Raw genomic sequence first — 57,560 nt, 5'->3', positions numbered from 1 at the left:
CAGCATACCACCCTGCATCGGACACTAGATGATGCTGGAAGTGGTGTTGGAGGGCCAGTAGGAGGCACCCTTTCCTCTGGTCTGAAAAAATATCCCAATGGACCAGGGCAGTGATTGGGGACATTGCCCTGTGTAGGGTGCCATCTTTCGGATGGGATGTTAAATGGGTGTCCAGACTCTGTGGTCACTAAAGAATATATCGTAAGAATATGGTTGTTAACCCCGGTGTCCAGGCTAAAATCCCAATCTTGCCCTCATACGGTCACCTAATCAAACCTAGTTTACAATTGACTCCTTCATCCGATCCCCTGTAACTATTCCCCAGGTTGTTGCTGTAAATGAGATTGTGTTCTCAGTCCACCAAAAGAAGACCACCAAATACTCTTGAAATCTTTTCAAGAGTTTATTTCATCTTTATTTAACCAGGTAGGCTAGTTGAGAACAAGTTCTCATTTGCAACTGCGACCTGGCCAGGATAAAGCAAAGAGGTTAGACGCATACAACAACACAGAGTTACACATGGAATAAACAAACATACAGTCATTAATACAATAGAAAAAGTCTATATACAGTGTTAGCAAATGTGGTAGGATGAGGGAGGTAAGACAATAAATAGGCCATAGTGGTGAAACAATTACAATAAAACAATTAAACACTGGAGTGATAGATGTGCAGAAGATGAATGTGCAAGTAGAGATACTGGGATGCAAAGGAGCAAAATAAATAACAGTATGGGGATGAGGTAGTTGGATGGGCTATGTACAGGTGCAGTCTGCTTTTAGAATGATTTTATTTTACCCATCTATCAATAGGGGCCTTTCTTTGTGAGGCATTGGAAAACTTCCCTGGTCTTGTGATTGAATTTGTGTTTGAAATTCACTGCTCGACTGAGGCACCTTACAGATAATTGTAAGTGTGGGGTACAGAGATGAGGTAGTCATTCAAAAATCATGTTAAAACACTATTATTGCACACAGTCATGCAACTTATGTGACTCAAGCAAATGTTTACTTCTGAACTTATTTAGACTTGCCATAAGACAATTCAGCTTTTCATTTTGAATTAATTAGTAAAAATGTCTAAAAACATCATTCGACTTTGACAATATGGAGTATTGTGTGTATGCCAGTGATACAAAATCAAAATGTAATCAATTTTAAATGCAGGCTGTCACATAACATCATGTGGAAAATGTCAAGGGCTGTGAGTACTTTCTGAAGGCCTATTATGCATTAATAACCAAGTGTGCCACCTGCATTTTTTTTTTGTCTTCTAGATATGGCTACCTTTCACTGTATATGCAAATTAGAATATACCCTGTTATTTGCTGGCCAGTGCTAATTCATAAAAAAATTTGAAAGGCTGTTGCACTCTGATATTTACGGTAATAAATAAACTTAACGAGATGAACTAAAGAGCGATGGCAGGGGCTTCAAGACTTCACAGCAGAAACACTACAAAGACTATTGTCGCTAGGAAATATCCCGCCCTAACAGGAGTCGTTCGAGTCTGTGTAGGGACCTGATAATAACTTTTTTTTCTTCTTTTTTTTAAAACAGAAAAGCAGGTTGATGTTTTTTTAATTCATATTTTACTTACATATTTCAATTTTTGGGATCCTTATTATTCACCCGCACAGTAGGTGGCGGAATCCACATCACATTGTTGCGAACGCCATTATACCACAGAAGAAGAAGAACAATTGCGCGTATCTCCCGCTTCACTACATTGTTGTCATTTATCAACATATACGGCTTGTTTTTTGCACGTTATCTTGGAAATTGAATAATATTTACTTCACACAAGGAATACGCATCTGTAATTTGGGCTGGACAAGATGGCGAGCTGCAATTTTCAGGCGCAGTTGGTATCGGTTATGGAGGTATTGGCTAAAGCAGCAGTAGCAGAAATAAACAAACGTGTAGATGATAGCTGTGCTGTTATACGTTTGGAAATGACCCAAAGCCAGCGAGATATTGATGTACTGAAAAGGAAGTGGCAAATGATGGAGAGCGAGCTGGAGAAGACGCGCAGACGAAAAGGTACTGTTAGTTGATGTGTTACTTTTTATTGTAAATGTATAGCCTGGAACGTCTGAATTATACTGGATTCAACGTCCGGCATAAATGAGCATTTGGATCAGGAAAGTTGACTCACGATCTCTACCAATCAGAATGTAAAAAGTAGTTTAATTTACTTTACCGGTTGGGCCGTTGGCATGTAGGATTATGTGTGAGCCACAGGAAAGTATAATAAAATCAACTTTTCAAAGTGCTTGTAGTTTATTCATATTTCTATCACCTGAAGCATGCACACAATTTGAAAATGCATGCACACCACCATGCATACTTGCCAAGCTCCGGCATGGTTTGTGCATGCTTCAGGTTATAGAAATCTGAATGCACTATTTATTTAATTAGGCAAGTAAGTTAATACTAAAAACAAATTCTTATTTTACAATGATGACCAAACCCTCCCCTAAACCAGGATGGATGATGCTGGGCCAATTGTGCTTTGCCCTATGTGACTCCCGATCACAACCATTTGTGATACAGCCCGAGATTGAACCAGGGTCTGTAGTGATGGTGCGCCGCTCGAGAGCACTTTGAAAGGTTGATTTAATTATTATTTCCTGTGGATATTGTCTCACAATCAAATTGTATTTGTCACATGCGCCGAATACAACAGGTGTAACGTAAACTCTTACATCGCCTGGGTCCGTACAATTACCCTTACTTTAGCGCCCCAAAAACGTAATACTTCCAGATCAACTGTAATGTCAATGCCATTGTAAAGCACAATTTCTCCCCTTTCCAACAGAATCAATTACATGACCTAAACGCTGCCCTTTTCTGCATAATTCAAGCAGGCAATGAGCCCCGTCGGGTCTTTTTAAAAACGGCGGGTGGGGAAGCGAAACTAATGTGTGATCGTGAGAAGGAGAGATGTTGTGTGGGAAAATAGCTTTTTTTTCACTCGATCTGTCAAACTTATCACCTTATCGCCTCTAAAATGTAAATAAAACACTATAAAGAGTTCTTATATAATGTGTCATTACATACCTATTTGAAGGTTTGTGTCGAATTTGAATCGGGTTTTTAGGGTGGTGCTAAAGTGATTTTAGACATTAACAATTGTACACCTCCACAAGTCTGGTTCATCCATGGGAGCAATTTCCAAACGCCTGAAGGTACCACGTTCATCTGTACAAACAATAGTATGCAAGCATAAACACCATGGGACCATGCAGTTGTCATACTTCTCAGGAAGGAGAGTCATTGTGTCTCCTAGAGATGAACGTACTTTGGTGCGAAAAGTGCAATTCAATCCCAGAACAACAGCAAAGGACCTTGTGAAGATGCTGGAGGAAAAGGGTACAAAAGTATCTATATCCACAGTGAAAACGAGTCCTATATCGACATAACCTGAAAGGCCGCTCAGCATGGAGAAGCCACTGCTCCATAACCGCCATTAAAAAAAAGCCAGACTATGGATTTGCAACCGCACATGGGGACAAAGTTCGTACTTTCTGGAGAAATGTCCTCTGGTCTGATGAAACAAAAATAGAACTGTTTGGCCATAATGACCATCGTTGTGTTTGGAGGGAAAAGGGGGAGGCTTGTGCGGGTGCTTTGCTGTAGGAGGGACTGGTGCACTTCACAAAATAGATGGCATCATGAGGATGGAACATGATGTGGACTTATTGAAGCAACATCTCAATACATAACTCAGGAAGTTAAAGCTTGGTCGCAAATGGGTCTTCCAAATGGACAATGACCCCAAGCTTACTTCCAAAGTTGTGGCAAAATGGCTGAAGGACAACAAAGTCAAGGTATTGGAGTGGCCATCACAAATACCTGATCTCAATCCCATAGAAAATGTGTGGGCAGAACTGAAAAGGCGTGTGCGAGCAAGGAGGCCGACAAACCTGACTCAGTTACACCAGCTCTGTCAAGAGGAATAGGCCATAATTAACCCATCTTATTGTGGAAGGTTGTGGAAGGCTACCCAAAACATTAGACCCATGTTAAACAATTTAAAGGCAATGCTACCAAATACTAATTAAATGTATGTAAACTTCTGACCCACTGAGAATGTGATGAAATAAAACTATAAAACTATCTACTATTATTCTAACATTTCACATTAAAATAAAGTGGTGATCCTAACTGACCTAAAACAGGGACTTTTTACTAGGATTAAATGTCAGGAATTGTGATAAACTGAGTTTAAATGTATTTGGCTAAGGTGTATGTAAACTTCTGACTTCAACTGTATGTCCATGCAGGTAGGGGGAAAAGTGACTTGGCGATCAGGATAAATAATACAGAGTAGTAGCGGCGTATGTGAAGTGTGTGTTTTGTGAGCTTATGTAGTGTGTGTTGGAGTGTGGATAGAGCTGGTGCAATAGAGTCAGTGCAAGTAGTCAGGAAAGCCATTTGATTAACTATTCAGCAGTCTTATGGCTTGGTGGTAGAAGCTGTTCAGGAGCCTTTTGTTCCCAGACTTGGCACTCCGGGAACCGCTTGCCGTACCGCTTTTCCTACCAGCACAAGGATCAACGACAACTGGTTAAGTAAGTCAAAATATGATTTTATTCAACATTCTGGCTTGTGAGGTCGTGAGAGAACTTTCCTGATCCTGACGCTCATTTATGCCCGATATAGAATTCAAGGAAATTTTACGTCGCATCTCCAGACTAGTAAATTGATAGTATATGCAAAACCCAAATGTGTGAATAGCCTAATATTTAATATTTGACTGAAAACAATTATTTTCCAGGTTTTTACCCCGTGGCTTCAGAGAGATCTTCATATCCAGTCAAGATTGTTTTGAAAAAACAGAGGAGTAACTCACAGTGCAGAGACGAAGAGCTGGCTGTTGAAGAGGACTCTCAACCCCAGGTATGATACATCACCTTTAACAATTACAGAGACCTGACATCTTCATCAATTCTGATATTGGATTATCAGGAGATTTTTGAGCTTTTGTGTGATTCATGAGTATGAAAAGGGTTAGATATGCTGTGTGTCCAGAGTAATAACCTCAGTCCCCGGTTACAGCCTACAGATGTGGAGCAGAGAGTGGAGACTGAACCCATACTGATCAAAGATGAGGAGACAGCAGAGGACGTGTGGAAGACTGACCCTCAGGAAGAGCTCAGGATCACTGGAGAGGGTGGGTGTGACCATAAGGGGTACTGCTCTGTCTGTCTATGGAATACTGTGGGTGTGGTGGTATACACATTCCAAATTGCTACATTGGTGTTGGGTGTTTTATGTTCTGGCATATGGAGGGCACATACACACACAGTCCGTTCAAAAGCAGTCGTATTTTGCAACTGTTAAGAGTCTTTTGTAATGTTTATTTTATGTTTATCCCCAAATCTTTAGAATCTGGTTCCAAGCCTGGGAAACCACCATCCTTTGAGCAACGGCACTGTGGTGAGGACTTCATCACACAACCCAATATATCTCCCAGAGACTCAGTGGAACATTACCCCAATTCTGATCGTCCAGAGGAACCAGGAACACCCCAGCTCCCATCTACAGAGGTGTTCAGCACAGAGCAGCACCGGCCAGACAAGGACTCACTAGACCTAGTGATGGTGAAAGAGGAGGAGCTGGATCAGACCACAGCCCTGGCAGGACATGACCAGTTTGTCATGGATGAGACTGATGGGCAGCTGTGGACCTCTGTGGATCCAGGCAGAGACACTGACCCTGATGGTCACCCAGATTTCTCCTTTCATTCCACAGAAGAGTACTCTCAGAATATCTCAATGGTCCCATCTCATAGTGGGCTGCCATCTGTTCCTACTATGACAGATGATGTAGGGCCATCGCTTCACTCTTCTATATGGAAACCACATGCTAACATGTTCAGTGCATCAGCACACATGAAAAGACATGTCAGGACAATGGCTGATGAGACTAGACAACAGATGCCAGAGGGACAGAGCAGTGAGATGCTGAACTCAAGTAATGAAGGAAATAGTTTAGCTCTACAGCCAAGACTGCATCAATACAGGGCTTCAGAAGCAACAGTGAGATTGAGTGAGTGCATGACAGGATCAAACATGGCCACCACCTCCACCTTCTCTGGATACAGCCTGAGTCACAGTAGTTTTAACATGGTGAAGAGAATGAGGAGTCAGTGGAGATCAGGTGGCACCACTGAGAGGCGTTTCAGCTGCACCTTTTGTGGGAAGAGCTTCCAGCGTCTCTGCCAGCTAAAAGAACACCTCCGGAGTCACACCGGAGAGAAACCGTACACCTGTGAACAGTGTGGCAGGAGTTTTACCAAGCAGTGCAACCTGATCAGACATGCTATGGTCCACAGTGGGGAGAAACCGTATGAGTGCACACAGTGTGGGAAATGCTTCACCCGGCGCTCCAAAATGACGTCACATCAGAGAACTCACATAGCAGAGAATGCAGTGTCTCAATACATGGTACCCGCATACCCTGGGGATCCACACACAAGTTTAATGTAGTCTCAGAACAGATGGAACAAATAGAAACTTAATTGCATTATTTTTCGCTAACACTTTCTATGTGAAATTGTGGCACAGAAGGTATTTTGAGATGTTTTGACAAGTTTTTCCTCCGAATTGATATGTGAATGTTTTCATGTTTGACTTATGGCCCATCACTTTCATTATAACAACTTATTTACAACTGGTAACAATGTGTGTTTGTACCACAAAATCAGAAAAACAACGTTATATAATAAATAATCATATTGATTTCATGAGAGTCAATCTGCACTTTTAGATGAATGATAATACATGGGACAATTATATAGCGCTTCTCAGTGACCCAAAGTCGATTTAGAATTGTAGAAACTAAAAAAAAACTGACCACTACAAGACAACACCAGCAGGGAGAAACTTTAAAAAATGAAAAGAAGGGGGAGGGCCTTAAAGTTGGGAAAATAGTGTGATGTGTCCTCAGTCCTCGTCTCTTTTTGAAAAAGGTCCAAGGTAATGGAGTAGTAGCGACGAGGAGAGTGATGGACATAAATGTGCTTGTATTTAATGAGACAGTCCTTGTCCACTTGAGCATCATCAGGGAAGGACGGTTACAGGGATGGATCCCAAAATAAATGAGTAAATGTGCCTTAGACATGCTGCAAGGAGACATGAGGACTGCAGATTTGGCCAGGGCAATAAATTGCAATGGCTGTACTGTGAGACGCCTAAGACAGCGCTACAGGGAGATAGGACGGACAGTTGATCTTCCTCGCAGTGGCAGACCACGTGTGGCAACACCTACACAGGATTGGTACATCCGAACATCATACCTGCGGGACAGGTACAGGATGGCAACAACATCTGCCCGAGTTACACCAGTTACACAATCTCTCCATCAGTGCTCAGACTGTCTGCAATAGGCTGAGAGAGGCTGGACTGAGGACTTGTAGGCCTGTTGTAAGGCTGGTCCTCACCAGACATCACCGGGCAACAATGTTGCCTATTGGCACAAACCCACCGTCCCTGGACCAGACAGGACTGGCAAAAAGTGCTTTTCACTGACGAGTCACGGTTTTGCCTCACCAGTGGTGATGGTCAGATTTGCATTTATGGTTGAAGGAATGAGCGTTACACCGAGGCCTGTACTCTGGAGAGGGATCGATTTGGAGGTGGAGGGTCCGTCATGGTCTGGGACGGTGTGTCACAGCATCATCGGACTGAGCTTGTTATCATTGCAGGCAATCTCAACGCAGTGCGTTACAGGGAAGACATCCTCCTCCCTCATGTGGTACCCTTCCTGCAGGCTCATCCTGACATGACCCTCCAGCATGACAATGCCACCAACCATACTGCTCGTTCTGTGCGTGATTTCCTGCAAGACAGGAATGTCAGTATTCTGCCATGGCCAGTGAAGAGCCCTGATCTCAATCCCATTGAGTATGTCTGGGACCTGTTGGATCGGAGGGTGAGGGCTAGGGCCATTCCCCCCAGAAATGTCCGGGAACTTGCAGGTGTCTTGGTGGAAGAGTGGGGAAACAACTCACAGAAAGAACTTGCAAATCTGGTGCAGTCCACGAGGAGGAGATTCACTGCAGTACTTAATGCAGCTGGTGGCCACACCAGATACTGACTGTTACTTTTGATTTTGACCCCTCCCCCTTTGTTCAGGGACACATTATTCAATTTTTGTTTGTCACATGTCTGTGGAACTTGTTCAGTTTATGTCTCAGTTGTTGAATCTTATGTCCATACAAATATTTACCCATGTTAAGTTTGCTGAAAATAAAAGCAGTTGACAGTGAGAGGACGTTTCTTTTTTTGCTGAGTTTACTAATAGTTTCCTTTCTTTGAGGCATTGGAAAACCTCCCTGGCCTTTGTGGTTGAATCGGTTTGAAATGCAATGCTCGACTGAGGGACCTTACCATTATCTGTATGTGTGGGGTATAGAGATGAGGTAGTCATTCAAAAATCATGTTACACTTATTGCACACCGAATGAGTCCATGCAACCTATGTGATTTGTTAGGCACATTTTTACTCCTGAACTTATTTATGCTTGCCGTAACATAAGGGTTGAATACTTATTGACTGAAGACATTTCAGATTTTCATTTGTAAAAATGTCTAAAAACATAATTCCACTTTGACATTATGGGGTATTGTGTGTAGGCCAGTCACACAATATCTATTTAATCCATTTTAAATTCAGGGAGAATGTGGGGGGAAAGTCAAGGGGTGGGAATTCTTTCTGCAGGCACTGTATGCCAAGATAGCAAGGAGTACCAGTGTCTGGAATGTGTAATGAGAAACTAGTTCTACACCTTGCTACACTGACTTGCCTCGTTAAATAAAATGAAAAAGTAGCTTGCTACTTGAAGTTTTATCATCTCATGTATCGATTAGTAGCCTACAGAGTAATATGAGTGCAATTGCTGAACTTATGTAGATATCCTAAACAAAGTGTTTTGATAACTTGCAAGTAACAGTTCCATGTAGAATAAACCATCATTCACATAATACTGTAGAAGCAGTGAGTGTTCTTCTAATATAACAATGTTCAAATATTACACTGGTCTTTCATCTTCTATTGTCATTCACAGCTGTTAAAAATACAGTATCAGCATTTTGTCTGGTGTAACAACATTTTGTCATTTACACTTTGTAGAACATTTTGACACTAGAATTTATGTTTTTAACTCATCATGACACATAAGCCGTTTATAACCAGAGAAGTTGGTTCTAGAATCTATCCTCTTTAAATGTGTTCATGCTTTTCTCCTCCGACATTACAACTGCTGATTCAAAGGGGGTGTGGCAGATATCAAAACTCTTGAGAAGGGCCCAATTGCGGCCTGAAATTCGTGGCATTCCTGCATCTGCAGGAACCTTTCTTTATACTGCAAGTTAGCTAGCACACTGTGTCCCAGCTAACTAGTGTAAGGAAGTGCTATTTCTTATGCAGGTGACCAGCCTACTGCTATTACATTGCTATAACTGAGACAACGTATTTTCACAGTAAAACATGTTAGGTCCCATACAGGATAGCTCCCACACCCACACACACAGCACACACACATTACACACACTAACTGCCGAGGACACACAGATAAGACATACACCCACACATTGGGAGGAAGAGACAGCCTTGACTTGCAGAAACCAGCGCACACACCTAATCTCCTTCTTAGCTGAACATTGTGTGACAAGGAACGGCACGACAAGACTCAGAGGGATGACGGACGGCCCAACAGGACCAACCAGAAGACCAGAACTTCTAGACTCAACCTACTTTCTGTACTGTATATAACATACATGCACTCTGTTATCAGGGCTTCTTTTCTGCTGGTTCCTTAAGAACCGAATGAAATGGGCCCGTATACGTTGTACCAGATATCTTTACTCATAATTAAACTGTCACTTGTCATACAATTTACCACCTTGTCTGAATCGATCCTTGACCGGCTCACCCTCCTACATATCCCATTATCAACAGAATCTTGGTAGCAGAGGATGGTTTACTAACGACCCAGTCCAGAGTGGTTGATGTGGGTGTGAGGGGGCGAGTTGGTGAAAGGACGGTTCCCGGAGGACAGGTGAAAACTTTAGGGGGAGGACAACAATTCTGCTCAACTCGGGAAACTGATCTCTGGTCGACCACAAAATAAGGTAAGCAAAACCGGTTAAATCGAACTTTGCATATTGTCGAATAGTCATACCAAATTACGATCAGTAGTACCGAGTGTGGGTAAGAATTTTTGTGTAAATTTAACATAAATAATTGACTTGAAATTGACAGTGAAGTAAACATATGTGGGAATTAGAATATCCCGATAGTCCGGCTTGTGTCCGGTCCGGTAGTGTCCGGTCAGGGATAAGTGATAGTAGATATAGAATATTCCGATAGTCCGGCTGTGACCGGTCTGGCAGCGACCAGTAAGGAGTAAAATATAGTCAATATAGATTTGTAACACCGATAGTCCGGCTAGTGACCGGTCCGGCAGACGGTAAGGTGGTCTATAATTGGGCAATAGATTTGTAACACCGACAGTCCGGCATTGTGTCCGGTCCGGCAGAGTCCGGTAAGGTGGTCTATAAAAAGTAAATACGTAGTGGACCGAAATTCCGGATAGTGTGTCCGGTCTGGCAGCGCCCAGTCAGGTCCTTGAAATGAGAATGATGAAATAATATGTGAACAGTGAAATTATGTGATAAATGTAAAATTGTGAGAAGTCGCAAAATATGTTGTGTTAATTCTATATGTATGTAAGAATGTTCGTGTATCGACTATAGTATAAATGTAAACGGAGTTTCACAAGACCCTGTTATTATTTCCTAAATTCTAAAAGTATTATCCAATCATTAAACCATTATTGTTGAAAATTCTGGATATACGAAGGAGAAGCTCTGAGATAAGGCAGAGTACGAGCAATAGTGTCTCCAAGAATACATCGTTGATATTAACTAACGACGGGCTAAGTATATTCAGGTAGTCTGTGAGAATTCCGATTAAATTCCGATTAAATTCAAATTAAGATACATTTAATTCCGATTAAAGCAAATTCACCATGGCGACCCCTAACACTCCTAAGCTGAAATTTAATGATTTCCTAGACCAAAAAATGGAATATAGATCAGGGGGAAAGGAACAATGGAAGCATATCAAGAAAGTTTGGAAGGGATTGAAGTCAAGATGGACACAAGCAGGTTATCTAGGAGGGGGGCCGCCAACAGGGGCCCAGTTGAAAACAATGGAATGTGGGTTAAGAGAGACGTTGCAGGAGGCTAGAGACAAGGAGGTAGAAAGAAACAAGAGCCGTTTATTTGAGAATCAAGGGACTAAACAGAGAGAAAGAGCAGAAGCGGAACTAAAAAATAGGAACTTGGGCTATCGAGGAGACGCGCAGAGTGCAACTGAATAAGAAACCAGAAATGATGGGGGTGGTTACTCCCACAGAGGGGGAAGATGAGCTGACGGACCTCCCTCAGGAGATGTCGCCAAATCCCTCTCTGCTGTTTGATGTAAATTACTAAATTTAAACTATTATGATGTGTGAGATTGGAAAATAGTTGAGAAAGTAATATCTCTATTGGCAACTGCAATTTTATTATTGATCGACAATACTTAATGGTGCATTGTGTATGGGATGTACTAGTATGCCTGGCTGGTAGGTGGTAACAGAGAACACTTACTTCATGTATGAATGGTGGGTAACGAGTGACCACCAAAGTGCGAATGGAAAGCCATATGATGCGAATGTGATGTACTAGGCAGGGCCAAGTGTGAATGACGGATATTTGAATTGATTACTCGGACTTGAGACCGATTTAGCCTTTGGGAAAGGGTCTCTCTAAGGTCCTAACAAAGCATAGGTGTGTGTGTGAAGTACATCGGGTAGTAAAGTCGGCGCACTGACTACCAAGTTTGAGTGAGGCAGTTTTAGTAAAGGCATAGGTTGTTGACAGTATTGTAATGTACATAAAATATCGTTGAATATAGAAAAGGTGTTGAAAACGCTGAAGTCCACTCTAGAATTGAATGAAGGCAGAGAGGGTAAGGAGTGGAAGAGACGGGGTGAGAAGCTGTACGGAGAATGGACAGAAGGCGGGGCCATTGTGTCTCCCACTGGTCTGCTTGCTGGGGTGCATGAAATACGCTTGATATTCAGTCGGGAACTAATATCGGTATGAATGAGGTGGTACCGGTGAGAATAAGTTAGCTTGCACATGGTGCCCCCTCATCATCCCACCTGCTGTGCTAGCGATAGGCGGGGGAGACACCGGTAGACAGTGTTCTTCGCCGGCGCCTCTCAGGCACAGTTTTCTCCGGCACGCGGGGGCAACACACTGTTTTAGCTAACTAGCAAGCTAGCAAGCACATAGTGTCGCCCCATCCTCACGCCTGCTGTGCTAGCGGGAAGCGGGGTTAACCGGTAGACGGTGTCCTTCGACCCTTCCTGTCAGGCACTGTTTTCCCTCAGTTCTGTTAATGACGGTGAGAGCAGGTAGGATCGAAACAACTCAGATAATACTTTCATTTCTCTTTTGACCCGCATTCAAATGTGTCACAAGGGGTAGGCTATGCTGAAGAGGTGAGACTTTAGGAGGGACTGAAAGATGTTGATGTACACATGCGCCGAATACATACAACAGGTTGACCTCACAGTAAATTGCTTATTTACAAGCCCTGAGCAGCTAACCGATCACTGCAGCTGTACATAGTCCATCTGTAAATAGCCCACCCAATCTATCTACCTCATCCCCATACTGTTTTTATTTTATTAACTTTTCTGCTCTTTTGCACACCAGTATCTCTACTTGCACATCATAATCTGCTCATTTATCAATCCAGTGTTATTCTGCTAAATTGTAACTATTCGCTCCTATGGCCTATTTATTGCCTACCTCCTCATGCCTTTTGCACACACTGTATATAGACTTAATTTTTTCTACTGTGTCATTGATTTGTTAATTGTGTTATTGGCTTGTTTATTTTTTACTCCATGTGTAACTCTGTGTTGTTGTCTGTGTCACACTGCTTTGCTTTATCTTGGCCAGGTCGCAGTTGCAAATGAGAACGTGTTCTCAACTAGCCTACCTAAATAAAATTAAAATAAATAAAACACTAAAATAACAATAACGAGGCTATACACAGGGTGTGTGAAGTAAAGATGGTCTAGAGTTTTTTTCCTCTGGTTGCACATGTGACATGCTGGTAGAAATTAGGTAAAACTGATTTAAGTTTGCATGCAATGATTGCACATGGCCAATAGAACGGATGGTAGTGGAGGTTTACTCACTCGCCTACAAATTCTCAGAAGGCAGCCTGACCTCCTTTTTCTCCGTCTTCACTCAAATGAAAGAGATTTGGGCTTTTTCTTCGAGAAAGCAGTATATACTTCACATCGGACTCATTAAATAAACATTCTTTGTCCAGTTCAAAGTGTTCTGATGACCAGAATCTATTTTTGGGCATAAGAGACGGTAGCAGCAACATTATGTACAAAACAAATAAAAAAATAAGTTACAAAACGCAAAATAAATAACAAAACAGCACAGTTGGTTAGGAGCCCGTAAAACGGCAGCCATCCCCTCCGGCTCCACCATTCTTGGTGGGAGAGAGTTCCAGAGCCTTGGTGCAACCCTGGAGAAGGCCCTGTCGCCGAAGATCTGGAGCTTGGATTTAGGAACGGCAAGGAGACCTGCTGTAGTGAAACGGAGTAGGAGTGTGGGTTGGTAGGGGAGAAGAAGGTTGTAGAGGTAAGGTGTTGAAGGGCTTTGGAGGTCAGAAGTAGGATCTTGTAGTTAACAAGATGGGAGAAAGGGAGCCAGTGGCGTTCATGGAGGACAGGGGTGATGTGCTGCAAGGACTTAGTGTGGGTAAAGAGTCGGGCTGCAGTGTTCGGAACCATTTACAGCTTATAAAGCGAGCTTGCATTGATGCCGGAGAGTAGTAAGTTGCAGTACTCCAGACGAGAGGTGATGAATGCGTAGATGAGGGTTTCAAAGGCAGGAAGGGAGGACCTGACTTTGGCAATATTGTGGAAGAATGAGGATTTGACAGTGTCGGATGTGGTGGTCGAAGGAATGTCACTTTTAATTTGAGGGTATTTTCATACATATCTGTTTTACCGTTTAGAAATGAATGCACTTTATGTATCTAGTCCCCCCATTTAAAAGTGTCATAAGTACTTATGGTGTTTTAATACATTATTTACCATAGATTTCTATTGGGCGCAACATAATCTGAAACACAACCAAAAAAACTGCAAATGCATCCAAGTTTGTAGTGTCACAAGCTTGATGTCGTTATTGCATAATAGGAATATGGGACCAAATAATAAACTTGTGTCACTTTGGAGTGAACAGATGGCGGTGGGATTCTGGTATGTGCGGGTATAAGTTATGGATAACGAACACAGTTGCATTTTATCAATGGCAATTTGAATGCACAGAAATACCATGACGAGATCCTGAAGCCCACTGTTGTGCCATTCATCCGCCGCCATCCCCTCATGTTTCAGCATGATAATGCACGGCCCCATGTTGCAAAGATCTGTACACAATTCCTGGAATCTAAAAATGTCCCAGTTCTTCCATGGCTTGCATACTCACCAGACATGTCATCCATTGAGCATGTTTGGGATGCTCTGTATCCACGTGTCGGAGAGCGTGTTCCAGTTCCTGCCAATATCCAGCAACTTCTCACAGTCATTGAAGAGGAGTGAGACAACATTCCACAGAACACAATCAACAGCCTGATCAACTTTATTTGAAGGAGATGTGTCGTGCTGCATGAGGCAAATGGTGGTCACACCATTGACTGGTTTTCTGATCCACGCCCCTACCTTTTTTTAAGGTATCTGTAACCAACAGATGCATATCTGTATTCCCAGTCATGTAAAATACATAGATTAGGGCCTAATTGATTTATTTCAATTGATTGATTTGTGATTTCCTTATATGAACTGTACCTCGGTAAAATATTTGAAATTTTGTGTGTTGCATTTATATTTTGTTCACTGTGTTTTACTTTACCTTTTACTTTACCACATTTTCAAAATAGTTTTATAAGGTTGTGTTGATGACAATATTTGATCATATATAAATATGTTGTGAAAGAGTAATTGGATGGAAACACGGTGCTGCATTTGTGGTGGGAACCACGTGCTCGAGTTTCAGGAGTGCCCTGTTAGGGTGAAGGAGGTTGAAGTAGCAGTTCCACAGTTTTCACCCCACACAGTAGGAGGCGGCATGCACTTCTAACGTATGTTTGCGGAAGAACAAGAAGCAGACCAAGAAATGCAATTGCGCACGCATTTCCCATATTGTCGCCAGTTAACAACATCTACGGATTGTTTATCGCACATTAGCTTGGAAATTGTTCACCCGCACAATAGGTGGCGACATGCACATCAAGTTATCGCGAACGACATTATACCATAGAAGAAAAAGAGGTAATGCACGTATCTTCCGCTTCACTACATTGTCGTCATTTATGGACATATACGGATTGTTTATTGCACATTATCTTGGATATTGAATACTATTTACTTTACACAGGGAATACGCATCTGTAATTTGGGTTGGACAAGATGGCAAGCTGCAATTTCCAGGCACAGTTGGTATCCATTCTGGAGGTATTGGCTAAAGCAGCTGTAGCAGAAATAAACAATCGTGTAGATGATAGCTGTGCTGTTATACGCATGGAAATTATCCAAAGCCAGCGGGATATTGATGTACTGAAAAGGAAGTGTCAAATGATGGAGAGCGAGCTGAAGAAGACACGAGGACGAGTAAGGAGAAAAGGTAGTTGATTTATTCGTTATTCATGGTAAATTGAATGTATATGCTAAAAACAAATGTGTGAATAGCCCTAATATTTGACTGAATATTTTCATTTTTTTTTTTATCCCATGGCATCAGAGAGATCTTCATATCCAGTCAATATCGTTTTGAATAAGCAGAGGAGTAACTCACAGTGGAGAGACGGAGAGAAGGCTGTTGAAGAGGACTCTCAACCCCAGGTGTAGCCCTTGATCATGACTCGCAATTCCATTACACATAAGAGTCATTGGATGAAGGCGTCTTCTGTACAGGGGACCCTACATTACTATGCATCGCTTGAGGTACGGTTTTGGAAGCATAAGGAACTTAACTTTCATATAAGCGATAAATAATTGTTAAAACACCAAAAGGTTACATTGATACACACCTTTTTATAGGTTTAGGGTTAGTGCTCCCATAAGGCCATATCCCCATGTTACAGTACGTGTTTACGGAAGACAGAGGGACCACCTGAGCTATTTAGCTAAGGTTACCAAGGCTGCTTCGAACACCTAGTGTGTAATGGAAGAAGGCCGCCAGAAACGTGTTGTCACTGAAAAATATTGTCGGATGCAACTGTGATAAAACCCGTTAAAACAGTGTACAGTAAGTGTATATTTTGCATTTATGGAATAATTTTGTTGTGACATCAAAGTAAAGGGCGTTATGTTTCTAGAACCGTATCGCAATTGAGAATCGATTTACGTTTAGTTTGGAGTATTTGGCTGTTTTGGCAGCCAGAGTCCGTCTACCTCTGAAAATAACGTAAGATCCTTGGAACTTAAGGAGTGTAATACATGACCATTTACAGAGACCTGATCTCTTGGATCAATTCTGTTATTTGAATATCAGGAGAATTTACAGTTTTTGTGTGATTGAGTATGAAATACATTAGCTATGTGTTCATATACAAATCCCTGGATAAACTCCCTCTGTAGCCTGCTCTCCTTCACCACTAGAAGCTTTCCATCTAAAAGGACCCACGAGCACCAATATGTGAAGTTCATAGAAGCACGTAAAATTAAAGCTAAGATTCTCTATATATTCTTTTAGAACTAAGGTATGTACAGTGGGGCAAAAAAAGTTTTTTGTCAGCCACCAATTGTGCAAGTTCTCCCACTTGAGAGACGCCTGTCATTTTTATCATAGGTAAACTATGACAGACAAAATGAGAAGGAAAAAATCCAGAAAATCACATTGTAGGATTTTTAATGCATTTATTTGCAAATTATGGTGGAAAATAAGTAGCAAGTAGCAACCACGATCTACTAGGTGGTTGCTACTTAAAGTCCCCAGGGCCCTTACTGTGTTAGGCAAGACTGCTTCTCCTATTGTGCACGAGAGGAATGTTCTGAAAAGTATGCTTCAACTAGATGTAGTAGTCTATTGCCCCTCGATGACTTTAAAACTCTGTTACAAAACTCTGTTCAGGAGGAGTGTAAATGTTTCCTGTAGGCTGGATTGTACTGCTGTGCTGATTTGATTGTATTGTATGTTTTAAGTGTTGTAATGTATTGATTGCTGCTGCCTTCTGGCCAGGTCTCCCTTGCAAAAGAGACTATGTCTCAATGGGCTTTTCCTGGTTGAATAAAGGTAAAATAAATAAATATATGGCGTGTGTCCAGAGTAATAACCTCAGTCCCTGTTACAGCCTACAGATGTGGAGCAGAGAGTGGAGACTGAACTCATACTGATCAAAGATGAGGAGACAGCAGAGGACGTGTGGAAGACTGACCCTCAGGAAGAGCTCAGGATCACTGGAGAGGGTGGGTGTGACCATAAGGGGTACTGCTCAGTCTGTCTATGGAAGACTGTGAGTGTGGTGGTGTGCACTTTTACAAATTGCTACATTGGTATTAGGTGTTTTGTGTTCTGGCATATGGAGGGAATGTACGCACACAGTCAGTTCTAAAGCAGTTGTATTTTGCAACTGTTAAGGGTCTTTTGTAATGTTTATTTTATGTTGATCTCCAAATCATTAGAGTCTGGTTCCAAGCCTGGGAAACCACCATCCTTTGAGCAACGGCACTGTGGTGAGGACTTCATCACACAACCCAATATATCTCCCAGAGACTCAGTGGAACATTACCCCAATTCTGATCATCCAGAGGAACCAGGCACACCCTGGCTATCATCTACAAAGGTGTTCAGCACAGAGCAGCACCTTTCGGACGAGGACTCACTAGACCTAGTGATGGTGAAAGAGGAGGAGCTGGATCAGACCATGACCCTGGCAGGACCTGACCAGTTTGTCATGGATGAGTCTGATGGGCAGCTGATGACCTCTTTGGATCCAGGCAGAGACACTGACCCTGATGGCCACCCAGATTTCTCCTTTCATTCCACAGAAGAGTACTCTCAGAATATCTCAATGGTCCCATCTCATAGTGGGCTGCCATCTGTTCCTACTATGACAGATGATGTGGGGCCATCGCTTCACTCTATATGGAAACCACATGCTAACATGTTCAGTGCAGCAAAACACATGAAAATACATGTCAGGACATTGGCTGATGAGACTAGACAACAGATGCCAGAGGGACAGAGCAGTAAAAGGCTGAACTCCAATAATGAAGGAAATAGTTTAGCTCTACAGCCAAGGCAGCATCAATACAGGGCTTCGGAAGCAACAGTGAGATTGAGTGAGTGCATGACAGGGTCAAACATGGCCACCACCTCCACCTTCTCTGGATACAGCCTGAGTCACAGTAGTTTTAACATGGTGAAGAGAATGAGGACTCAGTGGAGATCAGGCGGCACCACCGAGAGGCGTTTCAGCTGCACCTTCTGTGGGAAGAGCTTCCCACGTTTCTGGCAGCTAAAAGAACACCTCCGGAGTCACACTGGAGAGAAACCGTACACCTGTGAACAGTGTGGCAGGAGTTTCACCAAGCAATGCAACCTGATCAGACATGCTGTAGTCCACAGCGGAGAGAAGCCCTACGAGTGCACACAGTGTGGGAAATGCTTCACTCAGCGCTCCAATATGACGTCACATCAGAGAACACACATAGGAGAGAGTCCAGTGTCTCAATACGTGGCACCCGCATACCCTGGGGATCCACACACAAGTTTAATGTAGTCTCAGAACAGATGGAACAAATAGGAACATAATTGCATTATGCTTCGGAAAACACTTTCAATGTGAAAATGTAGATCAATCAACACTTCTCGCTATCTTCTACACTATCTGATGTGCTTTGTTTTTGTATCTAATACCTCTACTGATACACTCCCTATGTATTTATTTGCACAGTGAAGCTGCAACTTTTAATTTGGCTTTATACTCCAGGATTTTGGATTTGAGATCAAATGTTTTATATGAGGCGACAGTACAGAATGTCACCTTTTATTTGAGGATATTTTCAGACATATATTTTACAGTTTAGAAATGAAAGCACTGTATGTATGTACTCTCCCCCCATTTGAAGGAGGCATAAGTATTTTGACAAATTCACGTATGATGTATTACATATTCTCAAAAGTTTGATATTTGGTCCCATATTCTTGGCACACAATGACTACATCAAGCTTGTGACTACAAACTTGTTGGATTCATTTGCAGTTTGTTTTGGATTATGTTGTGCGTTGTATAAATGAATGGTAAATCATTTATTGTGTCATTTTGGAGTCACTTTTATTGTAAATAAGAATAGAATATGTTTCTGAACCCTTTTACATTAATGTGAATGCTACCATGATTACGGATAATCATGAATGAATCCTAGCTAATGATGAGTGAGAAAGTTAGAGGCATGAATATCATACCACACAAATAGACGCTTACCTCCCATGGTAATGGTGAGAGGTTAGCATGTTTTGGGGGCATGATCTATGTGCATCTGTAACTTTCTCACTCATCATTACCTACGATTCATTTAGGATTATTTGTAATCATGGTAGCATCCCCATTAATGTAGATTACATTCTTAATTTCTTATTTACAATAAAAGTGACTCTGACGCAATACATTATTTACCATTCATTTCTATTGGCCACGACATCAACCGAAGCAATCAAAACAAACTGCAAATGAAACCAACAACTTTGTATGGTCACAAGCTTGATGTAGTCATTGCGTGGTAGGAATGTGTGACCAAATACTTAACTTTTGACTAAGTTTATTTAATTAAGTGAATTTGTCCAAAATACTTATGACACCTTCGAATGTGGGTGGCAAGCAGTCTCGAGGTTAGAGCATTGGGCCAATAACCCAAAGGTTGCTGGTTCAAATAAAGGAGCAGACAAGGAAATCTTTCACCCTTGTGCCTTTGAGCAAGGCACTTAATCCAAATTGCCCCAGGGGCACTAGACAATGGAGAGCCTGCCTGTGACTCCACTCCCTGCGGGTGTCTCGGGAGTTGGGATATGCAAGAAATTAATTTTCATTACACGCTTGTGTGACAAATATAATCACCCCCAAAATTATTATTCTAAATGTGGTGGTTAGATATATGACGTGCATAAACAGATATGCATTAAATATCCTCAAATAAAAGGTGACATTCCGTACTGTCCCCTGATATAAAACATTTTATCTCAAATCCAAAATACTGGAGTATAGAGCCAAATTAAAAGTTGTAGCTTCATTGTCCAAAATAATACATAGGGGAGTATATGCATGTGCCTTTAAAACCCTAAGAGAATAACTTCCTAATGTAACTCTGCTATAATGCATGTATAATGCGATAGTTACTTGAAGTATACAGTATCATTGAAGGAAATTTACATTAAACTAGTTTAATATCTTTGTTCCCAAGCTATGTTTCTAACAAGTTGTATACCTTTTCCAATCCTTTAATAAATACGATACCACATTTTCAGAATAGTTTCATTAGGTTGTGCCGATGTCAATATTTGATCATATATAAACCATGAGTTTTAATGAATGGTAGAAAGTGTTTTGGTATTTTACGTTTTACCAAAGTGCGTCATGCATTATGCATCTATAGCCTTTTATGCATTAATAACCATGCATGTGGGCCACTGCACAATGCACTCTCCCCTACATGTAGCCATAACAATTGACTAAAACTGAAGACGTTTTTTATTGAATAGATATGGCAACCCTACATGCAGACCTGAATAAACCTGGTACAGTATTTGTCTTGCCTGTGATAATTCTTACAGTTTGAAGGTTTGTTGCAGTCTCATATTTACGGTAATAAATACTTACGTCACGAGTTGAACGGAGGTCCGATTGCAATTGCGCACGCATCTCCACTTCAGACATTAGACATTGTTGCCATTTATCAACATCTACGGTTTGTTTATTGCACATTAGCTTGGACATTGTAGACCATTTACCTTACACAGAGAATACAAATCTGTAATTTGGGCTGGACAAGATGGCCAGCAGCAATTTTCAGGCGCAGTTATTATCCATTATGGAGGTATTAGCTAAAGCAGCTGTAGCAGAAATAAACCAACGTGTAGATGATAGCTGTGCTGTTATACGTTTGGAAATGACCCAAAGCCAGCGAGATATTGATGTACTGAAAAGGAAGTGTCAAATGATGGAGAGCGAGCTGAAGAAGACACATGGACGAGTCAGGAGAAAAGGTAGTTGATGTGTTATTCATAGTCAATTGAATGCATTGCATATTTAAAACCGAATTGTGTGAAATGTAGCTCGAATATTTGAATACAATTATTTTCCAGGTTTTTACCCCATGGCATCAGAGAGATCTTCATATCCAGTCAAGATTGTTTTGAACAAGCAGAGAAGTAGCTCACAGCGGAGAGACCGAGAGAGTGCTGTTGAAGGGGACTCTCAACCGCAGGTGTGATCCATCACCTTTTACAATTACAGAGAACTGACCTATTGATTAATTTCTGTTATTGTAACGTCAGAAGAATGTACTTTTGTGTGATTTATGAGTATGAAAAGGGTTAGATGTGGTGTGTTTCCAGAGTAATAACCTCAGTCCCCTGTTAGTCTACCGATGTGGAGCAGGGAGTGAAGACTGAACTCATACTGATCAAAGATGAGGAGACAGCAGAGGACGTGTGGAAGACTGACCCTCAGGAAGAGCTCAGGATCACTGGAGAGGGTGGGTGTGACCATAAGGGGTTCTGCTCTGTCTGTCTATGGAAGACTGTGTGGGTGTGGTGGTATGCAAGTTCCAAATGGCTACAATGATGTTCTGTGTTTTATGTTAGCATAACGTCAACGCCAACGTACAGACATAGTCAGTCCTAAAGCAGACATGGTATGCAACTGTTAAAGGGATACTTCAGAATTTTGCCTTTTACTTACTTCCCCAGAGTCAGATTAATTTGTGGGTAATATTTTTTTGTCTCTATCCAGTATGAATGAAGGTAAAGTAGATTTGCGAGCCAATGCTAACTAGCACTAGCGCAATGACTGGAAGTCTCTGGGTATCTTCTAGTATACTACAGTAGTAGATAATCATAGACTTCCAGTCATTCATTGCGCTAACGCTAGTTAACATTGTCTCGCAAACTACCTCTAACTTCCTTCATACTGGACACAAATACATAAAACATTGTATCCACAAGTTCATCTGACTGGGGATGTAGATAAAGGGCCTCATTGACAAAATCATAAAGTGTCTTTTGTCATGTTCATTTTATTTTTATCCTAAAATCTTTAGAGTCTGGTTCCAAGCCTGGGAAACCACCATCCTTTGACCAATGGAACTGTGATGAAGACTTCATCACACAACCCAACATATCTCCCGAAAACTCAGTGGAACATTACCCCAATTCTGATTGTCCAGAGGAACCAGGAACACCCCGGCTCGCATCTACAGAGGTGTTCAGTACAGAGCAGCACCGGCCAGCCAAGAGCAAGGACTCACTAGAGCTAGTGATGGTGAAGGATGAGAAAGAGGAGGAGCTGGATCAGACCACGGTCCCGGCAGGACCTGACCAATTTGTAATGGATGACACTGATGGGCATCTATGGACGTCTGTTGATCCAGGCAGAGATACTGACCCTGATGTCCACCCAGATTTCTCCTTTCATTCCACAGAAGAGTACTCTCAGAATATCTCAATTTTCCCATCTCATGATATCGGGCCATCACTTCACTATTCTATTGTGAAACCACATGCTAACATGTTCAGTGCAGCAGCACACATGAAAAGACATGTCAGGACATCGGCTGATGAGACTAGACAACAGATGCCAGAGGGACAGAGCAGTGAGATGCTGAACTCAAGTAATGAAGGAAATAGTTTAGCTCTACAGCCAAGGCAGCATCAATACAGGGCTTCAGAAGCAACAGTGAGATTAAGTGAGTGCACGACAGGGTCAAACATGGCCACCACCTCCACCTTCTCAGGATACAGCCTGAGTCGCAGTAGTTTTAACATGGTGAAGAGAATGAGGACTCAGTGGAGTTCTGGCAGCACCACCGAGAGGCGTTTCAGCTGCACCTTCTGTGGGAAGCGCTTCCAACGTTTCTGGCAGCTCAAAGAACACCTCCGGAGTCACACCGGAGAGAAACCGTACACCTGTGAACAGTGTGGCAAGAGTTTCACCAAGCAATGCAACCTGATCAGACATGCTCTGGTCCACAGTGGGGAGAAACCGTATGAGTGCGCACAGTGTGGGAAATGCTTCACCCAGCGCTCCAAAATGACATCACATCAGAGAACTCACATAGGAGAGAGTGCAGTGTCTCAATATGTGGCACCCGCATACCCTGGGGATCCACGCAGAAGTTTAATGTAGTCTCAGAAAAGATGGATCAAATAGGAACATAATTGCATTTTCTATGGGAAAATATAGGAAAGAAGATATTTTGGGACATTTTGACAAGATTTTTCTCCTAATTGATTTGTGAAATGGTTTTTATATTTGACTGTTAACGGATCATCACTTTTATTTTATTAACCTATTTATTTACACCTGGTAACATTGTGTATTGCTACCACAAAATCGTAAAAAAAACATGTTATATTCAATAACATTTATTTAATTAAAGAGTCAATTTGCGGTTTAAGATCAATAATACACTCCCCTACGTATTTACTTGGACAGTGAAGCTAAAATATTTAATTTGGCTCTATACTCCAGCATTCTGGATTTGAGATCAAATGTTTTATATGAGGTGACAGTACAGAATTTCACCTTTTATTTTAGGATATTTTCATACATATCTGTTTTACCGTTTTGAAATGAATTAACTTTATGTATTTTAGTAATAGACTATAAGTGAGTTTGTCCAAATACTTAAGACACCTTCAAATTGGGAGACTAGATGCATAAAGTGCATTCATTTCTAAACAGAAAAACAGAAAATAAAATGGAGACATTCTGTACTGTCGCCTCATTTAAAACATTTTGTTGTGTTACAGCCTAAATTTAAAATTGATTAAATTGAGATTGTTTGTCACTGGCCTACACACATTACCCCATAATATCATAATTAATTATGTTTTTTTTATGTTTACAAATTAATAAATAAATAAAAAGCTGAAATGTCTTGAGTCAATAAGTATTCAGCACCTTTGTTATGGAAATCCTAAATAAGTTCATGAGTAAAAATGTGCTTAACCCTTTGAGCATGGTGAAGTTATTAATTACACTTTGCATGGTGTAACAATACACCCAGTCACTATAAATATACAGGCGTCCTTCCTAACTCAGTTGCCGTAGAGGAAGGAAACGACTCAGGGATTTCACCATGAGGTCAATGGTGACTTAAACAGTTACAGAATTGAATGGCTGTGATATGAGAAAACTGAGGATGGATCAACATCATTGTACTTATTCCATCTACACTGGAGTTGTTTACCAAGAAGACAATGAATGTTCCTGAGTGGCCAAGTTACAGTTTTGTCTTAAATCAGCTTGAAAGTCTATGGCAAGACTTGAAAATAGTTGTCTAGTAATGAACAACAACGAATTTGACAGAGCTTGAAGAATTTTGAAATGAATAATGTGAAAATATTTTACAATCCAAAGCTCTTAAAGACTTACCCAGAAAGACTCACAGCTGTAATCGCTGCCAAAGGTGATTCTAACATGTATTTACTCAGGGGTGTGATTACTTATGTAAATCATTTATTTAAGTTTTTCATTTTCAATACATTTTCAAACATTTTTAAAAGCATGTTTTCACTTTGTCATCATGGGGTATTGTGTATAGATGGGTGAGAAAAAAATATATTTAATCCATTTAAAATTTGGGCTGTAACACAACAAAATGTGGAATGAGTTAAGGGGTATGAATACTTTCTGAAAGCACTGTGCCTTAAAAACCCAGAGAAGAACCTCTGAATGAAAATGAGCTATAATGTAATAGTGCAATAGTTACTTGAAATATATCATGAAATTAAGTTTATTTGAAGTTAACATGAAAATAGTTTATCATCTTTGTTCCCCAGCTGTGTGTCAAAAAAGTTATATACCTTTTCTATCCTTTAATAAATACCATACCACATTTTCAGAATGGTTTCATAAGGTTGTGTCGATGAGAGTGTAGATGATAACATTAATGACAATATTTGATCATTCATGAGTTTTTATGAATGGTTGAAGAACGGGTTTTTGTATTTTACGTTTTTACCACAGTGAGGAATGCATTATGTACTGATAGCCTTTTTATGCATTAATACCATGTGAGCCACTGCATTGCACTCTCTCCTACATGTACCTATTGGCAAAAAAACCACGACGTTTTACAATCTGAATTCTTTATTCAGAAAGTTAAACGTGTTCTTTTTTCGTCAATAGAGATGGCTACCCAACACGGTATCTGCAGACTAGAATCGACCCTTCTATTTGTCTTGCCTGTGATAATTCTAACAATTTGAAGGGCCGTTGCAGTCGCATATTTACGGTAATAAATACTTACGTCAAGAGTTTAACGGAAGTGCTATTGAAATTGCTCACTCATCTCCCACTTCACTACATTGTTGTTATTTAGCAAGATCTACGGATTGTTTATTGCACATTAGCTATTTACTTCACACAGAGAATACACATCTGTAATTTGGGCTGGACAAGATGGCCAGCTGCAATTTTCAGGCTCAGTTTGTATCCATTATGGAGGTATTAGCTAAAGCAGCTGTAACAGAAATAAACAAACGCGTAGATGATAGCTGTGCTGTTATACGTTTGGAAATTACCCAAAGCCAAAAAGATATTGATGTACTGAAAAGGAAGTGTCACATGATGGAGAGCGAGCTGAAGAAAACGCGCAGACGAAAGGGTAGTTGTGTTATTATTCGTGGTAAATTGATTGAATATGCAAAACCCAAATGTGCGAATAGCCTTAATATTTGACTGAATATAATGATTTTCCAGGTTTTTACCCCATGGCATCAGAGAGATCTCCATATCCAGTCAAGATTGTTTCGAACAAGCAGAGGAGTAGCTCACAGTGGAGAGACAGCGAGATGTCTGTTGAAGGGGACTCTCAACCCCAGGTGTGATACATCACCTTTTACAATTACAGAGACCTGACATCTTGGATCAATTATGTTATTGGATTATCAGGAGAATTTACCGCTTTTGTGTGATTCATGAGTATGAAAAGTGTTAGATATGCTGTGTGTCCAGAGTAATAACCTCAGTCCCTGTTACAGCCTACAGATGTGGAGCAGAGAGTGGAGACTGAACCCATACTGATCAAAGATGAGGAGACAGCAGAGGACGTGTGGAAGACTGACCCTCAGGAAGAGCTCAGGATCACTGGAGAGGGTGGGTGTGACCATAAGGGGTACTGCTCTGTCTGTCTATGGAATACTGTGGGTGTGGTGGTGTGCACTTTTACAAATTGCTACATTGGGGTTGGGTGTTTTATGTACTGGCATATTTAGCGCACGGACACACAGTCAGTTCTAAAGCAGTCATGTTTTGCAACTGTTAAGGGTCTTTTTGTAATGTTTATTTTATGTTGATCCCCAAATCATTAGAGTCTGGTTCCAAGCCTGGGAAACCACCATCCTTTGAGCAACGGCACTGTGATGAGGACTTCATCACACAACCCAGCATATCTCCCAGAGACTCAGTGGAACATTACCCCAATTCTGATCATCCAGAGGAACCAGGCACACCCTGGCTATCATCTACAGAGGTGTTCAACACAGAGCAGCACCGGCCAGACGAGGACTCACTAGACCTAGTGCTGGTGAAGGATGAGAAAGAGGAGGAGTTAGATCAGACCACGACCCTGGCAGGACCTGACCAGTTTGTTATGGATGAGACTGATGGGCAGCTGTGGACCTCTGTGAATCCAGGCAGAGACACTGACCCTGATGGCCACCCAGATTTCTCCTTTCATTCCACAGAAGAGTACTCTCAGAATATCTCAATTTTCCCATCTCATATTGGGCTGCCATCTGTTCCTACTATGACAGATGAAGTGGGGCCATCGCTTCACGCTTCTATATGGAAACCACATGCTAACATGTTCAGTGCAGCAGCACACATGAAAAGACATATCAGGACAATGGCTGATGAGACTAGACAACAGATGCCAGAGGGACAGAGCAGTGAGATGCTGAACTCAAGTAATGAAGGAAATAGTTTAGCTCTACAGCCAAGACTGCATCAATACAGGGCTTCAGAAGCAACAGTGAGATTGAGTGAGTGCATGACAGGGTCAAACATGGCCACCACCTCCACCTTCTCTGGATACAGCCTGAGTCACAGTAGTTTTAACATGGTGAAGAGAATGAGGACTCAGTGGAGATCAGGCGGAAACACCGAGAGGCGTTTCAGCTGCACCTTCTGTGGTAAGAGCTTCCAGCGTCTCTGCCAGCTCAAAGTACACCTCCGGAGTCACACCGGAGAGAAACCGTACACCTGCGAACAGTGTGGCAGGAGTTTTACCAAGCAGTGCAACCTGATCAGACATGCTCTGGTCCACACCGGGGAGAAACCGTATGAGTGCACACAGTGTGGGAAATGCTTCACCCAGCGCTCCAAAATGAAGTCACATCAAAGAACTCACATAGGGGAGGGTCCAGTCTCTCAATACGTGGTACCCGCATGCCCTGTGGATCCACACACAAGTTTATTGTTGTCTCAGAACAGATGGAATAAATAGTTCATAATTGCATAGTTTTTCTGTAACAATTACTTAAACTGCATACTGTGTACTAATCGTATTACATAGTATTTAGAATGTACTGTTTTGTTAATTGAATGCCGTAAGCAAGAAATACTAGGCTCCTCCTACTGAGAAGGCCTCATCTAATGTGCAATTGCATTGATTCCCGACATTAATTTATTTTGGTACAGCGTGTCTCATCAGTTCTACCTTTTTCTATCCTTTAATAAATACCATACCACATTTTCAGACGGGTTTCTTTAGGTTGTGTTCATGAGAATGGAAATGACAATATTTGATCATATATAAACCATTTGTTTTTATGAATGGCTGAAGTGTTTCTGTATTTACGTTTCATCACAGTGTCGTGCATTATGCATCTATAGCCTTTTATGGTTGATAACCATGTGAGCCATAGCATTCCACTATCTTTTGGCTAAAAACACAAGATGTTTTACAATCTGAAGAATTTATTCAGACAGTAAAGCGTCTTATTTTTTTGTCAATAGAGATGGCTACCCTACACTGTAAATTCAGACTAGAATATAGTCTGGTACAGTATTTGCCTTTCCGGTGCTAGTTCTAAGAATTTTCAACGTCTGTTGTAGTCTCATATTTATGGTAATAAATACTTGCATCATGAGTTGAACGGAAGTGTGATTGCATTTGCTCATGCATCTCCCACTTCACTACATTGTTGTCATTTAGCAACTTATACGAACTGTTTATTGCTCATTAGCTTGGAAATTGTAGACTTTTTACTTCAAATAAAGAATTAAAATCTATATTTTAGGCTGGACAATATGGTGGGCTGCAATTTTCAGCTGCAGTTATTATCCATTATGGAGGTATTGGCTAAAGCAGCAGCAGCATAAATAAACAAACGTGTAGATGATAGCTGTGCTGTTATACGTTTGGAAATGACCCAAAGCCAGCGAGATATTGATGTACTTAAAAGGAAGTGTCAAATGAGCGAGCTGAAGAAAACGTGCAGATGAAAAGTTACTGTTAGTTGATGTGTTATTATTCATTATAATATTGATTGCATGAATGTGTGAATAGCCCTAATATTTCACTGAATACAGTTATTTTCCAGGTTTTTACCACGTGACATCAGAGAGATCTTCATATCCAGTCGAGATTGTTTTGAACGAGCAAAGGAGTACAGCACAGCTATGTAGAGACAGTGTAGAGACAGCGAGATGTCTGTTGAAGAGGTCTCTCAACCCAATGTGTGGTACATCACCTTTTACAATTTTTTTATTTCACCTTTATTTAACCAGGTAGGCTAGTTGAGAACAAGTTCTCATTTACAACTGTGACCTGGCCAGGATAAAGCAAAGCAGTTCGACACATACAACAACACAGAGTTACACTTGGAATAAACAAACATACTGTCAATAATGCAGTAGAAAAAGTCTATACTGTGTGTGCAAATGAGGTAGGATAAGGGAGGTAAAGCAATAAATAGGCCAGGGTGGCGAAGTAATTACAATATAGCAATTAAACATTGGAATGGTAGATGTGCAGAAGATGAATGTGCAAGTAGAGATACTGGGGTGCAAAGGAGCAAAATATATAACAGTTTGGGGATGTTGTAGTTGGGCTATGTACAGGTGCAGTGATCTGTGCGCTGCTCTGACAGCTGGTGCTTAAAGCTAGTGAGGGAGATATGAGTCTCCAGCTTCAGTGATTTTTGCAGTTCGTTCCAGTCATTGGCAGCAGAGAACTGGAAGGAAAGGCGGCCAAAGGAAGAATTGGCTTTGGGGGTGACCAGTGAAATATACCTGCTGGAGCGCGTGCTATGAGTGGGTGCTGCTACCAGTGAGCTGAGATAAGGCGGTGCTTTACCTAGCAGAGACTTGTAGATGACCTGGAGCTTCTGGCGGGTTTGGCGACGAGTATGAAGCGAGGGCCAGCGAACAAGAGTGTACAGGTCGCAGTGGTGGGTAGTATATGGGGCTTTGGTGACAAAAAGGATGGCACTGTGATAGACTGCATCCAATTTGTTGAGTAGACTGTTGGAGGCTATTTTGTAAATGACATCGCCGAAGTCGAGAATCAGTAGGAGGGTCAGTTGAGAAGTCACCACAGAGTTGATCATTATAACAATTGAAATGCTAATCCTTTACGCATGAACGCTCACTCATTCGGGAACAATTGCAATCAATATATAAATTTACACTCAGTGTCTCGTCTTGATCGCTGTTGAAAAGTTTGTTTCTTTTTTAGAATTGTCCGTTTCTCTCTCTGTTGTGGTTATAATGGTTCGTTCAGAGTGGCATTCATTCATGTTCGTAATAGAATGGATGTTTCGGCGGTTGTCGTTCTTCGCGTTCAATGATATCAAATTCCTAGCTGCAGACTAGTAATTAATATCAAAGACTTGTTCGATAGTCAAAGAGTTTAACCACGTGGTATGGTTAAAAGATTCAGCAAGGGTCTACAACCTTTGTACTCCCGTGAATGAGAAAAACATGGTATGGTGATAATTTCTCAAAGTTGGGTTTTATTCGGAATTGCAGAAAAGGGCTGTCCCAGGATGCCTGACCCTAACTGGGCTCAGGGGCGGTCCTCTGATTTATTAAACTCAAAAGGGAATTGGAGTTTCCGTCATTAAACGGTCCAAAATCACATCACACAATTTTACAAACAGTATCATACTCACTCATTCATCTTATAAAACAATTAGATGTAAATCTCATATCTGAGGCTATTAAAGAAACAGCGTTATGGCAATGTGGCCACACCGTCTCCCATGAGCTTCCCCAAAATGTAACAAATGGACCAGTTCGTAGCTGGATTCTTCACCAAACTTTTATACCTTGTCCGGAACATGACATTTGTTCGGACCTCAAGTTCTGTGAGGTGGAAGAAATTCCTTTGTTCTCTATGAAAATTCACTCGGCCTCTTATACTGTGTGGCCATGAGGCAGGGTCTTCTCAGGGTCTTTACGACCTCTATCTGACCACAACAGCCTAGTTGAAAGAGGCAGGGAGAGGCTTGGGCTGGGCTTGCTGTACCCAAAGAGGGCAACGTCATGACACCACAATAAGTTGGGTGAATTTTGGCTTCCTCCTGACAGAGCTGCTGTAACTGAGCTAGGTTTGTAGGCCTGCTTGCTCGCACACGCTTTTTCAGTTCTGCCCACAAATTTTCTATGGGATTGAGGTCAGGGCTTTGTGATGGTCACTCCAGTACCTTGACTTTGCTGTCCTTAAGCCATTTTGCCACAACTTTGGAAGTATGCTTGGGGTCATTCTCCATTTGGAAGACCCATTTGCAACCAAGCTTTAACTTCCTGACAGATGTCTTGAGATGTTGCTTCAATATATATTTCCTGCCTCATGATTCCATCTATTTTGTGAAGTGCACCAGTCACTCTTGCAGCAAAGCACCCCCACAACATGATGCTGCCACCTCCTTGCATCACAGTTGGGGTGGTGTTATTCGGCTTGCAAGCCTCCCCCTTTTTCCTCTAAACATAACGATGGTCATTATGGCCAAACAGTTCTATTTTTGTTTCATCAGACCAGAGGACTTTCTCCAGAAAGTACAATCTTTGTCCCCATGTACAGTTGCAAACCATGGTCTGTTTTTTTTATGGCGGTTTTGGAGCAGTGGCTTCTTCCTTGCTGAGCGGCCTTTCAGGTTATGTCGATATAGGACTCGTTTTACTGTGGATACTTTTGTACCTGTTTCCTCCAGCATCTTCACAAGGTCCTTTGCTGTTGTTCTGGGATTGATTTGCACTTTTTGCACCAAAGTACGTTCATCTCTAGGAGACAGAACGCATCTCCTTCCTGAGCGGTATGACGGCTGCATGGTCCCATGGTGTTTATACTTGCTTACTATTGTTTGTACAGATGGACGTGGTATCTTCAGGCATTTGGAAATTGCTCCCAAGGATGAACCAGACTTGTGGAGGTCTACAATTTTTTTCTGAGGTCTTGGCTGATTTCTTTTGATTTTCCCATGATGTCAAGCGAAGAGGCACTGAGTTTGAAGGTAGGCCTTGAAATACATCCCCAGGTACTGTCAAGAGAATTTTCAATCCCAACGATAATAACAATCAATCAATAGCTTTGACCAATCCCGAGGTTTGTAAGACCATGGGTTTAATAATAATTTGTCAAAGACTCAGCTTATGCAAAAGGTTAGTACAGTTTATTCACAAGAACGTTCTGAAGTTCACAATACAAAGACATCAATTTTATAGCGGCGAACATACTTCCACACAAACAGCAGATATCATATGCACATACATACACACGAACAGTAGGTATCCTACACACACAAGGTATCACTACCCAGCCGACAAAGATTAGGGAGACCGTGGGAAGCACTCCCTGTCCTCCCTCAAATCTCTCAGAGGCCCCTAGCAAGGTCGGCACCAAATTTTGCTCAGACAGTCTGTGTTTAAGATACTATAAAGACATTTTGTACAGAGATATAATTTTACTGTCTAAACCTACACAACTCATTACTAGAAACTTTATGATTCTAATTAATTTCATACAATTATATGGTTTCAGGGTGGAATATTCTAATCATTACTTAAACATATAATTCCATTATCAGGTACCCCTCCAATTGACTCAAATAATGTCAATTAGCCTATCAGAAGCTTCTAAAGCCATGACATAATTTTCTGGAATTTCCCAAGCTGTTTATTAAAGGCACAGTCAACTTAGTGTTGACTAGAAAACAGTACAAATAAAGAAAACCCCTGGAATGAGTGTGTCCAAAACCAGTCAAAAGTTTGGACACATCTACTCATTCTAAGGATTTCTTTATTTTTACTACATATTCCCCGAAGACTCAATGGGGAATATTACCCCATTTCTGATCAGTCAGAGGAACCAGGCACACCCGGGCTCGCACCAGCCGAGGACAAGGACCCACTAGAGCTAGTGATGGTGAAGGATGAGAAAGAGGAGGAGCTGGATCAGACCATGTCCCTGCAGGACATGACCAGTTTGTCATGGATGAGAATGATGGGCAGCTGTGGGCCTCTGTGGATCCAGGCAGAGACACTGACCCTGATGGCCACCCAGATTTCTCCTTTCATTCCACAGAAGAGTACTCTCAGAATATCTCAATGTTCCCATCTCATAGTGGGCTGCCATCCATTCCTACTATGACAGATGATGTATGCTACATGCTAACATGTTCAGCGCACCAAAACTCATGACAAGACATGTCAGGACATTGGCTGATGAGACTAGACAACAGATGCCAGAGGGACAGAGTAGTGAGAGGCTAAACTCAAATAATGATGGAAATAGTTCAGCTCTACAGCCAAGGCAGCATCAATACAGGGCTTCAGAAGCAACAGTGAGATTGAGTGAGTGCATGACAGGGTCAAACATGGCCACCATCTCCACCTTCTCTGGATACAGCCTGAGTCACAGTAGTTTTAACATGGTGAAGAGAATGAGGAGTCAGTGGAGATCAGGTGGCACCACCGAGAGAAGCTTCAGCTGCACCTTCTGTGGTAAGAGCTTCCAGCGTTTCAGCGAGCTTTAAGTACACCTCCGGAGTCACACCGGAGAGAAACCATACCCAGAGTTCCAATATGACATCACATCAGAGAACTCACATAGGAGAGAGTGCAGTGTCTCCACACCTGGCACCTGCATACCCTGGGGATCCACACACAAGTTTAGTGTAGTCTCAAAACAGATGGAACAAATAGGAACATAATTGCAATTCCTATGTGAAAATATAGTAAGATATTTTTGAACATTTTGACAAGATTTTTCTCCTAATATATTTGAGGAAGGGTTTTCATATTTGACTGTTAACAGATCCTTATTTACAGCCGGTAACATTGTGTATTTTTACCACAAAATCGTAAAAAAAACATTATATTCAATTAAATGTATTTAATTAAAGAGTCAATCTGTGCTTTTAGATGAATAATATGTAGGAGCCATTTAGTCTGTATTGTCTAGGTAGTGTCTGACTATCTGGAATGTCACGTCTTGCCACAAGGGACAGTCTCATATCAGGTCAGGTTAATAACTCAATTCAACTTGATTTTCGGTTAGATTTTGAAGTTATTCTGCTGCCTTAAAATGTTAAGTATGTCTTCTCAAAACTAGACAACATTTTTTTTGTTTCAGTGTAATAGGCTATACATGTTCATACAAATTTAGATTTTAAATCTGGAAACGACACACTTATTTAAGCTGACACCACTGGTACTGTCACGTTCGTTGTAAGAATCATCGGACCAAGGTGCAGCGTGATATGGTTTCCACATATTTACAGTGCCTTGCGAAAGTATTCGGCCCCCTTGAACTTTGCGACCTTTTGCCACATTTCAGGCTTCAAACATAAAGATATAAAACTGTATTTTTTTGTGAAGAATCAACAACAAGTGGGACACAATCATGAAGTGGAACGACATTTATTGGATATTTCAAACTTTTTTAACAAATCAAAAACTGAAAAATTGGGCGTGCAAAATTATTCAGCCCCCTTAAGTTAATACTTTGTAGCGCCACCTTTTGCTGTGATTACAGCTGTAAGTCGCTTGGGGTATGTCTCTATCAGTTTTGCACATAGAGAGACTGAAATTTTTTCCCCATTCCTCCTTGCAAAACAGCTCGAGCTCAGTGAGGTTGGATGGAGAGCATTTGTGAACAGCAGTTTTCAGTTCTTTCCACAGATTCTCGATTGGATTCAGGTCTGGACTTTGACTTGGCCATTCTAACACCTGGATATGTTTATTATTGAACCATTCCATTGTAGATTTTGCTTTATGTTTTGGATCATTGTCTTGTTGGAAGACAAATCTCCATCCCAGTCTCAGGTCTTTTGCAGACTCCATCAGGTTTTCTTCCAGAATGGTCCTGTATTTGGCTCCATCCATCTTCCCATCAATTTTAACCATCTTCCCTGTCCCTGCTGAAGAAAAGCAGGCCCAAATCATGATGCTGCCACCACCATGTTTGACAGTGGGGATGGTGTGTTCAGCTGTGTTGCTTTTACGCCAAACATAACGTTTTGCATTGTTGCCAAAAAGTTCAATTTTGGTTTCATCTGACCAGAGCACCTTCTTCCACATGTTTGGTGTGTCTCCCAGGTGGCTTGTGGCAAACTTTAAACAACACTTTTTATGGATATCTTTAAGAAATGGCTTTCTTGCCACTCTTCCATAAAGGCCAGATTTGTGCAATATATGACTGATTGTTGTCCTATGGACAGAGTCTCCCACCTCAGCTGTAGATCTCTGCAGTTCATCCAGAGTGATCATGGGCCTCTTGGCTGCATCTCTGATCAGTCTTCTCCTTGTATGAGCTGAAAGTTTAGAGGGACGGCCAGGTCTTGGTAGATTTGCAGTGGTCTGATACTCCTTCCATTTCAATATTATCGCTTGCACAGTGCTCCTTGGGATGTTTAAAGCTTGGGAAATCTTTTTGTATCCAAATCCGGCCTTAAACTTCTTCACAACAGTATCTCGGACCTGCCTGGTGTGTTCCTTGTTCTTCATGATGCTCTCTGCGCTTTTAACGGACCTCTGAGACTATCACAGTGCAGGTGCATTTATACGGAGACTTGATTACACACAGGTGGATTGTATTTATCATCATTAGTCATTTAGGTCAACATTGGATCATTCAGAGATCCTCACTGAACTTCTGGAGAGAGTTTGCTGCACTGAAAGTAAAGGGGCTGAATAATTTTGCACGCCCAATTTTTCAGTTTATGATATGTTAAAAAAGTTTGAAATATCCAATGAATGTCGTTCCACTTCATGATTGTGTCCCACTTGTTGTTGATTCTTCACAAAAAAATACAGTGTTATATCTTTATGTTTGAAGCCTGAAATGTGGCAAAAGGTCGCAAAGTTCAAGGGGGCCGAATACTTTCGCAAGACACTGTATCTAGTGAAACGCACAAAACAATAAAGAATGAACGAAGTCAATGAAGTGCTAACAGGCAACTAAACATAAAGAAGATCCCACAAACACAGGTGGGAAAAATAACGACTTAAATATGATCCCCAATTAGATACAAAGATTACCAGCTGCCTCTAATTGGGAATCATACAAAACACCAACATAGAAAAATAAACTAGAACACAACATAGACATAGAAATACTAGATCACCCCTATTCACGCCCTGACCTACTATACCATAGAGAAACAATGGCTCTCTATGGTCAGGGCATAACAGGTACTGTATAAAACTGGTAATCCAAATCAAAGGTCATTAGATGCTGTATATTGCTAAATAGATGAGAGAAATGGATTGGTAGTTTGAAGGATTTACTGTTTCATTGATTTGCCAGAGGCAGAGATAATGGGGGAGAGAGAAAGAGAAAGAGAGAGACTCAGGAAGTCAACAGGGGAAGTTTCTTACGTCAACGCTTACTGCTGCTTGGTTGTGCCGGTGCAGAGTGAAGGTAAGGAATAGTTTAACTCTTTTTCTTACTCTTTCTCATTCTTGTTTATACCTCAAACTCACTCTGAAATTTGAGAGGAGTAACAGTAACGGTGTGTTAGGGGTGGAATGGTAGGGGTCAGGGGGATGGGGACGTGGTGGGGTCAGGCTCCAGAAGGTTCATGATCTACGACAGGCCTGCAGTCAGAATGACGTACAGTTCAATTGACGTCCGCTTTCATGAGAAGGCAAAAATAGCCACGAGATGCAGGGAGGAGAGGTGCTCTTATCAGTCACAGATAACAGCCAGAGCTGTGGTTTGGGGTGTCAGGGTGACCATCAGCATAATCATACACATTTTGATACATATTGTGAAGCATCTGTAAACAAATTGTGATATGAATAATTTATTAACTGCACTGTAATTTGTGTCCTGTCTCCAGAGTTGGTGGTGTGTGGAGATTCCAAGGGAAACGTGGTTCAATCAGCCACCAAACATCAACTCCTGGAGCAGCAAGAAACCTGTAAGAGCTCTCCCTTTTCCTCTGATGAAACTGAAGATTGATTTTCCCTAGGCACACAGTGACAGGATCAGTGTACTGTGACTCAACAACAGCACAATGATCTCAGCATCCCATGACAAAACTGTGGGACAGAAACACCAAGAAACAGGTTCATGTCAACTCTTCAGTTTCCACACACTCAAATGATTTCATCGAGGAATGGATGAAAAGTCAGACCAATGCACTTTTTGTTTATATATGCTTACACTCCCTCTCTCTCTAACTCTGTACAGGTGTGTGTGTGGGTCCTGTTATGGTCTTGGAGTTGAACCCACACTGCTCCAGTGAACTGGTGTGTGGCGATGCACTGGGCGAGCTCTACTTCCTCTCCTGGAGAGAATAACCACCCAGTGTACACACAGTCCATTGTATACACACACTGCTCCATATACATCCAATCATAATTAACTAACTCTCACACGGATATGTCAGTACTACTGTAATCGTATGCATATTCTCTCAGGCAGCTCCATCAATGTTATCTTCTACACACTATCTAATATGCATACTCTTTATATCTAATACTTCTACTTATATACGTACGTGCCTTAAAAACCCTAAGTGAAGAACCTCAATGTAAATCAGCTATAATGCATATTATTTTAAGTTTACATGAAACTAGATTATTGTCCTTGATCCCCAGCTGTGTCAAACAAGTTATATCCCTTTAATAAATACTATACCACATTTTCAGAATGGTTTCATTAGGTTGTGTGGATGACAACAGAGATGGCAATATTTTAAATGTTTAACAATTTCCTGACACCTGTGTATAAAGGCATTATTAGACTCATAAGGAACCATAACTTTGAATAATGGTTGAATAAAGTGTTTTTGTATTTTATCGCAGTGTGTTGTGCATTATACATTTAAATAGTGCATTATAAATGCATATAACCTTTTATGCAGTTCTAACCATGTGAGCCACTGGACTTTAACGTATAATTTTTTTGTCGATAGATATGGCTGTCCTATACACTTTGGTATTTCACTTGCCAGTGCTAAACTCTGCCCATTTTGAAGGGCTTTTGCGGTCTCATATTTACGGTAATAAATACTTACGTCACAAGTTGAACGGAAGTGCGATTGCGCACGTATCTCTCTTTTGAACATTGTTGGAATTGATCAACATCTATTGCTTCAATCGATCTCTTAACAAATGCCAAATTGGGCAAATAACATTTACCATAGTGTGAGAAATTGAAATTAACGGATTGTTTATTGCACATTGACTCGAGATTTGTAGACTATTTACTTAATCACAGAGAATACTGGCTGAACAAGATGGCCAGCTGCAATTTTCAGGCGCAGTTGGTCTCCTTAATGGAGGTTTTAGCTAAAGCAGCTGTAGCAGAAATAAACCAACGTGTAGATGATAGCTGTGCAGTTATACGTTTGGAAATGACCCAAAGCCAGCGAGATATTGATTTACTAAAAAGGAAGTGTCAAGTGATGGAGAGCGAGCTGAAGAAAACACAACGAGTCAGGAGAAAAGGTAGTTGATGACGTCTTATTCATGGTAATTTGATTGCTAGCACATTCAATAGACTAGGGATTGGCAACTAGCGGGGTCTCAATTTACTGTTGAAGAGTTAGAATAGTAGAATACACAAGGTGAAATTGAGTTGTGCATCAGCAGTTATCTTATGTCAGTCACTGACAGTCACTCAATCAGCCCAGGTCAGCTAACATTTTTTGAGACTGGTAAATTAGTCTAGCCAGCAACTTACAAAAGAAGATTGCAGTTTTGAAACTGCAGTAAAAGTGCAGTAACTGCTGTCAACTGTGGTATTTTGTGTGCAGTAATTGCAGAATAACTGCAGTTGAACTGCAAAATTACTGCAGTAAAAAAAAGTGCTATTTTGTTCACAGCATTTGCAGCATACTGCAGTTATACCGCATTTTAACTACAGTTATACTGCACTCTGACTGCAATCTTTTTCCATAAGAGCCTGTCTAAACTTGTAGTAATCATGGTTGAATTACCGATGGAATCTGCATTGATTTTTGTTAGTCACTCTCGCTCATATATCATATTAAAAACTGCAAACATTTCTCTCCACCCTATGGCAAAAAAAAATCTAATTTTTATTTATTTCACCTTTATTTAACCAGGTAGGCTATTTACAAATGCGCCCTGGCCAAGAAAAAGCAAAGCAGTGCGACACAAACAACAACACAGAGTTACACATGGAATAAACAAACATACAGTCAATAATACAATATAAAAAAAATATATATATATTTTTTTTTTTTTACCTTTATTTAACCAGGCAAGTCAGTTAAGAACAAATTCTTATTTTCAATGACGGCCTGGGAACAGTGGGTTAACTGCCTGTTCAGGGGCAGAACGACAGATTTGTACCTTGTCAGCTCGGGGGTTTGAACTCGCAACCTTCCGGTTACTAGTCCAACGCTCTAACCACTAGGCTACCCTGCCCTACCCTATATGAGGTAGGATAAGGGAGGTAAGGCAAGAAATAGGCCAGGGTGGCAAAAATAATTACAATATAGCAATTAAACACTGGAGTGATAGATGTGCAGAAGATGAGTGTGCAAGTAGAGATACTGGGGTGCAAAGGAGCCAAATAAATAACAGTTTGGGGATGAGGTAGTTGGATGGGCTATTTACAGATGGGCTATGTGCATGTGCAGTGATCTTTGAGCTGCTCTGACAGCTGGTGCTTAAAGTTATTGAGGGAGATATGAGTTTCCAGCTTCAGTGATTTTTGCAGTTCGTTCCAGTCATTGGCAGCAGAGAACTGAAAGGAAAGGCGGCCAAAGTAGGAATTGGCTTTGGGGGTGACCAGTGAAATATACCTGCTGGAGCGCGTGCTACAAGTGGGCGCTGCTATGGTGACCAGTGAGCTGAGATAAGGTGGGGCTTTACCTAGCAAAGACTTATAGATGACCTGGAGCCAGTGGGTTTGGTGACGAATATGAAGCGAGGGCCAGCCAACGAGAGCGTACAGGTCGCAGTAATGGGTAGTATATGGGCTTTGGTGACCAAACGATGGCACTGTGATAGACTGCATCCAATTTGCTGAGTAGAGTGTTGGAGGCTATTTTGTAAATGACATCGCCGAAGTCGAGGATCGGTAGGATGGTCAGTTTTACAAGGGTATGTTTGGCAGCATGAGTGAAGGATGCTTTGTTGCGAAATAGGAAGCCAATTCCACATTTTATTTTGGATTGGAGATCCTTAATGTGAGTCTGGAAGGAGAGTTTACAGTCTAACCAGACACCTAGGTATTTGTAGTTGTCCACATATTCTAAGTCAGAACCGTCCAGAGTAATGATGCTGGACGGGCGGGCAGGTGTAGGCAGCGATCGGTTGAAGAGCATGGAGGCCACGGGAGGAGAGTTGTGTGGCATTGAAGCTCGTCTGGAGGTTAGTTAACACAGTGTCCAAAGAAGGGCCAGAAGTATACAGAATGGTGTCATCTGCGTAAAGGTGGATCAGGGAATCACCAGTAGCAAGAGTGACATCGTTGATTTGTACAGAGAAGAGAGTTGGCCCGAGAATTGAACCCTGTGGCACTCCCATAGAGACTGCCAGAGGTCCGGACAACAGGCCCTCCGATTTGACACATTGAACTCTGTCTGAGAAGTAGTTGGTGAACTAGGCGAGGCAGTCATTTGAGAAACCAAGGCTGCTGAGTCTGCTGATAAGAATGTGGTGATTGACAGAGTCGAAAGCCTTGGCCAGGTTGATGAATACAGCTGCACAGTACTGTCTCTTATCGATGGCGGTTATGATATCGTTTAGGACCTTGTGTGGCTGAGGTGCACCCATGACCAGCTCAGAAACCAGATTGCATAGCGGAGAAGTTACGGTGGGATTCGAAATGGTCGGTGATCTGTTTGTTAAATTTGGCTTTCGAAGACCTTAGAAAGGCATGGTAGGATAGATATAGGTCTGTAGCAGTTTGGTTCTAGAGTGTCACCCCCTGTGAAGAGGGGGATGACCGCGGCAGATTTTCAATCTTTGGGGATCTTAGACAATACGAAAGAGAGGTTGAACAGGCTAGTAATAGGGGTTGCAGCAATTTCGGCAGATAATTTTAGAAAGAGAGGGTCCAGATTGTCTAGCCCAGCTGATTTGTAGGGGTCCAGATTTTGCAGCTCTCTCAGAACATCAGCTATCTGGATTTGGGTGAAGGATAAATGGGGGAGGCTTGGGCAAGTTGCTGTGGGAGGTGCAGGGCTGTTGACTGGGTTAGGGGTAGCCGGGTAGAAAGCATGGCCAGCAGTAGAAAAATGCTTATTGAAATTCTCAATTATCGTGGATTTATCGGTGGTGACAGTGTTTCCTAGCCTCAGTGCAGTGGGCAGCTGGGAGGAGGTGATAGATGGAAATGTTAAATATTGTGGTCTATTCACGAAGCTGTCTGCCACCTGAGGTGCATTTATGTAGCAAGATACCTGCCAAAAGGTTGAACGTAAGTATCATTAAGATCATAATAAAATCAATATGTAAATTGTTAGTATCGTAAGAAAATTCATGCCTGAAACATAATGCATAGCACTAACATTTTAGGCTTGAACAAATGTTGTGATGCAAAAATACTAGCAAAATGCATAGCACTCAGAATTAAAAGGATTTTACCAGGTATTGTTCATCCTGATCAGACAGGTTTTTTACATGGACGATACATTGGAGATAATATACGACAACTACTAGAAATAATAGAACATCATGAAACATATAAGAAGCCAGGAATGGTATTTATAGCAGATTTTGAAAAGGCATTTGATAAAGTAAGACAGGATTTTATTTATAAATGCCTGAATTTTTTCAATTTTGGTAATTCTCTTATACACTGCTCAAAAAAATAAAGGGAACACTAAAATAACACATCCTAGATCTGAATGAATGAAATATTCTTATTAAATACTTTTTTCTTTACATAGTTGAATGTGCTGACAACAAAATCACACAAAAATTATCAATGTAAATCAAATTTATCAACCCATGGAGGTCTGGATTTGGAGTCACACTCAAAATTAAAGTGGAAAACCACACTACAGGCTGATCCAACTTTGATGCAATGTCCTTAAAACAAGTCAAAATGAGGCTCAGTAGTGTGTGTGGCCTCCACGTGCCTGTATGACCTCCTTACAACACCTGGGCATGCTCCTGGTGAGGTGGCGGGTGGTCTCCTGAGGGATCTCCTCCCAGATCTGTACTAAAGCATCCGCCAACTCCTGGACAGTCTGTGGTGCAACGTGGCGGATGGAGCGAGACATGATGTCCCAGATGTGCTCAATTGGATTCAGGTCTGGGGAACGGGCGGGCCAGTCCATAGCATTAATGCCTTCCTCTTGCAGGAACTGCTGACACACTCCAGCCACATGAGGTCTAGCATTGTCTTGCATTAGGAGGAACCCAGGGCCAACCACACCAGCAAATGGTCTCACAAGGGGTCTGAGGATCTCATCTCGGTACCTAATGGCAGTCAGGCTACCTCTGGCGAGCACATGGAGGGCTGTGCGGCCCCCCAAAGAAATGCCACCCCACACCATGACTGACCCACCGCCAAACCAGTCATGCTGGAGGATGTTGCAGGCAGCAGAACGTTCTCCACAGCGTCTCCAGACTCTGTCACGTCTGTCACATGTGCTCAGTGTGAACCTGCTTTCATATGTGAAGAGCACAGGGCGCCAGGGGCGAATTTGCCAATCTTGGTGTTCTCTGGCAAATGCCAAACGTCCTGCACGGTGTTGGGCTGTAAGCACAACCCCCACCTCTGGACGTCGGGCCCTCATACCACCCTCATGGAGTCTGTTTCTGACTGTTTGAGCAGACACATGCACATTTGTGGCCTGCTGGAGGTCATTTTTCAGGGCTCTGGCAGTGCTCCTCCTGCTCTTCCTTGCACAAATGCGGAGGTAGCGGTACTGCTGCTGGGTTGTTGCCCTCCTACGGCCTCCTCCACGTCTCCTGATGTACTGGCCTGTGTCCTGGTAGCGCCTCCATGCTCTGGACACTACGCTGACAGACACCGCAAACCTTCTTGCCACAGCTCGCATTGATGTGCCATCCTGCATGAGCTGCACTACCTGAGCCACTTGTGTGGGTTGTAAACTCCGTCTCATGCTACCACTACAGTGAAAGCACCGCCAGCATTCAAAAGTGACCAAAACATCAGCCAGGAAGCATAGGAACTAAGAAGTGGTCTGTGGTCACCACCTGCAGAACCACTCCTTAAAAGGGGGTGTCTTGCTAATTGCCTATAATTTCCACCTGTTGTCTATTCCATTTGCACAACAGCACGTGACATTTACTGTCAATCAGTGTTGCTTCCTAAGTCGACAGTTTGATTTCACAGAAGTGTGATTGACTTGGAGTTACGTCGTGTTGTTTAAGTGTTCCCTTAATTTTTTTGAGCAGTGTAAATAAAATGGGTAAAAATAATGTATAGCAACCCCAGGTGTAAAATAGTAAGTAACGGCTCCTTCTCAGAGAGTTTTGAATTGTCAAGAGGAGTTAAACAAGGGTGTTCACTGTCACCATATCTATTTGTTATGGCCATCAAAATGCTAGCTATTAAAATCAGATCCAATAACAATATTAGAGGATTAGAAATCCAAGGCTTAAAAACAAAGGTGTCCATGTATGCCGATGACTCAAGTCTTATGTTAAGTCCGCAAGCTAGATCCCTGCAATGTCTCATTAAAATCTAGATAACTTTTCTGTACTCTCTGGACTAAAACCTATTGGACCCTTAAAAAAATACAACTTTTACATTACCCTGCAGCTTACCTATAAAATGGGCTGATGGTGAAGTAGACATACTCGGGTATTCATATTACAAAAGATATAAATAAGCTCTCCACAATGAATTTCAATAGAAAACTTGTAAAAATAGACAAGATCCTGCAACCATGGAGAGGTAAATACCTGTCTATATATGGAAAAATTGGCCTGATTAACTCCTTAATCATATCTGTTTACTCACTTACTTTTGGCGCTGCCTAGTCCTGATGATTCGTTTTTCAAATCATATGAGCAAAATGTTTTTGCTTTATCTGGGACGCTAAAACAGACTAAATAAAACAAGCCTATCTATATAATGAATATGAATTGGGTGGGTTGAGATTATTAAATATAAAAGCACTAAACCTCCCTCTAAAAGCTTCACTCATTCAAAAGTTTTATTTGAACCCTAAATGGTTCTCAAGTAGATTAATAAGAAAAGCTCATCCATTGTTTAAAAATGGCCTTTTTGCCTTTGTGCAGTTTGCCATGTCTCATTTTCGATTAATTGAAAATTATACTTTTTTCAAAGTATCTGTCTTTTTCAAACAAGATTTGCAAAGCTGGCTACAATTTCAATTTCATCCCTCTGAAAAGATAGAACAAATATTACAACAAATATTATGGCTGAATTAAATGTGCCGGTTGATAAAATACCTGTATTTATGGGAAAGATGTTTGAAAAGGGTATTTTGTTCTTAAATTATATTGTAAATTGTAATGGTAGAGTTATGTCCTTCATGGAGTTATCAGAATTGTACGGGAAGGTCTGCTCAATCCAAGAGTACAACCAATTGATTACAGCATTGCCCCAAAAATGGAGGAGGCGGGTGGCAGCGGGAGGAGGTAGGAAAATGGTCTGTCTGCCCAATATAAAGGATCAAAACTGGCAGAGGAATAAAAATAGCATAAATAGGAAAGTATACCAGTTTCTTTTGAGGACCAGGATGTTGACAACTGTGCCATACAGATTGCAAAATAGTTGGGAAGAGATTTTTGATGTACCGATTCCATGGTACAGGGTGTATGAGTTGATATATAAAACGACGCAAGATTCAAAACTTTGTGCTTTTCAGCTAAAATTATTACATAGAATTTTTGCCAACAACAAAATGTTGAATATTTGGGTCATACAATCATCAAAGCTCTGCAGATTTTGTTGTGAGGACACAGAATCAATAGACCATTTATTTTGGTATTGCCCTCAGGTAGCCTGTTTCTGGTCTCAGGTTCAGGAATGGCTGAAAATACATAGCATTGATCTACAATTGACCCTAGAAATAGTACTGTTAGGCGATCTGGAGAGACCGGGTCAGTCAATTAATAATATACTAATACTCTTAGTAAAAGTATTTATCTTCAACACGCAATCTGTAGATTCTATTCGATTAGATAGATTGAAATTGTACGTTAAACATCATAGCATAGTTGAAAGATATGTGATGCGTAGAAACACGAAGTGGGTGGCCAGCAGAGATAGATGGGATGGGCTGAGGGAAGCTGAGGGTTGGGATGGGATGGGCTGAGGGAAGCTGAGGGTGACCAGCAGAGATAGATGGGATGGGCTGAGGGAAGCTGAGGAATTGGAGAATGTGATTTTCTGGATTTTTTTTTCTAATTTTGTCTGTCATAGTTGAAGTGTACCTATGATGAAAATGTATTACCTGTATTAATGGCATCTCTCTCATCTTTTTAAGTGGTAGAACTTGCACAATTGGTGGCTGACTAAATACTTTTTTGCCCCACTGTATACACCTAGCGAACTGAAACGTCATAATACAGCTAGTGCTATCTAAACTTGTCCTGGCAAACAAATCCATTACATTAGCTACCTAAATGTGAAGTAAACTCAACTGAGGAGTAAAAGAGAATGGAGACTTTTAACTGGGTTTTTTTAAATACTGTGTTGTGCTTGTTCACGAAGCACTCCTCACAAGCCGTTCGTATGTTTTTTTTGTTGGTGAGATGAAACTGCCAAAACGCTGAAAGTTATTATTGTACATCAGAATTGCAACACAAGATTTAATTTTTTATTTTGATTTATTACAAAAAACACAAGGAAGGGTTAACATTAAAGTATTAGAACATGAAGGACAAACAATACAGCATCAAGACACTATCAAACATGTATCAGTCTTTCCACAACAGAGCCATCCTTATGTGTGAGGGTGCGTGTGCATAATTAATAATTAATAATTACAGGCCTCTCATCTTTTTAAGTGGGAGAACTTGCACAATTGGTGGCTGACTAAATACTTTTTTGCCCCACTGTATCTACAGCATGGGTATACCTCTGGCTGACGTTGACCATGAATGCACCCTATCAAAATATGAGTAATTCAATATTGCACCATCGCATTCTCTGGGTTCTGTCTGCAATCATAACATTTTGTATCTACCAGGAATAATGAATCATAACCATTAGTTGTGAGGCCGTTGGTAAAATTGAATAAAGGCAGAGTCAGGCGCAGGACACAGTTCTGAGTAATAATCCACGATTTACTCAATAAATGGTAAGATTCCAACAAGGAACATATACAATAAACTAAAGCACAAACAACGAGAACCCACATGACAAACAATAACGCACAAAACAGAGAAGGAAATCAGAGGGTTAAATAATGAACATAATTAATGGAATGGAAACCAGGTGTGTAAATAATCAAGACAAAACGAAAATGAAACATGGATCGGTGGTGTCTAGCAAGGTGAGGATGTGTTGTAGCTGAGGCGGTGTGTGAAAACAATCGGGTGCAACTTTGCTAAACTGCGCATAGTAAGTGTATCTTTCGTAGTTGAAAGATTCTTTCTCGCTTATAAAAGTTAAGTTCTGAAGGTTTCCAAAACCGTATGGCAAGTGAGGCATATTTGCGTAGACAGTGTGTTGGGACGGAATTGTAGTTCATATGGAGCCAGCTGTGGTTCGTCCCATCAGCTGAGAACCCAAAAGGGGGACTGGCTGTAAACTGGCTATGCCCCCTTGGGTTCTCGAGAGCTATTTGATTGCACCATGGAACAACTGGGGACAAAAATGTGTGATTATCCCTGATATTTCATTGAATACAATTATTTTCCAGGTTTTTACCCCATGGCATCAGAGAGATCTTCATATCCAGTCAAGATTGTTTTGAACAGGCAGAGGAGTAGCTCACAGTGCAGAGATGAAGAGCTGGCTGTTGAAGAAGACTCTCAACCCCAGGTGTGATACATCACATTTTACATCTATGATCAATTCTGATATTGGATTATCAAGAGATTTTATCGTTTTTGTGTGATTCATGAGCATGAAAAGGGTTAGATATGCTGTGTGTCCAGAGTAATAACCTCAGTCCCCTGTTACAGCCTACAGATGTGGAGCAGAGAGTGGAGACTGAACCCATACTGATCAAAGATGAGGAGACAGCAGAGGACGTGTGGAAGACTGACCCTCAGGAAGAGCTCAGGATCACTGGAGAGGGTGGGTGTGACCATAAGGGGTACTGCTCTGTCTGTCTATGGAAGACTGTGTGGGTGTGGTGGTATACACGTTCCAAATCGTTGCATTGGGGTTGGGTGTTTTATGTTCTGGCATATGTAGCGCATGGACACACAGTCAGTTCAAAAGCAGTCATGTTTTGCAACTGTTATGGGTCTTTTATAATGTTTAATTTATGTTGATCCCCAAATCATTAGAATCTGGTTCCAAGCCTGGGAAACCACCATCCTTTGAGCAACAGCACTGTGGTGAGGACTTCATCACACAACCCAATATATCTCACGAAGACTCAGTGGAACATTACCCCAATTCTGATCATCCAGAGGAACCAGGAACACCCCGGCTCGCATCTACAGAGGTATTCAGTACAGAGCAGCACCGGCCAGACGAGGACGACGACTCATTAGACCTAGTGATGGTGAAGGATGAGAAAGAGGAGGAGTTAGATCAGACCACGGTCCTGACAGGATCTGACCAGTTTGTCATGGATGAGACTGATGGGCAGCTGTGGACCTCTGTGGGTCCAGGCAGAGACACTGACCCTGATGGCCACCCAGATTTCTCCTTTCATTCCACAGAAGAGTACTCTCAGAATATCTCAATGGTCCCATCTCATAGTGGGCTGCCATCTGTTCCTACTATGACAGGTGAAGTAGGGCCATCGCTTCACTCTTCTATATGGAAACCACATGCTAACATGTTCAGTGCAGCAAAACACATGACAAGACATGTCAGGACATTGGCTAATGAGACTAGACAACAGATGCCAGAGGGACAGAGCAGTGAGATGCTGAACTCAAGTAATGAAGGAAATAGTTTAGCTCCACAGTCAAGGCAGCATCAATACAGGGCTTCAGAAGCAACAGTGAGATTGAGTGAGTGCACGACAGGGTCAAACATGGCCACCACCTCCACCTTCTCTGGATACAGCCTGAGTCACAGTAGTTTTAACATGGTGAAGAGAATGAGGACTCAGTGGAGATCAGGCGGCACAACCGAGAGGCGTTTCAGCTGCACCTTCTGTGGGAAGAGCTTCCAGCGTTTCAGCGAGCTCAAAGTACACCTCCGGAGTCACACCGGAGAGAAACCGTACACCTGTGAACAGTGTGGCAGGAGTTTTACCCAGCAGTGCAACTTGATCAGACATGCTCTGGTCCACACCGGGGAGAAGCCCTACAAGTGCACACAGTGTGGGAAATGCTTCACCCAGCGCTCCAAAATGAAGTCACATCAAAGAACTCACATAGGGGAGAGTCCAGTGTCTCAATACGGGGCACCCACATACCCTGCGGATCCACAAACAAGTTTAATGTTGCCTCAGAACAGATGGAACAAATAGTTCATAATATCATTTCATCACACTTTCTATGTGAAAATGTGGTACAGAAAGTATTTTGAGACATGTTGATAAGCTTTTTCTTCCAATTGATTTGTGAAAGGATTTTCATGTTTGACTCTTGTCTGCTCCTCGTTTTCATTTTAACAACTTATTTACAACTGGTAACAATGTGTATTTCTACCACAAAATCATAAAACCATATTCTATTCAATCAAACTGATTTAATGAATGAGTCAATCTGTGCTTTTAGATCAATAATACAGTGCCTTTGGAAAGTATTCAGACCCCTTGACTTTTTCCACATTTTGTTAGGTTACAGCCCTTTTCTAGAATTGATTAAATTTTTTAAAAATCTCAGCAATCTACACAAAAAACCCCATAATGACAAAGTGAAAACAGATTTTTAGATTTTGCGAAGTAAAATAAAAAATAAAAACAGATACCTTATTTTTTATAAGTATTCAGACCTTTTTCTATGTTACTCGAAATTGAGCTCAAGTACATCCTGTTTCCATTGACCATCCTTGAGATGTTTCTACCACTTCATTGGATTTCACCTGTGGTAAATTCAATTGATTGGACATGATTTGGAAAGGCACACACCTGTCTATATGTCCACAGTGGACAGTGCATGCCAGTGCAATAACCAAGCCACGAGGTTGAAGGAATTGTCCGTAGAGCTCCGAGACAGGATTGTGTCGAGGCATAGATCTGGGGAAGGGTACCAAAACATTTCTAAAGCATTGAAGGTGCCCAAGAACACACTGGCCTCCATCATTCTTAAATGGAAGAAGTTTGGAACCACCAAGACTCTTCCTAGAGCTTGCCGCCAAGCCAAAGGGAGGTGACCAAGAACCTGATAGTCACTCAGAGTTCTAGAGTTCCTCTGTGGAGATGGGAGAACCTTCCAGAAGGACAACTATCTTTGCAGCACTCCACCAATCAGGCCTTTATGGTAGAGTGGCCAGACGGAAGCCACTCCTCAGTAAAAGGCACATGACAGCCCGCTTGGAGTTTGGCAAAAGGCACCTAAAGACTCTCAGACCATGAGAAACAAGATTCTCTCGTCTGATGGAACCAAGATTGAACTCTTTGGCCTGAATGCCAAGTGTGACATCTGGAGTAAACCTGGAACCATCCCTATGGTGAAGCATGGTGGTGGCAGCATGCTGTGGGGATGATTTTCAGCGACAGGGACTGGGAGACTAGTCAGGATTGAGGCAAAGATGAACGGAGCAAAGTACAGAGAGATCCTTCATGAAAACCTGCTCCAGAGCGCTCGGGACCTCAGACTGGGGTGAAGGGTCAACTTATATTAGGACAAAGACCCTAAGCACACAGCCAAGACAACTAAGGAGAGGTTTTGGGACTAGTCTCTGAATGTCTTTGAGTGGCCCAGCCAGAGCCCGGACTTGAACCCAATCAAACATCTCTGGAGAGACCTGAAAATAGCTGTGATGCAACACTCCCCATCCAACCTGACCGAGCTTGAATGGATCTGCAGAGAAGAATGGGAGAAACCCCCCAAATACAGTTGTGCCAAGCTTGTAGCGGCATACCCAAGACGACTCGAGGCTGAAATCACTGCCAAAGGTGCTTCAACAAAGTACTGAGTAAAGGATCTGAGACCTTATGTAAATGTCATATTTCAGTTTTTATATTTTATAAATTAGCTACAATTTCTAAAAACTGTTTTTGCTTTGTCATTTTGGGGTATTGTGTGTAGATTGATGAGGGGAAAAAACAATTTAATACATTTTAGAACAAGGCTGTAACGTAACAAAATGTGGAAAAAGTCAAGTGGTCTGAATACTTTCCAAAGGCACTCTATATAGGAGCCATTTAGTATGTGTTGTCTAGTTAGTATTTGACTATCTGGGATGTCACTTCTTGCCACAAGGGACAGTCATATCAGGTCAAGTTAATAACTAAATTCATTTGGATTTTCTGAGTTATATTTTGAAGTTACTATGCTGCCTTAAAATGCCTTATGTAGTCTCAAAACTAGGCAATAAAATATTTATTTCAGTCAAATAGGCTATACATGTTCGTACAACTTTACATTTTACATCTGGAAACTACACTTTTACTGTGAACATTGTCTAAACTGACACCACTGATACTTTATAAAACGGATCATCTTAATCGAGGCTCATTACATATTGTAGATGGCTAAATAGATAAGAGAAATAGATTGATATGATTGGTAGTTTGACAAATCAATGAACCAGTAAATCATACAATCAGCAGAGGCGGAGATAATTAGGGAGATATATAGAAAGAGAACGCAAGAGGGGAAAAAGAGAGTAGGAAGTCAACAGGGGAAGTTTAGGTGTTTCTTGCATTATCGCTTGCTGCTGCTTGGTTGTGCTGGTGCAGAGTGAAGGTAGGAACAGTCTTAACTCTCTTTCTTATTCTTTGTTTTTACCTCAGTCACCCCGGAACTTGTGAGGAGTAACAATGACAGTGTGTTAGGGGTGGGATGGTCGGGGTCAGGGGAATAAAGCAGTGGGGTCAGGCTTAGAGGCTTCATGTTCTACAACAGGCCTGTAGTCAAAATAACATCAAATTCAATTGACTTCCACTGTAGTGAGAGGGGCCAAAATGTCAGCGGGAGGAGAGGGCCTCTATCAGTCACAGAGAACAGCCAGAGCCGTGGTTAGGGGTGTCGGGGTGTCCATCAGCATACTCATACACATTTTGATACATATTGTGAATGGAGTTTTATAGTTACGAGGTGACTCGCTCCTTGCATACCTTCAAAAATGATTCGGCAATCATCATTTTTTTCAAAACTGTTTTGACCATAATCTTAAACAATAAATGACGTTTGACTAAATAAAAATCCACCGCTGTTGAACCGTTTAAAATGTTGTTAGTCTTTAGAAATGTCTCCTATGTTTCCATTACACGTCACAACGTTGCGACATTGCTTTGTCGAATAAACCTGGGTCAATGGAATCCTGCCTATTGTATACACACACACACACACACATGCAATCATAATTCACTTACTCTCACAAAGATACAGGCAACAGCCAAAGTAATGGAAACACTTGAGTAAATGAGGGACACAAAAGTATATTGAAAACAGGTGCTTCCACACAGGTGTGGTTCCTGTGTTAATTAAGCAATAAACAGCCCATCATGCTTAGGGTTATGTATAAAAATGCTGAACAGGACATTGTTTTGGCTACCATGGCTATGCCCCATAGGATGACAATGACCCCATCCATAGGGCACAAATGGTCACGGAATGTTTGATGAGCATGAAAACGATGTAAACCATATGCCATGGCCGTCTCAGTCACCAGATCTCAACCCAATTATGGGAGATTCTGGAGCGGGGCCTGAGGCAGCCTTTTTCCACCACCATCAATAAAAACAACAAATGATGTAATTTCTCATGGAGGAATAGTGTTACATCCCTCCAATAGAGTTCAAGACTGCAGAATCTATGCCAAAGTGCATTGAAGCTGTTCTAGCTCGTAGTGGCTCAACGCCCTATTACAACACTTTATGTTGGTTCTTCCTTTATTTTGGCAGTTACCTGTATATCAGTACTACTGTACTGTTATGCATATTCTCTCGTGCAGCTCAATCAACACTACTTGCTCTCTTCTTCTACACACTATCTAATATGCAATACTCTTTATATCTAATACCTTCACTTATATATGTACATGCATTTAAAAACCAAAGAGAAGGACCTCAATGTAAATCAGCAATAATTCATGTATTATGCAATAGTTACTTGAAATATATAATGAAATTCAGTTTATTTGAAGGTTCTATGAAACTAGTTTTGTTTCCCAACTGTGTGTCAAATAAGTTATATCCCCTTTCAATCCTTTAATAAATACCATACCACAGTTTCAGAATGGTTTCATTAGGCTGTGGAAATGACGCCTATGTTCAATCGTTCATGAAGGCATCATTAGACTTATAAGGCACCATTACTTGTTTTAAATGGTTGAAGAAAGTGTTTTTGTATTTTACCACAGTGTGTTGTGCATTATCAATGCATATTGCCTTTTATACATTGATAACCATATGAGCCACTGCATTACACTCTCCCCTGCATGTAGCCATATATATTTACTAAAAACAGACTATCCAAAGTCTTTAAGGTCTTCTCTTTTTAGTCAATAGATATAGCTGGGTTCTTACTATAGGGAGTACAGCTACAACCGGAAGTGACTTTTTCCTAGCAGGTTAGGAGAACTTACACAGCAGGTTAGGATAATTAACGTGGCAGCTTAGGACACTTAGGTTAAGGTTAGGAAAAGGGTTAAGGTTAGCTAAAATGCTCTCCTAACCTGTCGGTCGTACATCTAGTGACAAACGACATAAAAGGAATCATACTGCCATCTTGTGGCCGATTGGCCTAGAAAACGCCCTGGTATTTGCCTTGCCAGTGCTAAACTCTGCCAAATTTGAAGGGCTGTTGCAGTCTCATATTTACGCTAACAAATACTTACCTCACCAGTTAAACAGAAGTGCAATTAAGAGGATGAGTGGGGTCAGACGAGATTGGGATCTCCCAATGCAGAAAAGCGGGGAGGCTGTTGCAGTGAGAGATCTGGAGAAGGCAGAAATGTTAGCTCAGGCATTTATGAAGGTACACAGCTCAAGTAATCTGACAGAATAGGGGCAGCGGAGAACATACTGGGGTCCTGGAACAGAGAGAAGTGGTGGAGGATGCATTGAATGCTCCTTTTACCTTGGCTGAGATTAAGAGAGTTATAGCTAAAGCTGGGGTAGGATCTAAATGGGAAGGATGAGATGTTTTACATCATGATGACTCATCTCAATGACACTACAATGGGGAAAGTGTTGAGCTTTTACAATGAGGAAACTGCCTGACAGTTCGAAGCAGGCTTTAGTAGTGCCGACAAACCAGGGAAGAAAGACCCTACTAGTCCAAACTATAGGCCGATAGCATTGGCATTTCATACATGTAAACTTATGGAAAGGATATATAATGGCGCCGGAGGGGATGACTGCCGTTTTACGGGCTCCTAACCAACTGTGATATTTTGTTTGTTTTATTGCGTGCAACTTATTTTTAAAACTTTTTTCGTACATAATGTTGCCGCTACCGTCTCCTATGACTGAAAAGAGCTTCTGGACATCAGAACAGCAATTACTCACCTCAAACTGGACAAATATGTTTTTCTTTAGCGAGACCGATGTGACGTGCTTGCCTGAGGTAGAGTACCTCATGATAAGCTGTAGACCATTGTTGTTCAATTTAAATGTTTGAATATGAAATTATTTGTGATGGGATGAAATGTAATTTTAGCTTCTAAAATGTGAGAATTGGGTTTTCATAAGTTAGGGCTGCTCACTCAGTGGCCCGCCTCTGTGAAGGGACATGAGCTATAAAACTTTTCAAACACGCTCTCTTCTGTTCCGAAGATGTGGGGACGACGGTCCTATATCAGAATGGTTCAGATAATAACTACAGAACGAAGCCAACATCAGCGTGAGCTTTGGTTGCGAATGGTATGAACTTTAACTTTTATTCACTACAGAAGTGATACCTTCTAGCCATTGAGTTAGCAACAGCAGATGCAACGAGGTTTAGGAAGGAACAGACAGAGTATCCCGTCTATCACCCAACGACGTTACTACAACGTATCCAATTGACAACCAGAGACATTCTTCAAAGGACTCGGTTTGGCAACACGGTCTTCCATCTACCACCAACCTACTGAAGCGCAGCTCAGAGTAAATATTTATTGCATTTTCCTTTTCCAAATGGGCGGTAATTTAGAATGCATAAGATACTGTATTTACGATAGCACAGCTTTTTCCCTTTGTTCCTCAGTCTCCCGCTCTTTCACTCAACCCAGCCCCTTTTCCTTTGTGTAACAAGCTGTCATATCTGTTCCGCCCGCTAGGGACGTTTTCCTTTATGACGTAATTTGTAATCAAGTTATGATTAATTGTGTGTATGTGAATTCTGTGTGATTAGTTAGGTATTTAGTAAATAAATCATTAAACCCAATTTTGTATTGCTGATTCAACTTGTTAGCCAGGGTTCTTGCAGATAACCAAGAATTTACAACTTTCAGATGATGAGACTGAAGTAAGATGACGATTGATATTGACTGCTAATGATGTAAAATATTACTAGGTCTTTAAGAGTTTATTCGGAAGATAACAGCTCTATAAATATTATTTTGTGGTGTCCGACTCTCTAGTTAATTACATTTACATGATTAGCTCAATCAGGTGATATTGATTACGGATCAATTATTTTACAGAATAGCATGTCTTATCAATTAATCCGGCATAGCCAAAGTCACGACACATGAGAGCACCATCTGTTCCGGACGACTATGTGATCACTCTCTCCATAGCCGATGTGAGCAAGACATTTAGCAGGTCAACATTCACAAAGCCACAGAGCCAGACAGATTACTAGGACGGGTACCCAAGCATGCGCGGACCAACTGGCAAGTGTCTTCACTGATATTTTCAACCTGTCCCTGGCCGAGTCTGTAATACCTACATGTTTCAAGCAGGCCACCATAGTCCCTGTGACCAAGGAAGCAAAGGTAACCTGCCTAAGTGATTACCACACCGTAGCACTCACTCACTTTGAAAGGCTGTTCATGACTCACATCAAGACCATCATCCTGGATATCCTAGACCCACTCCAATTTGCATGCCGCCCCAACAGATCTACAGACGATGCAATCTCAATCACACTCCACACTGCCCTTTCCCACCTGGACAAAAGGAACACCTATGTGAGGATGCTGTTCATTGACTACTAGCTCACTGTTCAACACCATAGTGCCCTCAAAGCTCATCACAAAGCTAAGGACTCTAGGACTAAACACCTCCCTCTGCAACTGGATCCTGGACTTTCTTACGGGCCCGCCCCCAGGTGGTAAAGGTAGGCAACAACACATCTGCCATGCTGATCCTCAACACTGGGGTCCCTCAAGGGTGTGTGCTTTGTCCCCTCCTGTACTCCCTGTTCACCCACGACGGAGTGGCCAAACACAACTCCAACACCATCATTAAGTTTGTTGACGACACAACAGTGGTAAGCCTGATAACCGACAACGATTAGACAGCCTATAGGGAGGAGGTCAGAGACCTGGCAGTGTGGTGCCAGGACAACAACCTCTCCCTCAATGTGAGCAAGACAAAGGAGCTGATCATGAACTACAGGAAAAAACGTGTCGAACAGGCCCCCATTAACATTCCCGGGGCTGTCGTGGAGCGGGTCGAGAGTTTCAAGTTCCTTGGTGTCCACATCACCAACAAACTATCATGGTTCAAACACACCAAGACAGTCACGAAGAGGGCACGACAACATCTTTTCCCCATCAGGAGACTGAAAAGATTTGACATGAGTCTCCAGATCCTCAAAAGGTTCTACAGCTGCACCATAGAGATCATCCTGACCGGTTGCATCGCCGCCTGGTATGGCAACTGCTCGGCATAAGGCGCTACAGAGGGTAGCTATTTTTTATCTATGCATCTATTTATTTTTTATCTATGCATAGTCAATTTACCCCTACCTACATGTACAAAATAACTTGACTAACCTTACCCCCGCGCTTTGACTCGGTACCGGTACCCCCTGTATATAGCCTCGTTACTGTTATTTTTGTGTTACTTTTTATTTTTATTTTACTATTTTTACTTTAGTTTATTTAGTAAATATTTTCTTAACTCTTTCTTTAACTGCATTGTTGGTTAAGGGCTTGTAAGTAAGCATTTCATGGTAAGGTAATACCTGTTGTATTAGGAGCATTTGACAAATAAAATTTGATTTGATAACGGAAAGGCTGATGTTCTTCCTGGAGAGCAGAGGCCTAATGTCACCAGATCAAAGTGGGTTCAGGAAAGGAAGGGGAATGATGGATCCTTTACTGTGCCTAGAGTCAGTCATACAGAAGGCACAGGCAAATAAGGAAGTGGTGGGAGCGGTTTTCTTTGATGTAGAGAAGGCTTATGATTTGGAAGGAAGGCTTACTTATCAAACTGGATATCATGGGGGTTGGAGGAAGGGTTTTTAACTGGATAAAGGATTTTCTTTTTGGGCGATCAGTACAAGTGAGGGTGAGGATTTCTATGTCAGAAAGTTATGAGGTAGATAATGGTACCACCCCAGCGAACTGTCATTAGTCTTTTGTTCTCCATTATGATTGACAATGTATTCTCCCAGTTTTAGACCAGATATTAGGAGGTCATTGTTTGCGGATGACGGGGTGCTGGGGAAGAGAGGTTGAAATATTCCCCATACATTTTTATTTGATTTTTTATTTGATTTATTTATTTCACCTTTATTTAACCAGGTAGGCTAGTTGAGAACAAGTTCTCAACTGCGACCTGGCCAAGATAAAGCGTAGCAATTCGACACATACAACACAGAGTTACACATGGAATAAACAAAACATACAGTCAATAATACAGTAGAACAAAAGAAAACAAAAAGTCTATATACAGTGAGTGCAAATTAGGTAAGTTAAGGAAATAAATAGGCCATGGTGGCGAAGTAATTACAATATAGCAATTAAACACTGGAATGGTAGATCGGCAGAGGATGAATGTGCAGGTAGAGATACTGGGGTGCAAAGGAGCAAAATAAATAAATACCAGTATGGGGATGAGGTAGATAGATGGGCTCTTTACAGATGGGCTATGTACAGGTGCAGTGATCTGTAAGCTGCTCTGACAGCTGGTGCTTAAAGCTAGTGAGGGAGATGTGAGTCTCCAGCTTCAGAGATTTTTGCAATTCGTTCCAGTCATGGGCAACAGAGAACTGGAAGGAAATACGACCAAAGGGGGAATTGGCTTTGGGGGTGACCAGTGAGATATACCTGCTGGAGCGCGTGCTACGAGTGGGTGCTGCTATGGTGACCAGTGAGTTGAGATAAGGCGGGGCTTTACCTAGCAGAGACTTGTAGATAACCTGTAGCCAGTGGATTTGGCGACGAGTATGAAGCGAGGGCCAACCAACCTAGCCTGGTTCCTCTCTAGGTTTCTTCCTAGGTTTTGGCCTTTCTAGGTAGTTTTTCCTAGCCACCGTGCTTCTACACCTGCATTGCTTGCTGTTTGGGGTTTTAGGCTGGGTTTCTGTACAGCACTTTGAGATATCAGCTGATGTACGAAGGGCTATATAAATAAATTTGATTTGATTTTGATTTGATTTGAACCAACGAGAGCGT

General features: G+C 41.6%; 4 protein-coding genes and 2 pseudogenes across 5 annotated transcripts; all 6 read left to right on the top strand.

Annotated features, from left to right (window-relative positions):
• The first annotated feature begins 1,442 nt into the window (after positions 1–1,442).
• On the top strand, positions 1,443–8,988 carry LOC139387337 (uncharacterized). Its single transcript, XM_071133464.1, has 5 exons — positions 1,443–2,042; positions 4,783–4,904; positions 5,064–5,178; positions 5,394–7,130; positions 8,788–8,988. Exons 1-4 carry the CDS (start codon positions 1,838–1,840, stop codon positions 6,494–6,496), a joined length of 1,545 nt encoding a protein of 514 aa, XP_070989565.1. The 5' UTR covers positions 1,443–1,837; the 3' UTR covers positions 6,497–7,130; positions 8,788–8,988.
• A 6,463-nt stretch (positions 8,989–15,451) lies between these two features.
• On the top strand, positions 15,452–20,615 carry LOC139387334 (zinc finger protein 572-like). 2 transcript variants are annotated; one of them, XM_071133460.1, is made up of 4 exons: positions 15,452–15,780; positions 15,898–16,100; positions 17,450–17,564; positions 17,781–20,615. In XM_071133460.1, the coding sequence occupies exons 2-4, from the start codon at positions 16,014–16,016 to the stop codon at positions 18,878–18,880; spliced, it is 1,302 nt and encodes a 433-aa protein (XP_070989561.1). In that variant the 5' UTR covers positions 15,452–15,780; positions 15,898–16,013; the 3' UTR covers positions 18,881–20,615. The 2 variants fall into 2 exon arrangements, with proteins under 2 accessions (XP_070989561.1, XP_070989560.1); XM_071133459.1 differs by having other exon boundaries at positions 15,469–15,780; positions 15,898–15,998.
• A 399-nt stretch (positions 20,616–21,014) lies between these two features.
• On the top strand, positions 21,015–25,220 carry LOC139387339 (zinc finger protein 572-like). The gene is made up of 4 exons (XM_071133466.1): positions 21,015–21,360; positions 21,460–21,581; positions 21,737–21,851; positions 22,416–25,220. The coding sequence occupies exons 1-4, from the start codon at positions 21,147–21,149 to the stop codon at positions 23,498–23,500; spliced, it is 1,536 nt and encodes a 511-aa protein (XP_070989567.1). The 5' UTR covers positions 21,015–21,146; the 3' UTR covers positions 23,501–25,220.
• A 402-nt stretch (positions 25,221–25,622) lies between these two features.
• Positions 25,623–29,016, top strand: LOC139387335 (uncharacterized). Its single transcript, XM_071133461.1, has 4 exons — positions 25,623–25,985; positions 26,081–26,202; positions 26,362–26,476; positions 26,692–29,016. The coding sequence occupies exons 1-4, from the start codon at positions 25,781–25,783 to the stop codon at positions 27,825–27,827; spliced, it is 1,578 nt and encodes a 525-aa protein (XP_070989562.1). The 5' UTR covers positions 25,623–25,780; the 3' UTR covers positions 27,828–29,016.
• A 2,927-nt stretch (positions 29,017–31,943) lies between these two features.
• Positions 31,944–33,505, top strand: LOC139386752 (uncharacterized; annotated as a pseudogene).
• Positions 33,506–37,896: 4,391 nt separating this feature from the next.
• On the top strand, positions 37,897–48,469 carry LOC139387329 (zinc finger and SCAN domain-containing protein 2-like; annotated as a pseudogene).
• The last annotated feature ends 9,091 nt before the right edge of the window (positions 48,470–57,560 follow it).

Source organism: Oncorhynchus clarkii, chromosome 28 (genome assembly GCF_045791955.1).
Source record: "Oncorhynchus clarkii lewisi isolate Uvic-CL-2024 chromosome 28, UVic_Ocla_1.0, whole genome shotgun sequence".
Lineage (NCBI taxonomy): Eukaryota > Metazoa > Chordata > Actinopteri > Salmoniformes > Salmonidae > Oncorhynchus > Oncorhynchus clarkii.
The sequence above is the reverse complement of the archived record's forward strand: the minus strand, read 5'-3'. Positions and strand labels throughout refer to the sequence as shown.

Bases quoted from the DNA above. Each gene is read 5' to 3' on its own strand.
- LOC139387334 (XM_071133459.1), top strand. From the start codon at position 15,567: ATGGCAAGCTGCAATTTCCAGGCACAGTTGGTATCCATTCTGGAGGTA. The intron at 15,781-15,897 runs GTAGTTGATTTA...CCATGGCATCAG, and splicing joins AGGACGAGTAAGGAGAAAAG to AGAGATCTTCATATCCAGTC. The intron at 15,999-17,449 runs GTGTAGCCCTTG...TCCCTGTTACAG, and splicing joins AAGAGGACTCTCAACCCCAG to CCTACAGATGTGGAGCAGAG.
- LOC139387339 (XM_071133466.1), top strand. From the start codon at position 21,147: ATGGCCAGCAGCAATTTTCAGGCGCAGTTATTATCCATTATGGAGGTA. The intron at 21,361-21,459 runs GTAGTTGATGTG...ATTATTTTCCAG, and splicing joins TGGACGAGTCAGGAGAAAAG to GTTTTTACCCCATGGCATCA. The intron at 21,582-21,736 runs GTGTGATCCATC...GTCCCCTGTTAG, and splicing joins AAGGGGACTCTCAACCGCAG to TCTACCGATGTGGAGCAGGG.
- LOC139387337 (XM_071133464.1), top strand. From the start codon at position 1,838: ATGGCGAGCTGCAATTTTCAGGCGCAGTTGGTATCGGTTATGGAGGTA. The intron at 4,905-5,063 runs GTATGATACATC...CCCCGGTTACAG, and splicing joins AAGAGGACTCTCAACCCCAG to CCTACAGATGTGGAGCAGAG. The intron at 5,179-5,393 runs GTGGGTGTGACC...CCAAATCTTTAG, and splicing joins GCTCAGGATCACTGGAGAGG to AATCTGGTTCCAAGCCTGGG.
- LOC139387335 (XM_071133461.1), top strand. From the start codon at position 25,781: ATGGCCAGCTGCAATTTTCAGGCTCAGTTTGTATCCATTATGGAGGTA. The intron at 25,986-26,080 runs GTAGTTGTGTTA...ATGATTTTCCAG, and splicing joins GAAAACGCGCAGACGAAAGG to GTTTTTACCCCATGGCATCA. The intron at 26,477-26,691 runs GTGGGTGTGACC...CCAAATCATTAG, and splicing joins GCTCAGGATCACTGGAGAGG to AGTCTGGTTCCAAGCCTGGG.